At 36.1% G+C, this 72,089-nt stretch overlaps 1 protein-coding gene across 1 annotated transcript; it reads right to left on the bottom strand.

Annotated features, from left to right (window-relative positions):
* Positions 1-20,494: 20,494 nt before the first annotated feature.
* RASSF9 (Ras association domain family member 9) lies at positions 20,495-49,043 on the bottom strand. The gene is made up of 2 exons (XM_079938074.1): positions 48,284-49,043; positions 20,495-23,298 (listed from the first exon to the last, which is right to left on the bottom strand). The coding sequence occupies exons 1-2, from the start codon at positions 48,328-48,330 to the stop codon at positions 22,038-22,040; spliced, it is 1,308 nt and encodes a 435-aa protein (XP_079794200.1). The 5' UTR covers positions 48,331-49,043; the 3' UTR covers positions 20,495-22,037.
* Between the last annotated feature and the right edge of the window lie 23,046 nt (positions 49,044-72,089).

Raw genomic sequence — 72,089 nt, 5'->3', positions numbered from 1 at the left:
TCTGTTGGGTATTTAAACATATTAACATGGTGACAAAACAAGTTTAACCAACATTTAAAGGTTCCCAGTCATCACCACAAAACAACATGGAGGGAAAAGTAAAGAAACCAAGAGGTACCTGTCTATGCACAGTGTGTTCATTGGACTCACTGTATCTTTGGATCAGACTGGTTTTGAAAACAGAGTGTTTCTATAAATAATAAATGCAGTCACCCCAACAGAGAATCTTTCTGTTTTGACAAGAACAAAAAATTAAAATATATCAGTTGCTTCACATCTCCCACAACACTGCAATAATCTTGGAAGCACAAATGTTTCACCTTGTCAACATTTCATTGTCAATACATGTTTTAAGCAAATATTAATATAATACATAGTGTCATTGTACCTGTAATGCATAGGAAGCCATTTCCATAATTCTAATAATTAAGATTACTCAAACACAACCGCCTACCATTGGATTAAATTGAAAATATGTAGCCAAAATTATCTGAAGTAAGAAGCTTGAGACCAAAGAGTCAATTTCTTGTAAGAGTAAATTTAAATGTAACTTCTCTCCTGATTGAGATCCTCCCAGAAATAAATGCACCAGGTGAGTGACATTGCCTCTCACCAAAATAAAGTTTAAAGTGTATCAAAGCTGCTGTACGCCTTAGCCCACAGCCTTCTTTCCTGCAGAAGCCCAGTGACATTAAACTTTCTTGCCTGCCTGAGAGGTAGAATTCCATTGTGGTTAAACGTAGAGATTTTAGAGATAGCTACTTGGGTTCAAACCTTGGCTTTCCCACTCACTGCCTTTAGGACACTGGACAAATCACTGAAAATATCTACCTTAGTGTGCTTACTTTTAAAATAACAGAAATAAGAAATAAAAACCTACCTCACAGCATTGCAGTGGTAGTTAAATGGTTGGGTAAGTGCAAAGCCCTTTAAAACAGTGCCTGGGGCTTCCCTGGTGGCGCAGTGGTTGAGAGTCCACCTGCCAATGCAGGGGACACGGGTTTGTGCCCCGGTCCAGGAAGATCCCACATGCCGCGGAGCGACTGGACCTGTGAGCCGTGGCCGCTGAGCCTGCGCGTCCGGAGCCTGTGCTCTGCAACGGGCGAGGCCACAACAGTGAGAGGCCTGCGTACCGCAAAAAAAAAAAAAAAAACAGTGCCTGGTTCATAGTGTGAACTGTGTAAATGTGAGTTCATATTATTGTTTATCCCCATCCCTGTTCTAGATGGCCAGGGTGTCTTTCTACTGGGGAAAACCTTTAAATAAAGTTTAAAGGCATAAACCTGGACAGAGACATAGAATTTGGGTGACTGATGGCTAATTTGAAGATCCTAGGGAAGTGGACTCAATAGTAGTGTGATAATTCCCATTAAAATTCAAACCTCAGGATCATGGACAGAGACAGCAATGAAAGGTCAGACTTTTATATTCTGGCTCTTTTTTCTGTTTCCTAGGCTATTCTTAGAATGGGATACTATAGGTCCACTTTCAATGTAGTTTTGGTTTACAGTATTCTCAATCTGTCTCAAAGAAAATACTCAGAAAATGTTCAAATTTTGAAAGTAATTCTAGTTCTCATTTTACAGATAAAATAACTCAATTTAAAAATGATTGCTTGATCTTTCTTATGTCACACAAGTAATCATAACAGTTAATCCCATGTTGGAATCAACTAGTCACAGATTGAAATACTTCCATTTGGAATCTCACTATATCAAACCAATCAAGGGTAAATTCAGTTAAAAAAACTGAAATAGGTGAGCTATAGAAAAATGAAAGATTTTAGCATTAGAACAGACCATGCTGTCCAAGTTAAAATCACAAAGACTTGTAACCCAAATGCCTAAGAGAATTTCATATTCTGAAGTAATCAAAAGTGTGTTTTCCTAAGTCAGTTTTGTGTGCTCCTCTGATATTCTCTCTTCAGTGTTAATGGTACCATTCTGTCGATGTGAATGGCAATCTGGTGATTCATCCTAGACTTTACCTTCTCTTGCCCCTACTTCTTTGCAAAAAGCCCAATTATTGGGGCTTCCCTGGTGGTGCAGTGGTTAGGAGTCCGCCTGCCGATGCAGGGTATGCGGGTTCGTGCCCCGGTCCGGGAGGGTCCCACATACCGTGGAGCGGCTGGGCCTGTGAGCCATGGCCCAGCCAAGTTTTCAGAGATGCCAAGATTGCAACAGATCTTCCTTTAATTGTCACAGAATCTTCATTATCTTTACAACATATCTAGTTTTTTGTATAAGCAACTTAATTGGGTTTCTGTCACTCACAACCACAGAGTCCTAACTATAAAAATACACAACCTGGACCACATGCTATCTGAGCACTCTCATTTTCTATTGATTTATGTTTGTGTATTTTATTCCCCAAATAAGACTGAAAATTTAATGGAGGAGGGGAGAGGGTGGTGCTTCATACATGATTCTGCAAATATTAACACAGTAAATAATACATAATTGTTGAATAAATATGTTAACAGATCACTAATTTAGCAAAACTTTGAAAATAAAGCAAATTTAAACTCTTTATATATAATTATGGATTTTGAAATAATAAATATTTATAAATCAGTTTAAATTTTTTTCTCAAAATAAACTTATAATATTTGACCACAGTAGTCTTATAGCCCAATGTTACCATTTTGCAGATGAAAGATATAGGCCCCAAAGTGATGAAACTTGACCAAGATCACAGTGTTGATACATGGCAATCTTCTCAACCTTATCCAGACAAGAGGCAAAAAAAAAAAAAAGCTTTATAGTATTTGCTTGGAATATCCAAGCAAAAGTAATTCAATGAGTTAAGTTAGATAAAATTAATTAATCATCTTTATCAGTGTCATTGCTTTCATTTACTTAAAGCTTCCTTTATTTATATTTATTGTTTCTGCTTTTAACAACAAATTTCCCAGGAATTAAAATTCTAGTCACTATAAAAAATAGATTTCTTTCTTTTTTATGTGTTTATGTTTGTCCAACAGAGAGTAAATCAATAGTAAAGAAGAGAGTGAGTCTGTCAATATGACACTCCAGGATATGTAATTGATTCTTAAGCTTTTGATATTTGCCCTAAATATATACTGAGTATTGTCCATCAAGACTTCTTAAAGATTTTTTTTCTTTATTAGAAATAAACAGTGAAAGTTGATGTGAATCAGTCTTACAAAATTTTCTCTGAGATAGGCTTCTCACAGAGTACTTAGTGAGAAATGAAATATTTCAGAAATATTCATGAATGTTTTAAAGTTGAAAAAAATTCCAAATCAGATAAAGAGCATGTGAAATTTAAAAGGGCAAAATTCTTTTCTTCAGTAAAAAATATTATTTCCTTTAAGAAAACTAGTTTAAGCTGTTTATATGAAAATTTCATCAGTAAAATTAGGGATTCATTTTATCTGTTTAATTTAGTATCTGCAAAAAAAAAAAAAAAGCACCTACTTTGTTTTACTTATACACCACATCTAATTTTTTCAGTAAAACATTCACCACACATCAAAGTATACCCCAGATGTGGTCACTTCTCACCATCTCCACTGCTGTCACCTTCATTCAAGCCACCATTTCCCACCTGAATTGTTTCAGTGGATTTTTACTGTCCTGTATACCCCACCCCCAGTGTTCTCTTTTACATACAATATCCATAGGGATCCTATCAAAACATTGCTTTGATTTTGTCCCTCCTATGTCTTCCCAGTTTACCCAGAGAAATGGTAACCTTTATGATGGCCTACCAGGCTGACACAGTCTAGCAGTTTCCTCTCCGATTTCCCATTACTGAATCCTCCTCGCCATGCTTCCAACCATCCTCTCTTCCTTTCTGTTCTGCGAACACATCATGCATGCTCACAATGCAGTTTATGCACTCTCTCTTCCCTCTGAAGTGCTCTGCACCCTGTTATTTATACATCTTGCGTATTTTCTTCTTCAAGCATCTGCACAAATTTCAGCTGTTCAGGGAGACCTGGATTGACCATTGTACATAAAATTAGCCGCACTTCTGTAACATGCTTTGCTTTCTCATAGCAAGTTACGCTAGCTAAATGTTGAATATTTTTTTATCTCCATTAACTACAGTACAAGCTGAATGAGAGCAGGGACATTGTTTTGTTCGCTGACATATCCTCATAAACAAGTAAGGGTTCAAAAATATTTACAGGATGAAAGAATAGATAAAGAATGAATGAATGAATGGAGTAGCAGCATCTAAAATCTATAGTGAGGGGCTTCCCTGGTGGCACAGTGGTTAGGAATTCGCCTGCCGATGCAGGGGACACGGGTTCAAGCTCTGGTCCGGGAAGATCCCACATGCCACGGAGCAACTAAGCCCATGCGCCACAACTACTGAGCCTGCGCTCTAGAGCCCATGAGCCACAACTATTGAAGCCCACACACCTAGAGCCCGTGCTCTGCAACAAGAGAAGCCACTGCAATGAGAAGCCCGAGCACCACAACGAAGAGTAGCCCCCGCTTGCTGCAACTAGAGAAAGCCCACACACAGCAACGAAGACCCAACACAGCGAAAAGTAAACAAAATAAAATAAATAATAAATAAATAAGTAAAATCTATAGTGAGGCATTTAAGAAATTTTTAATTGTTTCTAACTATTTTCATTACTTCTATCATTTTCATTTCAAAGTTTGTGGGGTTTATTCTAAATAATTTGCACAAATTCTGCAGTTGGAGTTAGATTCATGACTTTAAGGTAAATACGAGGTATTTCTTCCAGGTTAGTGCTTGAGGACATACCCTTCCTACTTTGAGCCTTCAGATAAGACCACCTTGATTACAGTCTTGTGAGAGCTTTTGAAGGAGAGGACCCAGCTCAGCTGTTTCTAGGAAACTGTGAAATAATAAATTTGTGTTGTTTCTAGGCTGCTAAGCTTTGAGATAATTTGTTATGTACCAATAGATAAATTCATGCAAAATTACCTAATCTGATTATTTATCTGTGCATAGAACTTGAAATATAAGTTTTTCTGGTGTTTTCTAAAGACATATTTTCTTCCTTTGGCAGTGCAGCAATTTATCATTAGCAAAGTATAGTTTCTTCATCACCCAGGCATCATCACCCAGGTCTAAGAATAAGCAAAACTCTTTGAAAACTTTTTCAGTTTTTTTAGTATAAAGGAGATGTTAGAGAAATTATTCCATCATATATTATATGTAAAGGTTAAATATGCTCTGATTTATTTATTGTCCTCAGTTTGTTTTCCACATATTCTATTCTATTGTTTCTAAGAGAAGTTGCTTATCTGTGGAACTTTCCGTTTCCTATCTCTTGTAGAGCCTTTTTGATTGTTTATTCTGTTTTTGTTTTTGGCAGATCTCTGAGATTATTCTTTGCCTACGTAATCGCTCACCTAGTTTTATGACCACCTTTTTTCTTTGTGAGTCACTACTGTTCTCTTTTGATTTACTGGATGTTTTTCCCCTCACAGTGATATATTAGAATTTCTTCTTTTGCTTTATGTAATTAAGAACTTGTATTCAAACAAGACAAAGCAAAACAAACTATAACCAAAACAAACAAACAAAAACGCCACAAAGACTACCAAGACTTTAGGGGATACTATTATACTTCAACAAAATCACCTCAGTACATTTGTGTTACAACACAATAGCAGATCATTTGTAAAAACAAGAAACTCAAGCACAGCTTTTTAAAGGAAAAATAATTGAATATAGCTAAAGTTAATAGAATTTATAAGTCACGAAACCAGCATCATTAACCTAGAATTTCTGTCTCTAAACCTTCATGAAAGAAGTAGGTGGTCAATATCTTGACTAGGAAGAGAATCATGGGATCAAATAAAATATGCTCAGTTTTCAACAGGTGAGGATTGAGAACAGAGAGAATCTTATTAATTTAAGATAGTTTCATCCTAGAAAGAAAGCAATTACTGTGCCCTTTTCTCCTATTGGTGAGTTACACTGCATCTGTATATAATTAAATGTTTACTGTAATCTGACCTAAACCCTTCATCTCATTAGATTCCTGAAAGAAAACTACTGTATCCTCCCCATCCCCTGCCCATCACTTAGTAATATGTGTTTCTGTGTATAACTACACCCTGGAGCTTAATTATGTCTTAAGTATAATGCAAATCAAATTATTAATTATTTGTCCTTGGAAGTCCTTGCCATCAGATATAAGGAAATAAGAAAAGGAAAACAGCAGAATGACTTTTCAGTCCTAAACAACAACAAACATCCTACTTACTTTCTTTTTTCAAGTTATTTTCTGCACAGGAACTAGCTCTCAATTCAGTAGATGCATTCTATTGTAAATTATTAACATCCTGATGACATGCATGTTCAAGTGTTAGTTTGAGCCAAATGAAATTGCAGATTTCTTAAGTGAAAAATTGTTTAATAGCAGTAACTTTATATTGCTTAACCTAGCAGGATACCTGATTTTCAATTATTCTTTTAAGAAATGTTAACCTACGTTTGGGTTATTATTCACTTGAAAGGAGCTATTTGTTTCCCACATTGTTTTTAAAATCCATTGAACACCTTTGCATATGAGATTTTATCTTTTCCAAACTCATTTATAATCATACTTCTCAGCATATTCCAGACTTGAAACAACACAATATTATATATAACACCAACTAGATTACCTCTTGACCCAGGTGTGGACCTGTGCTGGTGTAGGTTTACATTTGTGTTTCAGTTGTCTGTAATTTTCTATGAGAACATAAATCAGCCTTTTAAAGCCAGGATTGAATTTCTCTTGTGATCAGTGGAACATTTGGTCAAGCTGATTTTTTTTTTTTAATTACAGATATAGAATATGCTCACTGTAAAAAACTTAGTATGTATAATTGGACCAAATGGAAAAAGTGAAAACCAATTTCTACATAGAATACCTAGGTTACTATTCTGATGTATGCTCTTCTAGTTTTTCTTCCCCTATATTATATTTACGTAAATCAGCATATGCACTTGTATCGTATATTTTGTGTATGTGCATGTATGTATATACAATTGCATAGAAAAAAATAAATGGTTGGTGAGCCTGTTAACATATTCTCTTTATGAATTCTTATTACTGTAGTATCCTCTACTCCTCTGCATCTATGGACATTTTGAGGCAAACATTCACCTATTCTCTCACATTGTTTTAGAAACATGAGTATTTGTAGATTCCTATAACACAAGTACACAAAGGTGTGCTTCGACTCATGTAAAATCAAACATAATAGAAATGAAACTTTGTCTACTAAGTTAAAGACAAAATAGAAATTAGCTGGCTACTTATTTCAATAAATAAAGTAAAAGCAGAAAAAGTAAAAACTTCCCGAATAATTTAATTACTTCTCAATGAATGTGAAAAAAACAATTGTTAAGACTACAATGTAATGTGGACTAGGCAAGCCAGTGTTTCCCAAGATGCTTCATAAAATGCTACTTTAGTGGATCTTTTTTAGGTGTAATCGAAAAAACGGAGTTCAGAAACCAAATAATTTTGGACACATTCAGTTATCTTAAGTGAAGCAGGTTATTTGTTGTTGTTGTTTGTTATTGTGTATTTTTGTTTGTTCTTAACACAGATATTCTCAGATCTTTTAATACGCTAATATACATTGCAAATATCCAATAATAGAAAGTAGGATACAATATTTTCCCAAATTTTGGGCCATGGAACTCCTCCACTTCTTTTATTTAAAAGAACTGACAAGGGTTTCAATGAACAATTCCTGACAAATGCTTGTGTACAAATATCAGAAATGATTTTCCTTGAATGTTTAAAATGTTGTTTCTTTTAGTAGCTTCTGTTTAGTGGTCTATGTAAACTAGATTAGAAGCCTTGTGCAAATTTTCTAACTTGATAGCCTCACATGCCTTTAAACTCTTTAAATTCAGTGATCTTTATTTACCCCTCTGACTCTTTAGTCCCCAAGGTATTTGGATGTTAATTTCCCCAGCTTAATCTTAAACTCTGAAATATTTTTCTTTTATCACCTCCTCTATTCTTCTTCTTTCACTTCTTTACTTGACTGAATAAATTCCCAATTACTAGACATCGGTATTTCAATGCACCTCTTCCTTCTTTCTTCCTCTTTGGTTTTATCAATATAACTAGTCACAGCTCTTCTTAAAGTCATTATAAGGGATAGCCAAGGCTTAAGGCCACTGCTCTGTGAATTTTCTCTTAGTTATAGAAACTAATTTTTCAATTCTAACAATATCTCAAAATCAGCAAATCAGAACCTTTATTTTTTAATCTACTCTTGGTTCTACTAAGTCCCAATCAATTTACAATTTTATATATCTTTTGTCTCCTTCCTCAACCATAACCCAAAGTTTCAAACACTTTCCTACAGTTAATACTGCTGAATATCTCTCCTGTCTTTCCCTTTGTAATCCCAAGAGCAGCCACCATTTAGTACCTCATTCGCTCCTAGCTACACTTTTGCAATAGCATCTATTCCGTGTGTCCTTCCAGAATAATAGTCTCAAAAAGGTTTTGATCATGTTATAGCCAATTTATTGACTATTTAAATTAAATACAAGCAAATGCAACATTTATATATCACTTTTGCCAAGTCTATTTCCTTTAGCCAGGCTACACTGGCTCAGATCTCTTGTTCATTTGTTAATCTTTGTATTCCTTTGCTTATGCTTTTTCTCTCTACCTACAGCTTTCTAAGTCCTTCAGGGTCCAAAATAAGATCTTTGACATCATGCACTTAGTTTCAAATCTGACTATATTATCATGGGAAATTTGCTTATCCTCTTTTAGCCTCAGTTTTGTTTTGTTTTTTTAATCTGTATGTTTGAAGTGATAATGTCTATCTCACCCTTGTGCAGTTGAAATGATATAATGATTGCAAAATCCCTTGTTAAATATAGATCCTCAAAAATGTTAGGTTCCGTTCCTAACTGATTTTCGCTTCCATATAGGCTTTCTTTAAAACTCTGTCGTTACTTTTTATTATAATTATCACTTCCACTCTTTCATGGCTGTATGTCTTGCTTCTTCAGTAAGCTCTTAGAGACTGCGCCCATCTTGAATCATACTTCTTTTGTCTCCACCACAGTATATAACATGTATTATATTCATTGTTAGGATCATCAAATATTAGTTGAATGGATTTTGCTATATAAGTTATAAAATCTTCTATTGAAGTACAAACTAAAATCTTGAAAATTTAAATTGTGAAGGATTTCATGTGAGCTCCTCATCTGTAGATGGCGGAAAAAAAAGTCATCTAACTTTTGGTATTTAAAAGGAAAACACAAAAAGAAGGAAGGAAGGGAGGGAGGAAGGGAGAAAGAGAAGAACAATTAAAATCTGGTTTTTGAAAAACAAAATGTATATACAGTTTAAGATGAGAAACTGATATGAAAGAGCTAGAAAACGAGTTTTATTCTCTGTCTACAACATTAACAGCATGGTAATGCTTGGAGGAAAATACTTTGATATGCCTTAGTTTCAGCAACTCTAAAATGCAGGTAAATTCACTTTTAACTCTCTTCCATGTGAGTTATGATGGTAGGACAATATCATATGTGGAAATGTTTTGAGACTTTTGGAAAGTTTCAAAGAACTGCTATATATAAAGTGAGATCATCATTGTGTATACTATAAATATTGTATAGATGTGTTTCTTACAGATTTATAATATTAATTTATTCTTATAACTTCTTATTAGTCGTGATTTCATATTTACATGGCATTCATTATACCTGATATGATGTACTCTTTCTTCCCTGACTCTCTTGATGAATGTGCTCCCTGAAGTTCAGGTGTCTCCAAGTTCAGCTGTTTCACCCATCCGTAAAGGCTGTGTGTATTAAGTTTCTAAAGTTCAAGATGTTTTTTTATAATTAGAGTACAGTAAGCTCTCAATTATCTATGATAGTGGGTTACTGGGAGAGCCTATATAAACAGATTGGTTTGGAGATTTGTCACTTTGAGTAAACTCTCCCAGGGTGTCTGCTGGGAGTGGCAGAAAGGGTAGGGTGAGAGGAACAGGCAGGCTGACTCCTCACAATGACTGGAGCTCCAGAGGGTGGCTCAACAGATAACTTCTGGAATGTCCCTGTGTCATTCCACCCTCGAGGATGAGAAGACTGACAAAGCTGAGAGCCTCTAGCAACAAACATTTGTTGAGCAAACGAGTGAGTGAGAGGATTGACTTGGTGTGGCTCCAGCAGGGGAGAGGTCTCTTCTTTTACTTCCATCCCAAGTTTGGAGTAAATAAATGCATGCTCTAAAGAAAGACTGTGGTACTGCAAACTCTTATCTCAGGAAGCTAGACTTCCATGAGAGACATTTCTGTCATATGTTCTGTAAAATATATTCACTGCAACAAGGCAACAAATAATAACGAAATATTTTTAAATCAATGCTAAATATGGAATATTACTTCTTTAAAGATTGTACAATATTTATGACATTCAGAAACAATATTTCTGGGACTTCCCTGGTTGCACGGTGGTTGAGAGTCTGCCTGCTGGTGCAGGGGACATGGGTTCAAGCCCTGGTCTGGGAAGATCCCACATACCGCGGAGCGGCTGGGACCGAGCACCACAACTACTGAGCCTGCGCTCTAGAGCCCACGAGCCACAACTACTGAGCCTGCATGCCACGACTACTGAGGCCTGCGCGCCTAGAGCCCATGCTCCGCAGCAAGAGAGGCCACCGCAATGAGAGGCCCATGCACCTCAGCGAAGAGTAGCCCCCCGCTCGCCGCAACTAGAGAGGGTTTGCACACAGCAGCAAGGACCCGGCGCAGCCAAAAACATAAATAAATTTATGAAAAAACAAAACAAAACAATATTTCTTCTGTTCCTTTGGAAACTGCTGTTGATTTTCTGTAGTAGATATATTGAAAATTGTAAACTATTTATTGAGACAGGGGAGAAGGTGCACACCTTCTAATTGTACAACCAGTTGTCGAATGATTGATTCATTTGAATTCAACCAATATTCATGAAATACTTGTCAGTTCCAGGCATTTTCTAGTTACTAAGGATGAAAAGGTAAACAAGATACTTCACCTGTCCATTTGTTGCTTCTGTGGGTACGTTGGTATGAGTTGCAGAGAGATTTGATCCCAGGCTCTAACTCTTCCAAGGCTACATGACACTTTTCTATCAGTTCCGTTTTGTTTTTTTTTTCCAAAGAAGGAAATGACACTAAGATAAATATTCTTAGACTATTATAATTGGGACAGTAAGTGTCACATTAACACAGACTGCGAATAATCCACTTTCCTAAAGGCAACATGTGGAAAGAGAACTCTATTGGGGATTCAAAGGTCTGAATCTCAGTTATAATTCCACCATTAACTATCTATAAAACTTCAGCTGTCTGGAACTCTGTAATATGAGATGTTTGGACTACATGGACTCTTAAAGATGTCTCAGACTCTAACTGCAATAAGACCATAATAAAAGAAAGATGGGATTTTTGAGAACTACATGGATGACAAAAAGCAATGGAACATGGAATATGAGGATTTGGTAGAGTGAAGAGTTTAAGGAGGTTCTGAGGATTCCAATTTGGATAACCTGTGTCTGGGTAAAAGTTTTAGAGAGGTTAGTTAACTGCTAACTCCTTCAAAATACAGGCGAACTGAGGAGAAAGCAGCAGCCAGGATGATTCATATATTTGACAGTTGAACACTAATTGCCTAAGAAAACTATAATCAATCTTTTTTTTTTCCTTTCCCTGACTTGTGTGTTCTTGTTCTACCCATCTAGAAAAATTCCACTGGCATATGCATAAAAACTCATTACTCACTTAGCATGGAGTAAGCATGCACTCTTCAAGCCTCATTTAATTTGTGTCTACAAGGAATGATGAATGCTCAGCATGGGCTCTAATTATGATTTTAAGATAGTGGACTAAAGCATAAAATAGTGACCACCATGATCCCAGCTAATGGTGGTATTAAGTACAATAAGGTAGAGACAGAGACTTACAGAGCCAGTTTCAGCCGAGCTTCCATGGTGACTGAGGCCTCCACAGAGTGCTTGTAAAAGTCTATTTGTAATGACACAGCACTGCATCAAGGCTTTAAAGTATTTAACTCGCATCACACCCTCCAACTGCATTATATACGGAAAGTTGCTTATTTATGTGTGTATATGTGAAAAGCTGAAAGATTTTAGTTCAAAATAAGTAGATCATTTTATCTTTTTATAGTATTTTGGGATTCTTCATCCTGAATCATTATCATTGATATTTTGGTTATAATGTAATAGCCATATGATTTTTTTCCTATAGTATTTTTATCACTTGTATCTCCAAATATTAATTGCTAAAAAAATCTTTTTAAAAACTGTAACATTGAGATAGAGGTCAGAGCTGTTTTCTTTCCAGTTGTATCATAACCATCATCTAATTCCTCACGTGCCAAAGTTACAAATTGCCTTCTCTCTAGCTCAGCTAAAGTGAAGTAACATTAGAGGAAGATGGTCAGCAATCCCCTGCTTCCTTTGGAAATTGGAGTCTTGATTATGTCTTTCTCGATGTTGTCTGTTATGAAATAAGAGTTGTAAGGTGAAATGTACTATGCATAGAATAATGCATATTTGCTCAATAATGTTTTTTGAGAAATAAAAGAAACACTTCATGTGATAGCATTTTTAGCCAAAAATTATATCACTTTCTTATTCTGTTATAACAGGAGTGTAGGTCTGTCTTCCCGTTAAGAGCTCCTAAATTGTTCTAAGTCACGAAGCATTAGAAATTATGACTCCTTCTTATGTATATAAAATGCCGGTTATCATAAAAAATATTTATGAACTTGATCTCTATCTTGAGAAAAAACAGAGAATGTAAACATTCTGCACCTCTCTTTTGTAATAACTTGATTCCTTAACAATTAACTATTACTAGAAATTAATTTTTCCTGAAAATCAGTCAGATGTTTTTGACAAATCGTCATTTGGTGTCTGAGAGAGAGTCTTCACGACACATAAGTTACTCACACCAACATCTCTTAACTTTGAAAATTCCATGGTCCATTCTAAGATTCTTGGAAATTTTTGCTGCCTTTAACTGTCTGTTCTGTGAATAGACAATCCCTTCATAATTTGTCTCAATGACCAGCTATGGTGCAACTTTATCTTATTTTTGTTAAAATTTTGGTTGTTGCTTCAAATTCAGTATAAACATGTAGTTATTATATTTCATTTCATTGCTCTATTTCTGTCCTTTTTCTTCCACACACAAATTTTTAATTTTCATGCTGGATTGTAGTCAAGTATGTAAAGTGAATTTTTATGACGTAGCACAAACCGTATAAATAAATACACAGCTGAAATGGCAATGGGATGAATAGACAGACACTGTAAATAATCCCCAAAAACTCACAGCAAAAACTACAGCATAACCTACTCTTCAACCTGGTGGGCATTTAAATTTTTTGACAAATAAAATGATGCATACTTCTTTTATTATCCTTAGCATATTAAAAAGTAATAAGATCAAGAATATATTGTTATAATAATACTTGCTATAATAATAAAAGCCTACTTATGCCAAGTGCCGTGCTAGGTATTTTTTTTAATTAATTTTTATTGGAGTATGGTGACTTTACAATGCATGCTAGGTATTTTTCACGCTACATCACTTATCCTTAAATTATTACAAAAAGTCAGATACTATTATCTCAGTTTTCTAGTTGAGGAAATTCAGGCATGAAATGCTTGAATAATTTGACTAAAATCATGTAGGAAAAAAGGCTGGAATCCAAACTGAACTGAATAGATCTGGCTTCTTGAATAAAAAGTGTCTTAGCTATTTTGTAGACGAAATCATATTTAATTTAAGCCCGTAAAACACAACATTTTTGGATAGTTTATTATTCTTAATATGCAAGCCTACTTACTGGCCTGTTTGAGGAAAAAAGTATAAGACACATCAAAAATATCTGCAGTACTTATATGCCAACAGTAGTCCACACAATAGTCTAATTTCTTCTATCATTTTTGCCTCAGAATAAGCACTATTTAAAAAATGAGACAATAAGGCTTCTGTCCTTGGTCACCTGCCATCTCTGGAGCTAACTTTTAACAAGTGTCTGTTTCCAGATTTCCTTTGGCTTCTGACCCTAGAACTGTTTCTGTCTTTCCCAAGCCAATGACCTCTCTTGGTCATTTTGAGAATTCTTGCACTTCACATCCTTTCATTTTTGCTTGGTAAAGCCTTCAGTTACTCACCAGCTCTGTTAGAATTAATAAACTGCAATTGAATGTCATTGCTTTGGAAACATTCAGGTAGCTATTTTAAAGCACAAAAGTTGCCATCTAGACCTCCTCAGTCAAATTCTCCAGGGTGAAGTTTAGGAATCTCTATTTTTAACAAGAACTCTTTGTGATTCTGTTGTGGAGACAGCTTTGGGAATTACTGGAGAAAGCTTCATGGCTCAGAATGGCCAAAAAAGTTAAATTTCCAACCCAGGGCATGTTCCTCCCTAGTTTGACCTACTTTTGAATTATAAATCCCGGTTAGCATTACCACCCTTCATCCCGGGAAATTGCTGTTCCTCTCAATATTTGACATTTGTCATGTTATAATCCTTTGGAAGATGACCTCAGGAGTGAGTGGTGTGAGTGAATGCTGAAAAGGGGATATATAGCCTTCCTGTCCATCTTTGAGCTCTTTCCCCTTAAGGTAATTTATCTTTTCTGTCAATACTTGAAAAGCAGAAAAATTATTGGTAATCACTGTGTCAAATAGCTGCACTTACTAGAGGAGTGATTCGTGAAACTCGTATACATAAAACGTAATGCTGAGAAGCTTTTCAAAATCTTAGTTTCAGTTCTGAAATGGTATAAAACTTTCTCCACTGTCTTGTGTGGAGTATGACGAATGCTACTTAGAGTGAAAAATAAACTTTAAAAATATGATTCAGAATGGAAAAACCTTACCTTGAATATGCATCTATATAAATGCCAGCGTATTTGTGCTGAGTGATAGTTACGATATAATCTTTCCAAGATACTTAAATTATAAAATGGAAATAATTTATAGAAAGGGAAAGAGGTAGTGTTCATTTTGAATATAGTATGTAAGCGTATTTTACTCAAGGATAGAAGTTTCACTTTTTTTCATTACTTACAATAATAGTTAACATTTACAGAACAACTTTTATGTTCAAGGAACTGTGCTAGCCCTTTGAGTTATGAATCTGATTTTACTAACACTTTTTTTGGTGACTACTAGGTGCTAATCTCTATTAGACACTAGAGCAATATAAAAATAAATAATACAGGCTCTTTTCCTCTCCATCTCTATTTCCAGCATAGTTTTTCTGTTCTGGAAGCACAAATGATGTTCTTTTTTCCTGGCCATATATTGTTTAGCTAATGTAACCATGACTTTTTTGTCTATCAGGACTGGTACTAACAGCCCTACAGCCCTGCCCTAACTAATTTGGAAAGAAATGATAAGAGTGAAAATGTTGGGAGAGGCAGAGTTTTGAGTTTTAACTCCTCTTTTGTCAGTTAGTGGGCTACTTTAATTTAACCTTGTGTAGACTCTGCCAGAGATAAAAAAGAGAATAGAGCCAAGAACGATAAATGTATATCTAACATGTGTTGTGCATGTACCAGATCCATTGAATACATTACCTGACATAATTTAACCTAGCTTAAAAAAAAACCTTAAGGATTATCTAATTTATTTTTAACTTTTCTTTTTCTTAAAGCTTTTAATTTGTTATTAGCCCTAAAACTGTGATAAATATCATAGTTTGTGTGTGTTTTCACAAAACTTTGCATATGTTTTTTCACAAACTTTGGAATATATATTTTTATAATTATTTTATAGGTAGGTATCTGACATCCTGGGATTCAAATGGTTTGCCTACAGCACTCAGGCTTTCTGTTCCCAGTTGGTTGACCTTGCCATTACTCATCACTCTCTAGCTGTTTGGTGTTCATGAAGGTCTCTGGAAAGCCTCAGCAAAGAAATGAGAGAGTCAGAGGGGTATTCTATTTTATACAAAAAACATTTTTAATGTGTTTAAATTATAAAGATTATATATATACATATATATATATGAAGCATATTGTGCCCCAAATTATCACTTTAATATAAAAACCCAGCAAAAATTATGCATCTCCATTTTTATATGATTTGCTTTCTGGTATGCATGGGTTTTTTTAAAACAGGGTTGGTCTATATACATTTTTAATTCCTTTCTTTTAAACTAGAATTTCACTGTTGTATGGTCTTATAAACATCAGAATTAATATTTATAAATTTCTCACACAAATAATACCTCAGAATTTACCTAATAATTTGTCTATTATTGGACTTTTAAATTGCTATTATTCATAAAACTATAAAACCTAAATGCATATGTGTTTTCATAACTTTTGGAATACTTTCTTGCCATTTATTATGAACAATAGTACTGACTGAAAGCTGTGAATAATTGAGAGTTGTTGATAGATACCAATATTCGCAAGTTACTTTCCAATGTTAGTTATTGCAATTGCCTTAAGTAAATCTAGGTGACTAGCAGGCCATTTCATTTACAGTTGACCCTTGAACAACACGTGGGTCAGGAGCACGGACCCCCAGAAGCTGAAAAATCTGTGTATAACTTCACAGTCTGCTCTCTGCTAGCCACAGTTCCATATCCTCTGATTCAACCAACCGTGGACCATGTAGTACTGCAGTACATATTTAATGAAAAAAATCTGCATGTAAGTGTAGTGGACCTGTGCAGTTCAAACCAGTGTTGGTCAAGAGTCAACTGTATTCTACTTCCAAAGTGAGAAGTTCTTCAGTAATCTGAGTGGTGGGGCCCGTACATGGTAATAGCACAAATTCTAATAAAATACACAGCCAAATCAATGGACTGGTATAGGAAGTCCAGAAATAGACCCCAAATACATACCAGAGATTGGTTCACCAAAGAAAGGTGGGACAAATTTATTTGGTAAGTGATGTGGGATAACTGGTAACTATCAAAAAAAACTCTTTCTACTTCTGAACATTGTAACAAACTGAATTTCAGATAGTTCAAATGTTTAAAAGTAAAACATAAAACATAGTATAAAAAAGACATGATAGAAACTTATTTTTAAAATTACTTATCACGCAATGGAAAGGCCTTTTTAAGAATAACCAAAAACAAGAAAAAAACCTTCATGTGTTATTAATGAGAAAAATCCATAAATTCAAATTCAAAAAATTAAAAAACATTTTTGCATTCAAATAAAATAAAAAAGACAAACACACACCGTGGGAGGGAGGAGTACATTTCCAACTCAGTTCTTAAAGAGTTAATTTCCATAAAGAATAACCAGCAATGTTTGTTAAATTTAAAAACATCCATTTGTCACTCTTTGACACATTTCTACATCTAGTAATCTAGCCTCACAGAAATGCATTGATGGGATAATAGTAAATCATTGTTTATAATAGTAAATGATTGGGAGACACAGAAATGCCCATCAAAAGAGGACTGGTGAAATAAAATTATGATAATTGATATAGTGAAATTCCCTGCTGCCATCAAACAGAATAAGGAATCGCTACATGAATAATGTAGGAATATATATGTATAGATCTGTATATGCATAGATTATCTCTAGAACAATAAATAACAGTGACATTTCTGAGGAGGATATCTGGGTAATTAGGCCATGGGACAGAAGGGAGACTGACTTTTCATGGTGCACATTTTTTGAGTAGTTTGAGTTATAGTAATAATAATTTGAATATCATGTGTCTGTTTTACTTGAAAATAAATTCAATGGTATTACACATGCATTATATATACATATGAAATGTAAGGAAAGACTTAGTAGTCTTTTGTAAAAAGGTGTCTGATATTTCTATTTAGGAAAAATATAATATTTAAGTAGCTTTTTTTTAAATATGAAGGTAATCATTTAGTTTTTCACTTCCTGATATGGAACTATTAATTATGAAACCTACAAATTGTGATTCTCAATTCCAGCAGTTGTTGAAAACACAAATTAATGCTAGATTAACAAAATGACTATTGTATGTTTTCTCCCACTATTGAGATACACTGGCTAAGAAAATAGTGTTAACTTATTTCTGTGTGTCATTACTGAACATTATATACAGTCTTTTAATAGAGTAATTTCATGGTCATTTATAGAAGGAGCAAATGAGTTTCCTTAATTTTCAAATGATTTAGTTATCAAAGACAGTCAAAATTAAAGGCCTATTCTGAGAAATAAGGGTAGTGACAAACTGAATAATAGCAAGTAAGATTTACACTTGAGTATTTTTACATTAAAATGGATTTCATTCTAGAAAGCAACATACCAGGCCATAAAACCAGCTATCCAGTGTAAAATTGAGGACATACTTTCATGACAAATTGAAACAAATATGTATGAAACCTAACAAAAAGTTTTGTTAGATCTTTTTTGCTATATATATTGTCATGAAACAATATCTGATCTTAACTTGTGTGAGTTAGCTCAGCAATTATATAATTTCAACTGATACAAAATTTATTTTTAATATAGCCAAGTAACACACCCAGAAAAACAAACAATATCTCATGAAAGAATACAACCATTCCTTTTATTATTCTGGATCAGTTACACTTGAAGAAATTATTTGTACTCTATATTTGTCATATCAGGTCATTAAACCAATCAGGTAGTATGAAATGAAATAGCCTAATAGTTAAAAGAAATCTATGTTAAAAGGTATTCCTTTGTCACTAGAAAAATATTTTAAATCAAACAATAATCCTACTTAGAAAAATTATGAAATGCAGCCACAGAAATATATTTTGTCATGTACAATAGATGTTTAAATAAATATAAAAATAAAATTTCAATGGATTAGAATAGCTTCTGCACGCTAATGAGAGGCCATTTATGTTTTTAATTAAAAAGAAAATAAAATAGATATTTTTAAAAGAGACTTTGAAGTTATTTTGTGTGTCTACCACTTAAAATCTAGTTCTATAAAATATAATTTTTCTTACATGCAAGGGATGCAGAGGAAAATACCATAATTTAACCATTGAGGGGCTTTAAAAAAAGACAATATTTCCATTGTTTTAAATCAGTAACTCTGTGAATTAAAAGTAAAAGAGAAAATTGACACTACTTTAAAATTTTTTCATAATAACCCTAAGATTTAGTGCTTTCCCCAAAGAATATATAAGTAGAATTACTGTTAATATTTTGTCTTCTAAAATGCATATTTCTGTATAAAATGCACAAGCATCATTTACCATGTATGGAAATAACTTTTTTAACAGGTTACAATCTTCTAAAATTTAGCAATTCAGTTCCAAAACTGAGTAGGGGCAAAGAGGTTGTTGTAGGGAATAAGGTCAACAAGATAGAAGACAAAGTAATATAATCAAAAATACATTGGGGGAGGGAAGTTAGATAAGTACATAAATAAACATAAGCTAAGCTAGAATATAAATGTTCCTCTATGAAAAATACACTAAAATATTTGTGGGTTCAGAGATTTACAACAGGTTGAATGGAACAATATATGCTTTATAGAAGAGATAACATGTTAAAAACCTGAAATGGGTGGGATTTCAGTGTATAGCAGATGGAGGAAAAAGACATTGCAAGTGGGAGGATGAACAAGGCACAGTCAATGAAAATCTGTCTTGTTATAGGAAAGATTAGTCAGCTTTGGTTTGCTACTTCTAGCTGCATATAGCAATTTCATAGTTAACCTGTCAGGTTACTCAAGAATTTATAAACATTTTATTTTAAAGCCTCTATAACTAATTAAAACATGAAGGTTTCTATCAAGTTATAAATTCATAATATAAATTCTCACTTAATTTGATAAAGAATAGCTCAGTATCCAGAGGTGAGTGCATCGTATTTTAGTATTTTTATTTGTATTATTACTCTAAATTAGAGATTCACCATGGTAACTGATGATTTAATATTGTAATGAATCAAAAGCACAAATACATTTGTATATAACTAAAGAACAAATAGAAATTCTAATATGAATTTAAAACTTGATGGTCTTGCTTTCTGACAAGAGTTTTTAACGTTATCTACTCTAAAAATATAGAATTGGCCCCTAGAATGCATCCCTGTGCTTAACTGTATAAAGGAAGACATTAATGCAGTTTCTAAAATGAAATTATCTGTCTAGTCCTGTTTCTTATCAGAACCTCTTTTGAATTCAGATAATTAATCAAATTATATAGCAGATAACAATGTTCTTTTCATTATTTTCTCACTAAAGAGTAATACAAAGAGATGACTTTCACTTTAGAAAAACATTACGATTGGTTTATCTTTGATGATGATCTTCTGAGTTTAATCCCCAGTAGTGAACAATAAATATCTCAATAGCTTATCATAGTGCTGAATGATTTAATGGGATATTAGGCAAATAAACTTCCATTTCTCAGATGACTATTCAATTCCCTTCTTATTTCTTTTAAATTAAACCCATGTTAGTGTTATTACTTACTGTTTATCACCTCAGTTTCCCTAGAATGGAAATTCCTACTTTTCTTACCATCCAACTTCAAATGAGGCCTTCAGCAATATCTTGGCATGAAAAATAATAACATTAGATGTTCTCCAAAAGTGAAATATTAAGAAAGTTCTAAATATCTTCCCAAAAATAGGTGAAATCTGGGGGATGGAGAAATTTTAAAATAGATTAGGAAACTGAGTTAAAACATACACTACAGTAAACATAAGGATAAAAGGGAAGAAATGAGAAATACTGGGAATCTTAACCAATATCCACATATTAAAACTAAGTAAAATAATATTTCTACTTACATGTGCACTGACATATGGGAAAGGTGTTAGCTAGAGAAAAAATAAACTGCGGCTGTATTCATTGAACAGTACAATAAAACAAACTGTTTTCAATATGATATATGCTCAATAGCAAGAAATAAAGAAGGGAAAGAAGCAGGAGAGAAGAGAGAGAAAGAGAAAGGAACTTCCTAACTAAAAATGAAGCAAAACCAAGCCTCTTCTGGCACTGTAATGACTGTCAGTCAAGATAGGATCTAAATAATCTATTCAATTTGTTGAATATTTACTCTCACGCTTGAGGGTGGGGTAGAGAGTAGAGCTAGCACTTTTTTTTTTTTCAGTTTGCACCTTAGATGAAGTACTACAAAGATAATCTGAATTATAGTGTAGCAGAATAAAAGATTTTTGTCCATATTAGGTCCTATCTATATGTTCAGAGACAAAGTGCTAATATTAATACTTACGGCACATAGAACTCTATTTTACCCACACGAAGGACCCCAAGTTGCATCCCTTCAACCTTTGTACATAAGGTATAATCTAACAGGACTAGGACCCTGTGATTTTCTCTGTAACCCACGCCATATCTCATTCAAGGAATGAAACTGCACAGACCATTGGTCTGACCAAAGTTTTGCATATCAGAGAGAGAAAGCACATATATATCCCTTAATAATTTTAGGCTTCTATACTCCTCTCTGATCCACTGCTGGTATTTGAACATGTCCCAATAGCAACCCTTCCCACTTCCTGTCATCTAGGCCTAACAGGTAGAGGGGTTCAGGAAGTAACAGAGATGATACACATTCTAAATATCAATGAAAAGAATCAGAATTTGAATTAATACATTTACAATATAGTAGCTGTCATGTACTTTACAGATTATAAAATTCCAATGATACATTGTTGAAAAATATATAACAGTACATTTTAATTTTACTTGTTCACGTGTATAGTTTCAATATATTGACTAATATCAAGAATTAGTTTGCAGTTTGAATAAATCATTTCTCACAGAAGCTATGAGATGATAATTCCCATCAAATTATTTCTGTTATATACCTGCAAGCTATCTGTGCTGCATTCTTAATAAAGAGTTCATTGTTTGAACTTGCAATAATTAGGTCACATTGGAACTCTTAAATCAAAAACAAACTTACAAAATTCTCTAGTTTTTATTAACTACCGAACACTTTAACGTGATTTACATTTTTTTGCAGAATGGAATATTTAACGTTTCCTACTAAATTAAACAAATGCGAACAACATTGAAGTAGGTCAGAAAGAAGCCATTCAAATTATGTTGACAACAGCACCATATCTCCTACCGTTGTTTCTGAGTCCTGACTGTGGTTAGAGCTGATACCAGTGTCCGAGTCTGTGTCATTTGAATACATGTTAAATACTCTTTGAGTAAAAGGAGGAACCTCCCCACTGCTGGTAGGGACCTCAGATTCCTTTCCTCTGTTTTCCTGTAGCTGGCATTCATCTTTGTTGCTAATATGAAGGGAATTGAACTCCTTGGCCAGGAGCTCATATTCTTTAGCTTTCATCTGAAGCAATGAGTCACTGTATTTAATCTCTTTCTGGATGCCACTCAAGTAAGAGTGGATTTTCAAACCAGCTTTCATGCTTTTCTCCAAATCACACTTAACACTTTCTAAATTAGAGCCTTCAAGTTCACTTGCAGCTGCCCCTTCCGCATCTTCATTTATCTCTGTGCAAATACTTTTTACCTCTTGTTCTATTTCGGCAGAGAGCTTATCAATGAGCTTTCTATAATATGTTAGTCGTTCCTCCAGCTGTACAATTCCATCACTTTCTCTCAGGTCCTCCAGAATCTGGTTTTCATCATACTCCAAGCCTAGTTTTTGCTCAACTTCACCGAAACTGGGCATCAAATATGCATCCTGGACATAATTTTCTCCATCATTTTCTACCCGGTTGAGGTGGAATTTAGCTTCACACTTTTCAATTTCCAGATCCAGCTCTTTCATTCTCTTGACTTGTTGATGAATAGTATGATCCTGGGAAATAATCAGATGAACTAATGTCTCCATACTATCTCGCTCTTGGGAAACTGTGTCCTGCTTAATTTTAGCCAGTTTCCGGAAAGTTTTTCTGACTATTCTCTTTTGCTTATCTGGTGGTAACGTCTTCATGTAATTTGCTGGGCTGAGCTCCCACAGTTTTTCTGTGTTTTGCATTAATTTGGCTTCAGCTGTCCGCCACAAGGGAACTGGAAGAAAAGCATCTGCTTTAACCAAAACAAACTGCATATTAGGCTGCTCATCTCCCCATGCTTTCCAAAGCTTCAGGATTCTTGTTAGTGGGGGAAGAACCCGTTCAGAGCCTCTCCACTTTTCTATGATGCAGTAATCACTGGGCTTCCCCAGAAGAAATCGTTTGTCTCCAAACGTAGTCTCATGTTCCTCAAGCAAAGCCTGGATGATGTCAGCAGAGGTGGTGCGTTTGGTTAGCCCACAGACAATCTTCTCTTCTTGGCAAACCCAAACCACAATTTCTTTCTCTTCTGAATCCATGTCTTTAGTTGGAGATCTGAAAGAAAAACAAAGTACATTATATTACTGTCATCACCTGTGTAAACTCAGAAAGATGATTTAACTTTAATACCCTTTCTAGATTTTACCATTAATTAGAGATGCATTTTGAGGTTGAGACTACATAAGAATCAGAAGTTTTATGGCAAGAAAAAAAAAGTTAAGACCATGAAAGATATCTTAATTTCCTTTTTAATTCCTAGTGGGCTCTGGAAAGAGCAAATTGTCATCAAAGACAACGGAGGCTATTTTATCGTTAGAAGTCAGCCACAATATAACTACAGTTAGAACTGGCAGAGTTAAGACAAGAATCAAAGTGGAGATTAATGAGAAGTAGAATAAGACTGTTTTGCTGGAGCTTTAGGACTGGGGAATAACCATGGAAGCATAAGTAGGATGTTATTAAAGTCATAGAGTTGAAAATAGTCCATTACTGAAATTAGTGATTATTTAATTCTACGAGTATTTATTGTATGCCAGCCATGTGCCAGACATATCAGAAGATGCTAAACATACAGCAATAAGCAAGGGAGACAAGGACACAGACATAAATGTGTAATTAATATAATATCAGATAGTGGCAAATGCTAGGAAGAAAGTTAAACTGAATGAAGGGATAGAGGATTACTTAAGGAGAGGTCTAATTTAAAGAGCTTAGGAGAGACTTCTCTAAGAAGGTGACGTTTGAATAGGAACATAAATTCACACAGTTAGCAGTGACGCAAGTGAAGATTCAACCCAAGGAAGAAAGCTGGCTCCAGAGTATACTTCTAACAGATACACTATAAAAACAAGTTTACAAGTTTGATGGTTTAGACGTGTGGATTAAATTGGAAAAAAATCATTAACTACTTCTAAAAGAGGAACTTTATAACATTAATTCGCTTTTGATAGCAATGGAACCATAGCATCTCATTAGAGCACCCAACTGGTCAAGGAAGGACTTTTCCCAATGGTCGGCCATGGAGAAAAGTATGTGGAAATGTGTTACCTTCTGTGCCTTTTTCTTATTAATCTCTTTCCTGCTTCGATGCAGTAATAAAGGATTTTGACTGGCCTGGATGCCTCCCTTAGCTGACAAAACTCTCATGTATATAAAAGCCCTACTGCTATCTCCTTAGAGTAATTCCTACGTCCTGTTCCACTTTCTGGCTCGGGAAACATCAGTTCTGGGTCTGTAGCTAAGGATGACACATGAGTTATAAAGGCTTCAGCTCTACACTGCAGCTGTGAAGACTGGGAAGCAGGGATCAGGGAGTCCTTATGTATACTGAATAATAATAAGGACATACATGACAATTCCCCAGTACTTCCAGGATCCCCGCTCTAATTGGGATTCTCTTGTTTTGGAAGGAGCAAATTCTTACATATTACAGCTTCCACTAGAGATCTGCTAGTTTTCAGCTCGTGTGGATTATGTAACACTGACAGTCATTACGCACAATCAAGAAAGATATTATTATTTCCATATGACATATGAGAAAATTAGTGCCTTTATTAATAGCCTCACAGTCCAACTGGTTCCAAACCCCTTTTTTTAAAAAGTCTACTCTAAACGTCCTTGTATTTTCTTGAGTCAGTTATTTTCTAAATATTTTGAGGAATTTTTACAACCATCATTCAAACCAGATAATTTTCAAAAACTTCTGCCACTTGACTGAGCATGTTTAAAAGTAATGACCATTCTTTATTGAATGTAGGCAATAAATCTTCCATACCTAGTATAAACTTCATCATGTTTAATTCTACTTTGTAGCAGGCTTAGGGTTTTGAAAACTGTGTTTATTTTATAGCGTGGCTCCAATTGAGTTTCTGTTCATTCATTCATTTGACAAATATTTGCCGAGCACCTCCTCTGTGTTTGACACTGTCATGGAAATGTGGATCATAGAAAGACTTGTATGATTTATTAGACAGTATCCCTGGCTAATTGTGGGAAACACTGCTTGGGTTGGGAAGGAAACACTTACGTGTCAGTTCTAGTGCTAAGTTTCTTATTACATCAACAGTTCCCAAATGTTAGACTGATGACCCCTGGTATTATTTCATTAAAAAAATTAGAAATATATAAAAGATGCAAAATAAATATTAAAAATAAACCAATTTAGGAATCTTATAGAATCACTACTTTTTCAAAATAATTGTTTTCATTTGGTCCCAGATCCATGTAAACCTAGTCATCTGATATAAGTAAGGAATTTAATTCTAGAGCTGGGACTAAATAAAATGCTCCCTTCCCAACCTTTGAAAGTTTACTATCTAGTATAAGTAATGACATCCCCAAACACATATATAACAAAGGTTAAAAATACAAACTTAACACTAGATAATTTGGTTTGTTATGTAATATAATGTAACAAACTTCTTACCTAATGATTCAAATTTAGCAGTTGAGACATATAACCTCCGATTCTAATGCAACAAAATAAAAATAAACACATCCATTGCATGACTTAGTGTTTGTTTTGTTTTGCTCTGCTTTGCTTCTGTGTATGTTTATTGGAAGGAAGGGATAAAGATTTTTACTGGATCTTAAACTTCCTGGAGAACATACTATAACCACATAAAGACTGAAAAATCATAAAGCTTTAATTCATATAATCGCATATTCCAATAATTTACTTCTATTTTCTATTTTTATCCGTGTTTTAGTTCCATCTATAAATAACTTCATTGTTGATCTGATTAATATTTTTTTTTCTTTTCATATTTTACCTTTGCTCACTCAATGTTACTTAATGGTGCAAATTAAATTTTTTTTCTGTATATTGGAATATGTTTGTTGATAATTACTATTTCCAATCCAACAAAGTTACTTTTATTTTAGAAATTTCTTGGCTTGCAGCATTCTTGATTTTACTTATGTACATGGTAGTTACTAATATCATCCCCATTTTACAGATAAGGCAACTGAGATAAAGACAGGGTAAGTAACTTACCTAAAGTCACAAAACTAGAAAGTAGAAATGTTCCTTCCAACTCTGGCTTTAGATGTTAACCTACAACTAATCCCTGAAAATAAATTACAATAGCCATTATGACCACCCACTCACAAATATTTCCCAATTTGTGAACTGATTACATTTCAAACGTGATTTTTTTTAATTACTTGAAACTCAGTGCATTTTTCCTATAAAATTAAAATTCCACCTTATATAATCAATGAAATCCCCGTTTTGAATGCTTTTAGGTAAAGTATAAATTTGGTTCCTTCAACTCTATCATTCTTTTCTTTTTGAACACCCAGTATAAAGGCAAGTATTGAGAGAGTCCCATGTATCTGATTCTGTAATATTAAAGGAGTAGAGACAAAGAGATTCTCAGCAGATGTAAGGTTAACATGGATGGAGGTTACAGGAGTGGTTCTCTCTAGATACTATTGGAGAAAGTAACAGCAGGTGGACATTGAGATAGGAGGCTATATAGGAATATGATAGCTGTTCACAAGTATAGGTTATTTACAGTGCAACTGGCTACAAATTGGGAACTGCTTGGATTAGAGGATTCAAAATTTATAACTTCTATGTTACATTATAGGGTAAAGGCATTTACCTAAAAATACTACGTTAATCAAAATAAAGTAACTACCACACTGACATTTAATTCACACCAGTTTAAATTTTTAGGTTAATTTGCTAAATGTTCATGTATACAATTCGAAAGTAGATATGAAAGTTGATAAGCCAGAATTTAATCAGTTCATGGTTTCATATAGCAAGGATATTTTCTTTAACATCCACTTCAGGGAGGCAGAAACAAAGGAGACATAAAATGTTTTAAAATGCCTTGCATAATGTTACGTAGGGTACCTCAAATTTTGCTCATGATCAAAACACACAAAAACCAATAAAGCTTAAGAAATTTTACCATGAAATAGTATTAACAATTGAATAAGATTATGGCTGTGTTTTGTCTTGATTTGAACTAGTTTGTTTATTTCAAGAATGGTTCCTAAGAAAAGAGAAAATGCTCTTGATATCTAAACTGTGACTCCCACCAACACATAACTGTTGTACCCAATCATCTTTAACTACGCTTTAGTCATTGGAAACTGAATTAAAAGTAATTTGAAACACTGTTCAACAGGTTTTACTACACATTCTAAATATATGTTATACTACATCTATGATTATGTAGTATACATTATGACATTTCTCATGCACATACTTTTAAAAATTGTGTATGTATTTAAACACTTCATTAAATTTGATAATATTAATATATCTTAAGATTCTCATGGAAGAATTGTCTTGTTGCTTAGCATGCTCTGTTTAATTTATTTTAAAATAGTTTATAATCACAAAATATGTTTGAAAATTATTTACATATACAGAAGAAAATAAAAAACATAATGCTACAGTATCCATTTTTATCTAATGCTTTAAATTCTTTTTTTTCCCTCTGAAACATTAACAAGATTTATTTGTGAAGATTTGCAAAATAGATATGGTGGGAACAATCCTTGATATTTTAAAATATATTTCATCCTAACTATCACTAATTCATTTTGAATTCTGATAAATCATTTTTTTCTACTCCCCTGTACCCTTCACTGTAATACTGCAGTATATATATATCTGACTCACATTTCTCACAAGATTGCTTCAAATATCAGATAAGTGAAAGGAAAAGAGTGCTTTAAAAATTGTGAAAAATGTACAGGCTAAATATAGGTTATTAACTCTAATGGTAAAATTACTATTATTACTACTTAATGCAGAGAAGGGTATAGTGTTTTTAGTATTGTTATTCAGTAACTTTACTGAGCTTGCCACAGTAGTTAACAATATTATTTTATAAATATTTTCCAAGCTATCCCACAATATTTGTTCACCTGCTTTGACTAGTCAATATTTTTGCAAGTACACTTCCAATATAATACAACTGTTTAGCTAATAAGAGATGTTTAAAAAGATCATTAATATAATCTTTGGATCACAGATGAGATGAGAATGCTTTTAATCTTTCTCTGATTTATAGCTCTCTGATTCTGACTGAGTGTGTTAATGAAGCATATTACTCTGAAAATAAATATATACATATATTTATATATTTATCTGATTATTCTTCTACGACTATTTCAGTATTCAGTTTTTGCCTTTTTAGAGTATCTTCATCAGACAATTAAGAAAATTTATATGCCAAATGAAGCTCTTCAACAACGTGTGTCAGCCTCACTTACAGGCACTTTTCCATATTTATTCTGAAATAGAGTGAAATATATGAGAATTTTTGTGAGAATTTTTGCATTTACTCTATTATCAATCAGGAACTTAAAAATATTTCTCCAGTGATAATTAGTTTTAATGCCACAAAAACACGCAGAATTAAGATGAGTTGGCTAGGAATTACAAATGCAACATTCATACAATCAAATATTTCTTCAACAAACTTTCACTGAGTATGGTGCACAAAGCACTAGGGAATAAATCAACTATTTAAATCTGGAAGTCTTAAGATAAAGTATTAAATAGGATATTTTGATGTCAAATTGAAGATCCCACAAAATAAGTATTTACAGAAAAAAGATTGTGTGAGGGCAGAGAAAAATAAAGGTAAATGGATAATATTTGGTTATCTTTATTCAGTTGTCCAGAAAGAATAAAAGGCATTGAAGTTGGGGCCCAGGAGAATAACTCAAAGGACAACATTTCTTCCTAATATCGCAGACATTAAGGTTTAATTGAAATTTGATGTATAAAACTTATCAGGACAAATATTTCATATTGACCCCTACTTTCAAAAAAATAAGAATCATCAAAATAATAAATTATTAATTAAGAATAATTACATTATGATATGCTTCTAAAACACAGTATATGAAAACTAGCAACCTACAGGTATTTATAGAAAATATTTGGATTTCTGAGTGCATCTTTCCTTAGAACCTATGTTATAATTCTTTGTTTCCTAAGCCAGCCTGGAAAGTGTGATACTAACACAATCTAGCTGCCATATATAGGAGTGATTCTGAAATGCTCTTATTGCTTGGCTCTCTGCAGAATCATATTCCATGCTTGGAAATCAAGAGTTACAACTTTTTCAGTTCCAAGCTATTGGTGGCACCTGTGTCTGCAAATAGTGACGCACAAGTCTCCAACAGATTAAAGGATAAAGACCTGTGAAGCTTTGGGGGCATATTGGGGGCATATCTGAATGTTGGCCCAATGCCCGAAGACAGTTCTCTGTTTCCTTTTTATTACCATTACCATTACCATTACTTATTATTTACCATTACTTACCATTACTTATTATTTACCATTACTTATTATTACCATTACTTATTATTTAAACTGAATACTCTCCTTATAAACCAGTTGTTCTCTACTAGGGGTGATTTTGCCCCCCAAGAGACATTTGGCAATGTGTGGGGACATTTTTTTTCACACTAGGGTCTGGGGGTGCCACTAGCATGGGCAGAGCAAAGAATGATCTAGACAAAATGTCAACAGTTGTGCTGTTGAGGAATCCTGATCCATGTTTACAACAAAATATACTTCCATCACAGCTTTATCTATAGCCTTTTCTTCTTACATCTTCTGGAGAATCTATGAGTAAAATACATGAAAATAAAAATAACAAATAAGGGAGACATTTCCAATCTCAAGACTAAAATAAACAATACAAGTTGGTATTCTACTTAATGGAATGCAAATAGAACTTTTTCTCCTTTCACCCCATAGCCAATCTTTATGCTTATTATTATTAATCTGCCTAACTGGACTTCCCTCTGTTAATCCCAGAGCTGGTCCTACGAATACTAATATTTGCATTAAGATGCTATAGAAACACAAATATTCAAAATAGGGTTAATTTGTTCAGGAAAAAACTTGTATTCACAGACTTCATTAAGAAATAGTAAATCTTCCTTCTTCATTAAGAATAGTATTTGAGGGCTTCCCTGCTGGCGCAGTGGTTGAGAGTCCGCCTGCCAATGCAGGGGACACAGGTTCATGCCCCGGTCCGGGAAGATCCCACATGCCGTGGAGCGGCTGGGCCCGTGAGCCATGGCCGCTGAGCCTGCGCGTCCGGAGCCTGTGCTCCACAACGGGAGAGGCCACAACAGTGAGAGGCCCGCGTACCGCAGAAAAGAAAAAAAAAAATGTCAGTAAATAACACTTGGAATAGACTAACTCAACAATGCAAGGTTCAGAAATGATGATTAGGAATGGGAGCAATAAAACAGCAATAAAAGAAATTTGATTTCAGTATATTTATTGCAGGCTCAAATCTAACAATACCTTGTAGAAAGTCACATTGCTTTGAATAAAAGCATATAATTAATTAAAGAATAAAGATGGGTGATGATGAAGAGCAAGTTTACTGAATCATGTTCCATACCAAATGTTATAAACTGGTATTTGAATTTACAAACCCAGCTCTATACCAATTATGAAGTTTAAAATCCTGAGGATGCCACAAATAGTTTGGATGGTGAAGGTTTAAATTACATGTCACAGCTATTTTCGAACTAAAAGATCAAACTTCCAAATTTAATAGCATCTCTTCCCAATAATCAAAATTATCACAGTACAACTACAGTGAGTTTAGGTAATAAATTACTTAGCTTCACTATGATTATGTAAGAGAAAAATTTATATCTGTGTACTATAATTGGCTTTTATTAACAGAAAAGTAATGACCCAAACACGGAAATTTCAAGACAGAATTTGGTAAAGATAAATGTTTAAATAAACGATTGACAAAAAAGTTCTACGTAAATCAACTGAATCCATTCTAAGTTAGTTATCCCCCAAATAAATTGTCCTTTTGAATTATGGTACAACTTTTTATAACTGGATTCAACATTCATTTCTTAACAGAACTGTAGTTTTAGTAAATGTAAACAAATGCTGAGGGTAAGATGCTACAGAAAATAAGATGATCTCACGGGGGGAAAGTGGCGTGTGTGTTGTGTGTGTGTGATGAATTGGGAGATTGGGATTGACATCTATACACTAATATGTATAAAATGGATAACTAATAAAGAAAAAAAAGTGCATCAAAATATACTTATAAAACTGTTCATCCAGCATTGTTTGTTATTAACAATCCAACAAGATCTACATTCATACACTGTAAAACTATTCATTTTGAAAAATTAAGATGTAAAAATTATATCATTTCTGTGTAAAAACGCTTGTATACACATCACACATTACACATAAAATGTATTAAAAAAGAAAGAATAAATACTAAGGGAGTAAATTTAAAAACAAAAAAGAAGATGATCTTTACGTTCAGAAATGTGTCATACATAGGAAGGAGAAAAGATATGTTTAGAGAGAAAGAGATTTTAAAAGTTCAAGACCGTCTTAAACATTATTGGAAATCATGAGATACATTCTGTATAAATATGCTACAAAATTTAAAGAATAAAAACAACAAGTATCAAAGTTGAGTAATATTTAATAAACAATCATAAGACGCAGAAGTTGACCTCAGTGTCTTCAGTTCATTCTCAATTCCCATAACCCTTTGAAGAAAGTCAGATTAGGTAAAAGAGCCTCATGAGATTTCATTTGGGACAGGATGCTGATTTGGAGCTTGTCTGTAAGGAAGATCCTTTCAGATTTTTACTTAACATGATTATGTCTGGGCCTGGTAGCTGAGGAAAAGCTACTTGGAAAAAAATAGTAAGGCGACTAGGGAGAACAATGGGATGTGTGTAAAAGGAGACATTAGATAATAATAGCTCACATTTATTGACTGCTTAATATGTGCCAGACATTGTTCTAAGTGCTTTATACATACTAACTCATATAATTTTTGTCACCTATCAGATAGGTCCTATAGTAAAATCCATTTCACAGATTAAAAAGCTGAGTCACAAGAGATTAAGGATTTGTTCAATACCACCCTCAGCTAATAAGTGGGGGAAAATAAGGATAATGTGGAACTAAGGAAAATAAGAATAATTTGGATAAATGAGTTAGAATTGAATCCACACTGAGGAACTCCCTACTGCCTAATACAATAATCAACATGTTTCATTAAGTTTTATCTCTGAAAACAAGGTACCAAATCTGATTCAGATGTAGTAATTGGGCTTCCCTGGTGGCGCAGTGGTTGAGAGTCTGCCTGCCGATGCAGGGGACACAGGTTCATGTCCCGGTCTGGGAAGATCCCACATGCTGCGGAGCGGCTGGGCCCATAAGCCATGGCCGCTGAGCCTGCACGTCCGGAGCCTGTGCTCCGCAATGGGAGAGGCCACAGCAGTGAGAGGCCCGCGTACCGCAAAACAAAAAAAACTATTTTAAGTTTGTTTTGGCTATTTTATTTTTTTATTTATTTTTTTAATTTTTAAAAAATTTATTTTATTTATTTTTGGCTGCATTGGGTCTTCATTGCTGCGCACGTGCTTTTCTCTGGTTGTGGCGAGTGCGGGCTACTCTTGGTTGTGGTGCGTGGGCTTCTCATTGCGGTGGCTTCTCTTGTTGCGGAGCACGGGCTCTAGGCGCGCAGGCTTCAGTAGTTGTGGCACATGGGCTCAGTAGTTGTGGTGGACGGGCTTAGTTGCTCCGTGGCATGTGGGATCATCCCGGACCAGGGCTTGAACCCACGTTCCCCGCACTGGCAGGTGGATTCTTAACCACTGCGCCACCAGGGAAGTCCCTTGTTTTGGCTATTTTCTGTACTTAAAAATTGATCACCTTAGGCACCCTGAAGGCATTTGATGTAAACCAAATATACTATTGATGGGATTCAAGACATGATAACCCAAAATATGGCACCTTGGTATACTGAATATGGTAAGCTGAAGGTGTTTTAGAAAATGGGAGAAACAGGGAGTTCACTTGGACTTTCCACCCAAGCCTCTCCCCTGAAACAGGTCCTAACACCCTCACTTGAGAGATACCCTTCCTATACCTGAAGGAAAGGAGTGTCCTTATCTCTGAAGACAAAGGGATGAGAAGAATCCAACCAAACAGGCCCTGCTAAATGTCTCCCAGTTTACTACGCTTACTTCATATCCTTTGACCTACCTACCACACTTCTCCATGAATGTCCACTCTTCACTAAACCTAGCATAAAACAACACAGGTTTAACCATTTTTTTAGGTCTTCATTTCCTTAGGAAGGCTCCTGTGTCATGCGAAACTTACGTTAAGTCAACTTGAATTCTTTTCTCCTGTTAGTCTGTTTTGGTCGGTTTAATTTTCAGAGCCAGTCAGGGACCTTAAGAGCGTCAAGAAAAACTTGTTATTCCTCTACACTGTGCATAAAATTAAAAAAAAAAAAACAACGATATTAAGTGACAATTTTGATTCCTTCTGTAAAGTACACACGCACAGACACAACACAACATAAAGTTTAAGCAAAATTAAAATTAATGAAGCAGGCAAATGGTGAGGCAACTCTCTGACCCACAAGCTAACTCAGCTCTGGTTATTTTACACAGAGTATGGTACACGCCCTCTGAAGTAACATTTTTTTGAGATCACAGTACTGCAGTCTCAGGAAGATAATCACAGGGCGTGTCTGCCACAAATAATACAAGTCTTTCCTTAGGTCTCTATGAAAACCTGGATCACTGTTTTGATAGATGAAGCATGAAAATAATGCTATCAAATAATTTTCACGAAACACAGACTATTAACATTTTATTAAAACAGTTTTAAAATTGGAGTCCTTCAGAAAATTAATCACTCTGAAAAATTGGGGCAGTCAAAAATTAAAACTACCTTGAAAATTAAAATTTTATACATATATACGCATAGAAAAAAAATCACTAGTTTTGTGCTCTACTAACACCAGTTTAATTTTCTAGGGAGTAATAATATAAGTCAGTCACGTAGGACAAGAAAAACCCTAGACATTCCATACCTGCAGGGTAGCTATAATACTGTACATAATTCCCATAAACAGAGAAAAGGGAAGGGAATATGTAAAGAATGTGTATTGGGGACTATGGGGGGGTTAAGTAAACTAAGCTCATAGCTCAGATTCCAGAAATTGATTATACTCAAAATGTAAATATTTAACATGTAGTATTTACTAGATGAAATGCTGAGAAAATATCTACTCTCATTGGAAATTCTAGGGCTAACTTCCAAGTGTTACCTGTTCCTGGCAAATACCTAAAGTTTCCTTATTGATTTATACTTTGTAAAGAAATATTTCATAATAACAAAGCATATTTATTAAAGGAAAGTTACCTAGCCTGAATATTTAGTTTAACGATAGCTGTAGTTATGTCAACTACTAACAGTTTTTCTTTTGGCAGCTAAGCCCGTAATTGGTTTTGCCTTCTTAGTGGAAGCTATTTCCTAATGATGGTGACTTTCAGCTTGTATCTGCCTGCAGCCACCTACTCTCCCCTCTCTAAATGTATTCTGAAATATGTTGGCAGATTTGAATGGCACTAGAAATATGTAAGAATTTGAATTATCCAGTAGGATAGCTGAAAATACAAGATGACCTCCTTTATCCCTGATTTCCATGTTCTGAACATACTCTATAATAAACAGTAATAAACTGTGACTTCCAGTTGGAAGCTTCATCGAAAATAATCAGCTCTTCACATTAGTCACAGATCAATTACCTAAAGAACAACAAAAAATTAATAACTTTTAGGAACAAGAATATACCAGGGCCTGTCATGCCATTTTGTTAAGGAAAAGGAGCTACTTGAAAACATCACTGGTAAGAGAAAAATACTGGTCATCTACATCAAAAGTATCTTACATCCATTTACTTTCCCAAAGTTTTTAACTCTTTAATGTGCTCTGAATTTCACGGCTTTCACCTCCTCTAGGACTTTGCTTCATAATTTATCCCTTCTTAAACTCATTTTATCTTCTACCTTTACTTCTGGGCCTTCCTGCTACCAGGTCACATTATAACAACCATCATTTGATCACATACACACCTCAACTATCTTCCCTTCACAGACTCAAATAATAACCCACAGTTACTTTCTCTAGTTTACCTCTTTCCAGGAACAATCACCATAAAGTGACTTCCACCCCCCACACACACACCCACAACAGAAATATTTCTTCCTAGGTTTATCAGAGATCTAACCTCCAAACCCAAGTGCCATTTTTGGAACTGATCTGCCTCGACCTCGTTGTAATATTATGCATTGTGACCTTTTCCTCCCGTTCTTGCAGCAGTCCATTCCTTGATTTCACTCTCCACGGCTCTTCCTTTCCCTTTCTAGCTTCTTCTCAGTTCTGACATGGGCCTTGCTTCCTCTGCATATTCAGTAAATATAGGTGTCATGCAGGGGTGGCCACAAATTCTTTGTAGCTCCTTCCATTGAGAGATGGAGTCTGTTTCTTTTTGCTTGACTAGACCTTGGGACTAAGTATGGCCAATAGAATATGGTAAAAACCATGTGTGCGAGTTCTAGAGTCCAGGCTTCAAGAAACCTTGCAGCTTCTGTCTTCTTCTTCCTGTAATGCTGTCCTGAGACTGCTGTTTGATGGAAAAGCTTGAGATGAAAGACCACGTCAAGAGAGAGAGAGACCCAGCCATCTCAGTTGTCCCATCGGAACCTAAGCCTTGACTAACCCACTGCTCGTGAGATAGCCAAAGTGAAACTCAGAAGAACCACCCCAGTTTACTCAGAAAATCATAGCAAATAACACATTGTTGTTTTCAGCCACTAATTTTTATGGTGTCTTATTGCCAGTAGTGATAACTGATACAATAGGCATCCCGCAGGTTTCTATGACTCATTTCTTGTCTCATTATATACACCTTATGGGTGACTGTAATATCACCCACAACTTTATCAACCAACTGAATGATGATAGTTCCCAAATTTACTTATTTTTTCCCTTGAGCTCCAGACCAATATTCCAAACTTTGTTTTGACATGTTTATTTGATCATTATGTTACTCACAGCCACCTCAAATTTGGCCCATCAAAACTAATTCACCATCCTCTCCTCTCATATCTCAAACTATTCCACCTCTTGATTTCCCATCTTACTAAATGTAATCACTATCTCCCCACCCTTTCTCTCAAGTTTGAAAACTGGGAGTCTTCCTAGATTCCTTTGTCTATCTCATTCCCCTTTAACAACCAGTCCCCATGTCTGTTTTACTCTTTCTCCCAAATGTCTCAAATATACGCCCTCCTATCCATCACCACTACTACAATTCGGACAACTTCCAGTTTTACAATAAGTTACTGTAATAAGTTAGGACATATTATATTATGATAAACTCCTGCCTACTTCACATTTGTGCTCCATAATACTGTCAGGCTTCCCTTTTTAAACTGCAAATCTAGCTGTGTACCTTCCTTGTTTAAAATCTTTAAATGATTTCCAAGTCCTGCATTTTCAATTTGTTTACCTTTCTTCCTCTCCCTCATCACCCCTCCCCTCTCTGTCTGTCTCTCTCTTACTCTCTCTTCTGTTCTCTGTTTCTCTCCTGCCTGTTCCTAGAATTCCTTCCATGATCTGATTCCTCCAACTGATAGCCAAGCACTCTGTAATAGACACCTTGAGCTAGCTATTCCTAACATCTTGCTGATCTCTGACAGATCTAATGTGAGGGTAACTGGCTGTCACTGTAACATCTATCACCCTATGAATTGCTAGACTGGATTGCACTGTATCTGCCATGCTTTTATTTTTCACTCTGGGCTTTTCCATAACCTATTTCCTTGGCTTGAAACACCTTTTTTCCCCTTTCTTCATCTAACTCTTACTCTGTTTCAAATGTTGCTTCCTCTAGGAAAATTCCCTTATCATCTCTGAATAACCCCATTCCCGCCACTCCAGATGGAAATGGATGCCCATTCTTGATGCTTCCACAGAACCCATTGTACATTGAGTGGTAGCATTTTCTACCTTCGTTTTTTGCTAGTTTGCCAGTCAGGTCCTGGACTGACTCTTTCATCTTTGAAGCCTAAGAGCCTAAGACAATAAATGTTAAATGTTCTTTTATTTTTTGGAGCATGAGAGGAGGAAGGGGGTTCGGGGGGAGGTATATAAAGGGAATTTTTCAGTCAACTAGGGCCTGGCGGTTACAACTATCCCACCATATATTTTTGTAAATAAAATTTTGTTTAAGTACAGTCATGCTCATTTAATTATGTACTGCCTGTGTCTGTTTTCACGCCACATTGACAGAGTTGAGTGGTTGAGACCATGACATTATGGCTGGAATAACCTAAATATTTATTATGAGGCCTTTTACTCAAAATGTTTGCCAACTCCTGACCTAGATGATTTACCTGCACCAAAAATCTAGATTTTGTTTAGTTAAATACTAAAATGTTATTTGAACTCCAATATCTATATAATAGTTCTGTGTATTATTCTCTAGGGGACAAGAAAGTAAAAATAATGTGGTCTTTAAACAGAAGAATGTATGATCTCATGGAAGTCATGGCCTTGTTTGGAAGTAATTTCAACCAAAGGCAATGACTGAAGGCTCACTAAGAGGATGGCTGTGAAATGCTTCATGGAGAATGAGTGGGTTTAACATAGGATTAGTCAGCGTGAAGGCCTTGGCTGGGAAACCAGTGTGTTTTGCCTTTAAAGTCCCATTCCAGGTGCAGTGTGTTCCATATTAATCAGTCCCATATGGATGTCAGGAGGGCTGGCAGTAGGTTGGATGAAAGGCTGCTTCACAGCGCAGTGTGTCCAAACACCAGGTGTTTGGAGGTGGAATATTTGGAAACATTCAAGTGACACCTTGAATTTTTTTACTCTAAACCCTGATGTTCTTCCCTCCCCCGAGTTACCCTTGCCATTTTTCCTGTTCTGTATGATAATGCAACTATATTCCTATTTACTCAGACCCCAAATTGTAGTTATCACTGAATCTTTTTTTCCATCCTGATACTTTCTATTGTCCCCATACACTCAGTTTTGAATTCCTATAAATTCCGCCTCTATAGTGACTCTTATAACTGTAATCTCTATCTGAAATTTCTTGTTCATTTATTGTTTCCTTACTGTCTGCCCGTCCACCACTGTACTATAAGCTCAATGAGAACAGAGACCTTGACTGCCTTTCTCATTGCTGTATTCCCAGCACCTAGAATAACATGTAGCACACATTATAAGGTAAATAAATATTTTTTGTTGAATACATGGACTTTATTAGGATACTTTAAAATGCCTGCCTTGTATTTTAATTATTTACATATGTCTGTGTGTCTACTAATCAACAAGTTCCTTAAAGTATGGTCCATATCTGATTCACATTTAATCTTAATAAAGCCCTCAAAGTATGAGGTTCATTTGATATTTCTGAATTTTTAAAAATCATCACATAACCCGTATCTTGAGTCCCCAAAAGGGAAATATATACAAGTAGATGCCCAACCTGATACGGTGGGATAGTTTAGAATGTTTTGTTTTAAGATGCTAAGGTAGATAAGAAAGCAATACTATAATATGCTCAGATATGTAAAGCACTATATAGCACAAGCTGCCAGCTTACTTAATTCTCTAAACTGTGACTACAGCAAGGTCTCCTAACTAAAAGTAGAACCACTAAAAACGATCATTTAAAAAAAAAAATGACTTAGTCTAAGTTTCATGCCGATCATTAATAATTCTAGGAAAATGTTCTTTGACTTTCACTACTAGAGTAAAAGAACAAGCAGTCAAGAAATTAAAGCTAATACTTTGTGGTCCACTGCTGTAAAGTGGCCAACGTCCTGTGCTCTGAAAAAAGATGAAATCTCAAAGGTCCAGTATAGCTTCATAAGTGCTTTTCCTAATGGCGCGCAACTCTTTTCTTCATATGAGACTGTAGTTATTATATGTCTACTCCATGAAGACATCCATGGTTTTTCAATAGCACTTCTCATAGGTTCCACACAAATGTAATTTTATGCAGAGCTAAAAATAGGTATCTTCAGTTTCTACTGTTGAGGACTGTGGTCTCCCCCAAACTGATGTGCTGCTGCTAGATCTTAAAGTACTCTCAGTTAATCATAACTGCAGGGAATTCCAGAAGGATTGACAAATGCCAGAGTAAATGAGGAGTGAATGAGTAACCAAAGGTATTGGAGATGGCTGTAAAATGTCTTAGTCATTGGTTGAGAACAGCAAGCATACACTGTGCAGTCCATCAATAAACCCCAGACACAAAATTCCTACCGATTATATACCATCATTAGTAAGAATAAAAATTTGTTGAAATTGGACCACTATCTGCATTAGTGGAATTACCATTTAGAAGATCCACAAAATAGAAGAATAACTTAATTCTATAAGCTGATACACTGACTAGTTTAATAGGATTATTAGAACAAATAGCAGTCAATTACAGTTGACTGTAAGTCTATTACTGTTATATAAACACATCCTTAACATTTTTTTCAATTGTAAAATACTGTTTTCACCAACCAAGCAAGATTCTGGATTCTCACCAAACTGACCATATTACTGCCTGCTTCCTGAATTCTTTTCTTTTGACTATCCTGAGTCATTCCTAGCTTTGTGTGCTTCAGCCCCTCCTACATCTTTCTGTACACCTTGTCGTGTTCCCTTCTCTTGTCCAAGCCTGTCCCCTAACTGTGGAAGTTTCATAAACACTATCTAATGTGATGATGCTCCATTTATTTTTCTTTATCTCCATTCACTTCTCTTATATACTTCTACTTAGAGTCAATCAAAAACATTTAGTGACACCTACTCTATAGAGGAACAGCCTTCCTAAGACATTATACTTTCATTTTACAAATTGTATTATAAATATAACTTTATTTACCCTCTCAACGGTAGTTCCCCATGGAAGAGTGATTTTTTTAAAAGTTCATGCATGAGATGCTAAACTATAGTGCTCTTTTCTCGATTAGGAGTTTAATCCCTTAAGAATGAGGTGGTGTCTTTGCATGTCTGGTATAATACAAAACACAGAGTTTACCAGTCCTAAAGAAATAAAATAAAAAGATAGCTACTCCTAACATTCTTATATTTGTATTACTAAACTTAAAATTGTGCTTAGCAAACACTCAATAATTCTTAGATATTATAATTTATAAACTAATCATATGTCTTTATAATTGGAAATAAACGCATTTGACTTTTACCGTAATGGTACCTTTCCTGGTGGAGGTTATGTGGCAATGCATCATGTTTAGGTAAAATAAAATTACCAAAAAAATCCTTCTTTCAATTCTATTTTTAAAAGTTTTCTTGAAAAAAAGCAGGACAAGAGAATTAAATTCTACTCTGCAGAGGAAATTTTAAAACCACAGAAGCTTAGAGATGAAAGGGACCTTAAGTATCCAATTCAATCTTTCATATTTTTAGACAAAGATAACACTAAAATATTCAAATTATGTATCCTTTGTTCTTATCAAAAGTCCACAAAGACACATAAGGAACTGTCTCTTAAACTATGCTATGCATTGCAAAATCATTAATAGTCTCATAATTTTGCTCAGATGCGGTGTGAGGATTAAACATAAAAGCTGTCAGAATTGAAATATTTCATCAAGATCCAAGGATAGTATTGCACAACATTTATAGACTCATTTCTAATTATATTCAGTAATTTATAATGTATCTCTTTGTATCTAGGGAGGAAAAGAGATCAGTGATGATCAGGAAAAGAGAACAGAAGTTCTAGTGAGTCAAGGTTGAGATTTTGAAGCCGCAAATATCATGTTTAGGTGTTAAAAACTTAGATATACTTCATAACATATTTAATCCAAGAGGCCTGAACAAGGAGTGAATATTTACTGAGCTTTTATTATGTCCTAGCACCATGCTAAATTTTTATATATAATCAGATTTAATCCAAATTCTTGATGGTTTAGGATTAACTCTATTTTAGAGATGAGAAAACTAAATACTAAATAGGCCATACAGAGTAAGGGTTAAGAGCATGGATTCGAATTCTGTCTCTGCCACTTATTAACTGTTGCACTGCTCTGGGTCTTAATGGGCTTACCTGTGAAATAGGAGAAGTAGTAGTACCTTCTTCACAGTGTAATTTTTTTTTTTTTTTTAAACAAGATGTTGGGGGTAGGAGTTCATTCATTTATTCATTTATTTCTTTTGGCTGTGTTGGGTCTTCGTTTCTGTGCGAGGGCTTTCTCTAGTTGTGGCAAGCGGGGGCCACTGTTCATCGCGGTGCACGGGCCTCTCACTATGGCGGCCTCTCTTGTTGCTGAGCACAGGCTCCAGATGCGCAGGCTCAGTAGTTGTGGCTCACGGGCCCAGTTGCTCCGCGGCATGTGGGATCCTCCCAGACCAGGGCTCGAACCCGTGTCCCCTGCATTAGCAGGCAGATTCTCAACCACTGCGCCACCAGGGAAGCCCCACAGTGTAATTTTAAGTATTATGTAAATTACTTAGACCAGTGCACATAATAAGTGTTATAAGAAGTATTAGCAGAGGTGGATTTACCCTGAAGCTAATGAAGTTTAAGCATAAGGGCTTCCTCATTTGCACAGTCACATTCCGAGGCCCCATAACGACCTTAGTGATATTATTAATCAGAACTTTAAAGAGCAACTTATTTAATACCCATTAAATATGTCAGCATATTTAATACCTATTGCTCATTTTAAAGAGCAACCCCATCAATTGTCAAACTTAAATTTGCCTTTGCTTGTTGTTATTATTGTTATCGTCATATTAGAAAGATGAAATATTTGCCCCAGTGCATACAACTAGTAATGGCAAATCTGAGATATGACCGAAAGTCTAGGTGACTAAAGAGCTGGAGTTCTTAACTAAGATAATTTTCTGCCTGTTTCTAGCATTTTCCCTTTGTCTTATAACTGTAATTATCTTATAGAAAGAGCATAAATCCTCCTTTCATGTGAGAAAATAAGTATTTCCCCAACTGTATTTCCCTCTTACCTCCAAAGAAGGAGGAAATGTTCCACATTCAACAGTGAGTGGGGTCTATAGTAGCCAACTACCATCATCCACCAAACCTCACTCACATACATACATGGTTGCATTCCAGGAGCATGAAAGGAAGTGAGAGCATCCCTCGAGAAGAATGAGTAACCCTGCACCTTGGTTTGTTCTCTACCAGAAGTCCAGTAAAGTCTCTTACAGCATCTATTTCTCAACTATGACCCTTAACCATTTGAAAGCAAGGAGTTAAGCCTAGAAGCAGGGGTGATGAGAGATCAACCTTGAATTTATGGATTCATTCTTTAACTTACCCATGAGTCCATTCACTGCAAATGTACTGATTTACTACTCTGACACAAGTGCTTTATGGGGACCAGCTGTATTTGGAGAGTATATGTTGAATTCATTTGTTCAATCAACAAATATTTATTGAGCATCTACTCACTGTTTATCTAGAAAGAAACAAGATAGATGAGGTCCCTGATCTCACTGAGTGTATACTCAATTTTTTTATAGCTATCTTAAGTCACTTTACTTATAAAAAGAGGGCATTCTAGCCTGCAGATATAAACCTTTGAGAATAATTTGCCTTGTTTGTCAGCATATTTAATACCCATTGCTCATTTTCATTCTTGAAATATTTTTCTTATCACTGCCAATGCTAAAATGTCTCCCCAAGGCTCTATTCCATTCATATAAGTAATGGTCACTGTTGGGTGACCATTCACATTACTAATCGCTTTAAATTACTATCAACAGATATGCAAACTTTCTCTAGAAGGTGTAGCCTTACAACAGGCTCCACAGTAATTGAATCACAATCTATTTTAAAAAACCAAATAATTGACTCTTAAGAAATCAGTGTTGTATGTGTTATGTATGTTTTGCCAAAGGGATGTCTTTTAAAACTCCTAAGCAAGTATACATGAAAGAACATTAGCACACAGAAGTATGCTGAACTTTTTCCTTTCACATGTACTTGGTGCAGATGGCATTTTGCCTTATTTTAGAAAGTCAATATGCTAGGGACAAAGAGATCTCTTGTCAAGGACTGGAATACACATTCACCTGGAAGAGGTAAACTCATACTCCTACTTCAACTTTCTTTCATTTTTAGAACTAAAATCAAAAGAAGAGAGCCATACTTTTGTGAATTACCTAGCGCCATTATCAGATCTCCCAAACGACATACCAATCAAATAACATCAAAACTTTCTAAGTTATACAGTCCAGCTAATAAAGAGGCTATGTAAATAAAATTGTTAACCAGCTACAAACTTTTAAAAACTTTTTAAAAATCCTTAAGATTTTCACCTTGACATTCTTCATGAATTGATACGGTACATAATAAAACATCTTATGTAGTGGATTTTAAGTTGAGTTATAGTTTTTTTTGAGTGACAATTCAAGATCTTACCTAGAGCTCAATTTCACCGCTGCCACTGCTCTCAGGATATTTTTGCCAGGGATAGAGCATTCCAATCATTGTTCCTAATGCGCTGTCTCTGTCAAGTAATAACTACTTAAGTTACCAGGTATTATCAGGGGAAATCTCTTTCAGGAACACCTGGGAACTAAAAAGATGTATGTACTCAAATATCCAGCATTTCTCAAGCCAATTTCAGGGCTCTTTCAAATATTTATTGGAGGTTAGACAAAACAGTACAAGATAATTTCCTGTTCTGCAGAATTCATAAATTACCATACTTCTAATTACAAAGAGAAAACATCCAGCTTGCCAGCAACTTCTACCATGACCTCAAAACTCAATTCTTCCTTCTGATGAAGTAACTGCGGCATGAGGTGCTTAAGAGAGCAATATGAGGCACCTGGTTTTAAAACAACTTGGTTAGATATGTTCTAATTCATTCAAAAGCAAATGCAGATTTTATGTGTCAATTATACAACAATAGAGCTGTGTTATTTACTTCTAATAATTTTATTACAAATATATTTTTTGGAGACTTTTGATTTCAAGTTGATATTAGGACAATGCTTGTTATCACCTGTGATATAGGTCTAGGAAAAGCCAAAAGAAAGCCAAGAGCTGACTGAATGGTACCTAACAATAATTATAAAGCCTTATTCACTAAATTAGATCCTTTCGTATTCATTGTTATTATCAATGAATCACCTGAAAGAACAATTCTGATTTTATATATCCAACAAACATATGAAATACTGCTTTAGTCTGGCAATTTTTTGCTCCTAGCAAGGTTTGGTTAAAAAGTCCAACCAATTTTCTGCCCTCAAATTTTATTAATTAAAACACCAAGGAATCGTAACTCACAACCGAGAATCCCCCAGGTCTTTAAAGTGACATTCCACTTTTCTGAACTTATAAAAAAAAAATGTTGCTGATTGCTATTTAGAAGCATTAGCTTTTAAAGCAATCATTGTTTTGAAAATAGAACCTACAGATGGAACTTATGTGAATACTTGAATATGTTAATAATCTGAATTCAATTGTTGAATGACCATATGAATGTCAAGTAAATTCATGCTTCATTATTTCCTTCTTTGGGTTTTCTATGAGAAACAAAAGCCACCTAGAGACTTTTAGAAAATATTTTCAGAAACTTGAATAGCTTATTGAAAAGAAAATATCTAGACTCTCCAACGTTTTTATTCTTTACGTGAACATAAAGTTGCTTAAGAAGGTAGTTATCAATCTTTGGGATTCAGTCACAGAACATTTTATTATTATGGAACCAAAGTAAACAGTCCATCTCCTGAGACCAAAAGGTCTTCTGAAAATTGTACTCTTCCTATTAAATGTTATGAAAATTAGAAAATTTTAAAAAAATAATTCTGAGCATAAAGATTTTACATTGGCTCCATTTCTTTTATTTGCATGAAAGTTAGAAACGAAAAGCATCAGGGCGGGGGTGGGTGGGATGAACTGGGAGATTGGGATTGACATATATACGCTAATATGTATAAAATAGATAACTAATAAGAACCTGCTGTATAGCACAGGGAACTCCACTTCGCCGTACAGTAGAAACTAACACAACATTGTCAAACAACTATACCCCAATAATAATAATTTAAAAAAAAGAAATGAAAAGCATAAAATGTTTGTGTGTCCAAATAAAATCATTTTGTGACCAAGTATTATTTTCAGATTTCCTGAAGACTGTTTTCCAGATTTTTAAATCGAATGATTCTTAACATTTAGAAAATATTTTCTGGTAGGGGAGGATTAGCTTGGTGTCCAAATCCATATAATTATTTGTCCATCTCCCTGGTTTTTGGATTTTATCAAATATCAACCAATCCTTTATAAAGTATTCACTTTTATATAATACCAGCTGATCTCAGATGATGCTAGAGAATAAAATGATTACTGTGTTTTTGATTTGAATACAAATTATAATTTTAGTTTATAAAATTATATAAACAACTGTATTATATACGTCCATCACGTACCAGGCACTGCCCTGGGAATTAGAACACAATGGGGACTAGACAGATATGGCCCTGCCCTCCTTAACCTTTACAGTGTGTGTTTTCTAAAAGTTTTTTATGCCTCATACTTTGAAGTTTCATTTGTTTTCCATCCTGTCTCTAAAACTCTCAAATATCCATGTATTATGAGACTATTTACAGAGCTACCTTAGGACATTCAATCTGGGGTGATAAATATTCTGAGTGAACAAAACTGAAAAGACAGAACAGGATGCAGAAAAGTTCAATAAACTTTCTCAAAATTTTATGATCTCAAAATCCTAATATTCCCTCGAAAAATCCTCATTTTTTCCTGCTGACAAAGATACAATTATATTCAAGTTGTTCTTTTAACTGTATAAATGTTATATCACAATGTATACAAATACATTGCTCAAATTTTTCCTTTACATTCTACAAGTAATTTTATACGATATATTTGAAGAATGCATTTGCTGTTATCAGATAACTGTTTTATCATCAATCGAAGAATGAATCTATCAAAGGATGAATCACTTGTCATTTAAGGAAAGTTATTGGTTTCTATATTTTGGAGTGGAATTATTTAAATCATTGTGGAACCCAGGAAATGAAATTGATAAACTTAATCATGTAACTAAGTTTCATCTGTAGTTTCACCTTTGTGAAGGTGAAAAAACAGACAAAACAAAAATATCTCATCTATATCAAAACTAAACCTTGAAAAAAACAAATATACATTAATTCTATTTCAACACACCATGTGGCTTATTTACTGCTTAGTTTGAAATACCCATATTTTTACGTCCCTAGCTACCCCTGTGGTTTAAGCAACGTTAAGGATTGGAAAAATACAAATCTTTAAAGGGAGGCACTCAGTTATTACAGCAACTCATGCACAGCCTCACTATTACCACTTTCGCCAAAACACACGTTCATAAAAAAGCATCACCTTCAGGAAGCACCATTCCATTTTGTCAGAGCAACTTAAAATACTATTAAGTTCCCCATCTTTTATTGTTTCCTTCCACTTTTTCATAATTTTGCATAGAAAAAATATTTTAAAAATGTTTGTATACTCACCTCCCTGAACAAAAGCTAGTTTTATGGGTAGAGTAGATTTTGCAGTGGCAAATTAAGGCAACAAAAGTGGCCATATGAGGGAAACTCACAGGGGTGCATGCAGTTTTATTGCACTGTTATTTGGCGTACCAATGACAGAATTCTTGAATTAGTTAACACACACACACAAATACACAACAACTCTGAACTACAGGGATAGTATTCAGAAAGATCACTATGCCAAAAACATAACTTGTTTTGTAATACCATGAACTTTCCTGAAGTAATTTTTTATATATTTTTACAGCATTTAAACAGACACACTTCAAAACTGATGCTACTGAAAAATCCTTTAAAAAGTAGGAAGGATTTTCTTTTGGTAAGGGGAGTTGTCTGAAATATTTTTTAATGCATCGACACTAGGAAAATACAAGCCTATTTTTGATAACTATCACAACCATAGTTTTTAATACTACCCAGACATATTTCTTTATTTTAACATACAGTTTCATTAATTATCATAAATACCATATTCGTGACATATCAGATTATTAGAAAATAAAACAGGTTTAGCAAGTTTGATAGTATTGATTATTGCTGCTTTTGTTTCTTAAGCTAGTCAACTAAACCATAAAGACATTGGAATGAGGTAATAACAGAATTTTTCAAGTAGACATTCATGCCCAAAATAAAGTCTGGAGATTTACTTTAAAGTTGTACCACTATATTGTCATGCAGACCCTCTAAAATAATTGTATCATTTCCTACCATGTAATTGTATGCTTTTAAATTGACACTAAGTAAATTATGACAAGTACAAACAGGTGTGATTGAGAGAAGAGTTGTGGAAAAGCGCTTATGCCAAAACAAGTATGTTTATAAAGTAAAGCCCGTGTCTACAATTAGCCTCACATTTTTTTAGGCATAAAAATGTAGCACTTGAGTTAATAAAATATTTAATAGGACTGATACACACATACTGACTCAAGAAAAATCTGTGTGTGTATGTGAAATATGTTTATTTACACAATGGGCATTGCCGGCTTGAAAACAGCAAATCAAATCAAAGTAAAATAGTAATAATAAGGATTAAGAAGGACAGCTGTTTGAATCCTTTTTTAGTGCCTAAAATCACCTAAATTTCTCAAAGATTTTTGAAAGAATGAGTTCACAAAAAGTTTCTCTACAGAGTATTTTCACTTTAGGAACTTGCCAGGTTTTAGGAATGCCCCACTCAAAAAGGGAGCCAAAGCATTGTTTCTGGATTGTATCAGCAGCTCTGTTTTTCTGTTCTAATTAGTGGCTAATAAATTCTAGTTATGTCTTCATCAAAATGTTAACTCTTCCTATAATATACTAAAATTCTGTCTAAAGCAAAATAAAACTTGCCATCCCACTACTCTCAAATAGGCGAGGCAACAAACAAGGAGAAGGTGATGCTAGTGGTGGAAACCAGAAGTGGCCAAAGGGAGAAAAAAGGAGTCAAAATAATCATCTTTTATTTTCAGAGATCCTTGAACTGGTCACTGCAATCATTGTTACTGGAACAATATCCTCACCAGTTGAGTGTACACGCTAGCCCTAACTCCCTAGAGCTTTGTTCCCCAGGAGCAATTTTCATCAGAATCTAACTGCAACAAAACACATACTTTCACAACAGAAGCTCCCGAATACACACACGCTGGACTTTACCTGTTTTTATGCCGAGTCTTCAGCAAGTTCCTTCCAAAGGGAGCCATGGCCCGCCAGGCCAGCGAACAGCAAGGACAGTATCTCCAAGTTCTCTGGGGATGGGGGAGATATCTGGATTTCTAGGGTGAAGGGAAGAGACCTGGAAGCTTCCTCTTCACCTCCTCAGATGCTCCTGGTTTTCAGCTCATTAGTATCCGTCTGAAGGGAGCTGCTGGAAGTTGTGCAACTGTTGCTTAACTTTGAACTGCGGGATTGCTGTGGCTGCTGCACCTTTGGAGACCTGCCCAGCTTCAGCCTCGAAGGAGGCGTCTGGAGGCAGGAAAAGGAAAAGAAAAAAAAAAGAGAGAGAGAACGAGAGGAAGGGAGGAGGACTCTATTGTGTTCTATAGTTATTTGCAGACTTGCTAAAAGAGCTGCCACCCCACAGGCATGGTAATACCCACGGAATGGGAATTTCACTCGCTTTGGAAACCCCCCTCTTCCGCTCTCCACGCCCAACCACACAGGGTGAAGTGAACACACATAAAAGATTTAAAAGTAAATACCTCCACCTCCCATCCAGCTCCAGTCTGTGGAAAGTAATCTGACGGAGGCAAGCAGGAGTGAGGGCCAAGAAGTCTTTGCCCAGCGATTCGACACAAAATTCCCCCGCCCGGGGTGTCAGTGCTGTAACATACATCGAGGAGCGAAGCTGGAGGCTGGATCGAGGGAGACTCCCAGACCCCTGAGGAATCTGAGCCCCGAGTTTCCCCCAACTCCGTCCCTCTACTCTTCAAGGTCATCTTCCAAAAGCTGGAGGACCTGAAGGACCAAAGGGCTCCAGGGCTGAATGATCACAGCACTGGCACAGAAACCAGCCAGGGTTTGGGGTCCCGACCCCGCCGCATCTTTGGCACTTACTGGCCCTTTTAGACCACGGGCGTTTGAACGAAGAGCCAACTGTTGGCTCTCGCCCCTCGAGTAGTAAATTGAGAAAGGACGCGCCGCGAGGACTTCAGGGAACTGAAGTGTGCAGGTCGAGGGGCTGGCTGACATCACCTAGTCTCACGTGATCTCGAACCCTGGCCCACGGCAGCCCCGGCAGAGTTGGGCGAGCGCACGCGGGTGCGGGCGGCAGCGAGCAGCGCGGGAGGAACTCCCCTGCCCCGCGACGCCGTGGGAAAGCGCTGTCCAAGGGCGAGGCCCTGCAGAAACTTCCCAAGACATTTTTTCTAGGATTCCGTTTCCACTCCCCTCCTCCGACTCCCCTCTCTTCTGCCCCCGCCCGCTCGCCCCAACTCCTGCCCGCCCCAGGCCCTGCCTGCTGCGCTTCTAATCTTGGGCTTCCGTAGCAGAGGGAGGGAGGGAAAAGAAACTGTGGCTTCACTCTGAATACCACTTCAGGACAGGGGATCTCTGGACCACTAGAAACACGAAAGGCTCAGACTTTCTTTGGGAGCACACCCTCCACCCTCAACAAAAGCAAGCAAAAAAAAGTGATCTCAAAGGTTTCTATAATTTTTATATGTCCTGATTTATGCAGAATTATACAGAGCTCAAAAAAATCATTTTTCCAAAATTTACTAGCATAACTCTTCTCTAGTCCTCTATACTGTATACACATATATGTATTTTATATAACATTATTATCTAAAATTTGTTGTTTATTGTTTGTAATTGTACATAAATATTATATATAAGCCATATATATATATATATATATATATATATCCCTAACTGTTAGAAATTAGCCAATTTATTACAATAGCCAGTGCTTTAATTCAGTTACCTTTTTTCTACTCCTGGAAGATAGGATAATTTTTTTAAAAAATACAGTCATCTTTTAAATGGATCTGTGGTAGTGGTACCAGAGAAAACCTTTAAAATACTGAAAGTCGTAAGTAGTAATGACATATTTTGTTTTACATGTATGTGTGTATATATATATATATATATCTCACATATACATACACAGTTTACATGCAGCGTAAATAAAACCATATTTAGGGTGTACTTCAGTTTCAGTTCTTGACTTTATTTTACAAGCACATCACAAAAAATCATTTAAACTATCATGGAAACTTGCCCAGTTATTCTAAGTTGTTCAAAATAGAATCCCCTAAAGCTATACTGCTTGCTTATTAATATGATGGCTGCAGCCAATTTGCAAAGAATGTTGCATTTACAAATATCCCTGCATTTCCTATAGTTTTGGTTCTCCACCCTTATTAACATTATTTGTATATGTAGTTTTCATATAAAACAATTTTTAATAGAGGAGTTTAATGGAACAAGAGGAAACATTCTTTACTAGCATAATCTTATGCTGAGTTTCAAGTTCGCACAAATGAACCTCATTTAGGATGTTATTATTCCTCACATAAAATATTCTATTAATACTATTTATGACAAGCTCTTTGATGTGTAAGAATTAAATATCTCTCAGATATTAAAAGCTGAAAGGAATCAAAAACATGGGCACTAATATCTAAATAGAAAAGTAAGCAAGTAACAATTTGAAAAGAAAATAAGAAAACCATGTTTAAAAAAAAACTAGTAACCAGATATTGTATAGGTAAATTGAAATGAGATTTTATTTTGCATCTACCAAATTGCCTGATTTTTAAAATGATGATTCTCAGCTCTGTCAGTATGATGGTCAGAGTAGTGTTGACATATAGTATTAGACAAGGAACTGGCTATTTTTCTTTACAGGGTAGAAAGTAGGTAAAAAATTATCTCAGTGAAAATTAGGCAAACTAATGACTGCATGTCCTTTCAGTGATATAATGGAGCCTTGTCTAATAGTTCTTCCCAAAGATAATCCAGTCCCCTGGCAGAATGCAATTTTTTAAACTTACTATTTACTACTGATTAGGCCCAGACTCTGTGAAATTTAGGTTTAAGTTGTGTTTTAAGAAAAAGGAAAGATGCAAGTAGAAAGATAACTCAAAAGGTTATAGTTTTATTGCACTGTAGGACATCAACCAATTTTACATCTAACTTAGTTTTATTTCAGCCTTCTGTCTTTAATTCACTAACTATATATAGCAGTCTTCCCTATCCTCTTTTGGGCCAGTTTTACAATTGTGCTGAGTTCCTCATTAATAAGTCAATCTTTGACACTTGCCCACTATATATTTGTATGAGATTCATAATAGCAGTTTTTTGAAAATTATACTTTGAAAAACTCTGAGCATGCATCTGTCCTTTTCTGAACCAATAGGAAATCTTCATAGAAGAAAGATGGTTACTTATCTGTACAATCCCTATCTTTCCCTATGTGTAAAATGTGTTTTGATGGCAGAAAATAGAATGTTCTTTCAATCATCTCTAAGTATACAGCTCAACCAAAATAAATAGAAAAGGTATATTTCCTTACATATTTAAATTAACATGAAAAATCAACAGGGAGGATGGTACATTATACTTGATAATAAAAGAATGAATATTCTCTTCAATCAAATGAACATTATTTAATCTGTGGTTGAGGTGTTATCAGAAGCTAAACAGTGTTAAAACATGTATTCTGATAGAAAACCCTGTTTTTGAAGGAGGTATAACAGACAAATGTATCAATTTTTTGTCTAGTTCATTCATAGCCTCTCTTCATATTAGGAAGTTGTTGGTTTTTTGTTTATTTTTTGCTGCACCACGCAGCATGTGGGATCTTATTTCCCCGACCAGATATCAAACCCATACTCTCTGCAGTGGAAGCACGTGGAGTCCTAACCACTGGACAGCCAGGGAATTCCCTAGGAAATCTTTTTTAAATCGAATTTTTCCAGTGTTATTGAGATATAATTGACATACATCACTGTATAAGTTTAAGGTGTACAGCATAATGACTTACATATATTGTGAAATGATTCTTGCAATAGGTTTAGCCAGCATCCATCATCTCATAGATACAATAAAAAGAGAAAGCAAAAAAGAAAAACAAATTTTTCTTTTTTGTGATTAGAAGTCAGGATTTACTCTCTTAACGTTAATATACATTATATACCTGTGTTAACTATAGTCATCATGCTGTTCATTACATCCCTAGTCTTATTTATCTTGTAACTGGAAGTTTGTACCGCCTACCTCCAATTCCCCCTCCCCCCAACCCCATCCTGACTTCTAGTGACCACACTCAAGACATTTTATTATATGAACTTTTCTGACTTTTAGCTTTAGCACAGATGACTTCACTAAAAGGGTAGCAGATATAAGTATAGGGGTTAAGAGCATGAGTTTTGTAGCCACAGAGATCTACGTCATAGTAAAGATCCTGGCCACTTCCTAGTAAAGATCTTGGATAAATTACTTGATGTGTCTGAGCCTCAGATTTCTGATAATAATAATGCATTCTCAGTTTTCATTAGATGTAAGTTTAGAAGAATTTTAACTTTTTAAAAAAATACTGTCTTGTACAGATGTGTTGTATTCTTATTACTAGAAATTTACTCTTCACATTTTAATGATTAAATTGGCTTACTGGTGTAATTATCATACACATCTGTGCTAGTAAGAGCCAGTTTTCCCCAGGGCCTGCATGAAAAAAATAGCAGAGCTGAGGTTCTAGATCTTGGATTACACACAGGTACTTGACTCTGAGCCAGTTTATCACCACTCATATGGTAATCTGTGAGGAAATAACATACTACAGAGCTTGTTATAATCAATCAGTTTATCTGATTTACTGAAAACCCCATTTTCAATTAAGGGGAAAAGAGTAAGATAGAGAACCTGTTTTGTTTGGACAACAAATAACTCAGAAATAATTAAAACTGGCCAGAAGAGTGGAATCCAAACTTGAATGAGAATCTTTGGACAATCAAGATGTGGCAAAAGGGCACCATGTAGAACAGAGCTGTTTATATAGCAAAAGGTAGAAAATCTCAAAAAAGTTAGTGGAGGATACGGTTAAACTGAATTCCAGAGCTATTATTTTTATTCCAATGAGTGTCTATCTTCTAAAGTTCTTTCCTATCTTAAGATTGCTCATGGAAATAGAAAACATGTCTAAAGAGTGGAACAGATGTATTTTTTTGTCACAGAATCTTTTAAATAATGAATGTAGGTGTCATGGGTTATGAAATAACCTCTCTAAAAGTTTTGAGCAAGGAAGAGATAACAATTTTGAATGGTTTAGGAAAAGCCCAGAAGCAGAGATCCCATTTCAGCTCTAGGATTCTATTACTGGCAGTATTCTTTTGATTCTCCAAAAAAAAGTTTAGAATGGCCGTCTAAGCTTTTGTAGGATTTACGTAATCATGTCTAATTAGTCATCCAGCTAATAGGTGGCTCCAAGCTTTTAATTAATTAAACAGTATTTGAATAGCTGGCTGGTTGGGGGTTGGCCAGATACCTGTGTCCTAAATAAAAGGCCAAATTTCTTCACTTGGTAGCCATGGCTATTATTAACTCTAAATGAGATAAAGTGACAAATCCATATAAGGAAGGCTGCTACTAGAATTGCTCAACTTCATGGGACTTCCCTGGTGGCACAGTGGTTAAGAATCTGCCTACCAATGCAGGGGACATGAGTTCGATCCCCGGTCCGGGAAGATCCCACATGCCACAGAGCAGCTAAGCCCGTGCACCACAACTACTGAGCCCGCGTGCTGCAACTACTGAGCCTCTGTGCCTAGAGCTCATGCTCTGCAACAAGAGAAGCCACTGCAATGAGAAGCCCGCACACCGCAACAAAGAAAGCCCATGCTCAGTAATGAGGATCCAAAGCAGCCAAAAATGTAAAAAAAAAAATCGCTCAACTTCGAAGAAAGTGTTGTGAAACAAAGATACTTTAATAAAATGTGTGCATATGAATATATAAACACCCTCAAATATACATTCACCTGCTATATGAAATAATAGAGTTATAATGTATTTTGGTGCTTTATGCAAAGCATTTTCATGTCTGATATCTGATTCCACTATGGTCAGCAGAAGAGAAAATATTATTTTAGTTTTAGTAATAAGAAAACTGAGGTGTCGAGCCATGTGATGATTTAACTATTACTCAAAACAAAGAACAAACTGGAATCAAAGATGACTTTAGGGCTTCCCTGGTGGCGCAGTGGTTGAGAGTCCGCCTGCCGATGCAGGGGACACGGGTTCGTGCCCCAGTCGGGGAAGATCCCACATGCCGCGGAGCGGCTGGGCCCTTGAGCTATGGCCGCTGAGCCTGCGCGTCCGGAGCCTATGCTCCGCAACGGGAGAGGCCACAACAGTGAGAGGCCCGCGTACTGCAAAAAAAAAAAGGATGACTTTAGTGTAGGTAAGAATCATAGATACCCTCTATTTCAATTGTCTCATTATGTAAATAAAGAAGACAAGACTCAGATATAAATGCACTTGCTCAAAAACTTATGTTAGCATGAAGTAGAACCAAGAACAGACCTTGTTGGCTATATTAATAACTCAGATATACCTTTTCAATTAACATTAAAATAGAACAAAATAAAAAATATAGAGCCTAACATGGACCTTAGAATTCATCCATGCAAGGACTCATTTTACTGCCAAGGACTCTAAGTGCAAAAGAGAATAAATTAATTTCCATACTTCATGCAATATTAGGCTTGAAACTCTGTTCTCCCAGTTCAGTATTCTTTTAAAATTATATAACTGTATGTGCTTAATCTATTTGCAAGCATTTAAATGACTTGGGTTCAAATCTCACAGGCCTAAACTACATCTATTTCACAGTTTATAAAGAAAGAAAATAGTTTTAATCCAGTGACAAGAATTTTCATGTGCTCTTGAAGCACTAGCAGAGTTTTTCTTGAAAAAATAGTGTCTTATAGAGATATATGTTATGCTTATTACTAGAAATTTACTCTTCAAATTTTAACGTGTCAAAGACAATAATTTTGAAATTTGGAGCTCTCTTTTAGTAAATATGAAATGGAATGGATAAGAAAAGGCGATACCATATGTTTCCAGTCAGGATATTAAACACCACTTTAGATCGTTCAAGCCAAGCAAGATTTGATGCAGCGAATTGTTTACAAGGGTGTTAAAAAGAATGGAGAAACATAAGCAGAATACCAAGAAGCTGCTACCGTGCTTGTGCTGAAACCCATGAGCCAGCAACGGCTTCTCAGCTGTTGGAGACACTTCTTCAGCCTTCCACTACTGTTACAACTATTCCAGGTGAAAACCCTGAAGTGTGCACTCCAACAGTGCTGGGTCAGCATTTGCAAATCTCTCAGCTCCTCCCACTTTCCAAACTTCTGCCTGTATTTCTCAATGTGAGGACTTAAGAGAAAGTTGGCACTGAAGCCACTAGCTTGGCAAAGCAGCTCAGAAATATAGTTCGTATGCGTCTAACCCTGTCAGCACAGGGGGAAATAGAGAATGATACGGAGTCAAGAACAATTAAATCATACACAGTTTGACATTTGGTAAATAGTTTTTCAGTGTAGAGCTACCTGGAAGATTATAGAGATAAAAGACATGCTTTCTGTGTATGCACTAAATGGGGGAGAAAAATAATTCAGGAACGTGGTATGTATGTCTAAAAGAGAGAGGCTGAGTAAAGTGTCAGACTGTGGGTATGTCCCATCTTATGACTGATGTAAACAGAAAACTGTAACAGTGGGTGCTCAAGACTTGGTTCATACTGGTAATAAAAGCTCCCAGCCAATATTCCCTTCCTTTCGGGAAGGCTCAAAAGCTCTAAGAGAGAGAATTCTTGTCATGTAATATAATTTCCTAACTAACCTAAATGGATAGAATCCATACCTAATGTGATTATCATGAAAATTAATGTAGTAACAGAGATAACGTTCCAAGTCCATTACACATGGTCAATAAAAGTCAGCTCCATCACCCTGCAGGCCCTACCACTTGGGGTGTGTATGATTCAGGCTAAAATTATCCTCTTGGTTGGATTGTTCTCGACAGAATTGGAATCACCTCTTCTTTTCTTACTTCCTCAACTATTCACACATGAAATTGCTAGAATTATTACTTGTGAAAAATTTAAGTTGGTTGTCAGTCTTCAGGTCTGACTGGGTTATAGATATTATCAGTAAATATTAAAAAAGAGTTTACATTTGTATGCTGAATACAGGAAATAATTAGAATATCCTTCAATTCAGAGCATTTAAAAAATGTTACAAAGAGCAATCATTTATTGGTTTAAGACTCTGGAGTTTGCCTCAAATATTACTAATACCCAAAATAAAAGCCTGAAATCTGGTTTCTCCTTTGAAATGCATTATGTGAGCGATTCGAATTAATCTGTGGTAATTTTCAGAGAATATTATGGAATGACAAATCTTGATTTTTAACAAAGGTTTAAAATATTTAAATTATTAATGTTAAAAAAGATACAAACATACTAATACATTTGCTGATCAGTATTTCTTACCATTTATGTTTGGCTCATGTTTAACAAGCACGTTGAATTGAGGCTAATTAGTTCTTTGATAAAATAAATGTTTATTGGGCACCTAGAGTATGCAAGACACTGAATTAAAAGTCTACTATTCAGAGATGAGAAGGCACAGTTCTGGTTTTCAAAGAGCTTGAGTTGAATGGGAAAAGCAATTGTAATATAAAGCATCGTTCCTTGAATAGAGCTATGCATAAAGCACAGTGGTGATATGGGAGAGAAGCAATTAAATCTATTAAGGCAAGCTGAGGAAAATCATAATAACTCTGAGAACTAGGTATTATTATTGCCATTTTATGAATGTTAGCAGTAATGGCTTAGAATTATAATACAATCACTTACATAATCTTTGGAAAAATTTTCCTTAATTGATACTTAATAGATAGTTTATTAAGTAGATTTGGGAATGTTTCCTTTTTAAACTTAGTAAAGACTTTGTGAATGTAATTTTAATTTACCACTATCAACCATCTTTCTTTATGATGTGGAGAACATATTAGCCTCATATGTATCAAAACACCAGTACCAATTGTTATGGACTGAATGGTGTCTTCCCCAAATTAATAAATTGAAGCTCTAACCCCCAATGTGACTGTATTCAAACAGGGCATTTAGGGAATCATCTAAATGAGGTTAAATGAGGTAATAAGAGTAGGGCCCTAATCCCATAGGGCTGGTGTCCTTATAAGAAGAGAAAGAGACACCAGCGCTCTCTCACTCTGCAGGCACGGAGAGGAAAGGTCACGAGGACACAGAGAGAAGGTAGCTGTTTACAAATCAGGATGAGTGTCCTCACCAGAAACAGAATTTACCAGCACTTTGATTTTGAACTTCTAGCTTCCAGAACTCTGAGAAAATGAATTTCTGTTGCTTAAGTGGCCCAGTCTATGGTATTTTGTTATGACAGCCCAAGTAGACTCAGACACCAATAATATGAAGCTGATGAACTTGGACTAATTTTCCTTGGGGAAGAACAAACCAGTACCTTTTTTCCCTTGGAAAAAAGCCACCTCCTTTAATACCCACTGTGTTCTGGTAGTAGAGGTGGGTGAGTGTGCACCTGGATCTGGGAACCTCCTGGGAAGCTCAGGGGTCTCAGTACACATCTTCCCCTTGAGATTTAATGTTATAGAATTTCTCAGTGAATAAAAGTGCCATCTTGGACTGAAAGGCTACCCGGGTTGCCAAAGGTGATTCGAGTCCAACTGGGAGGAAGTGTGCAGGTTGCATGTTTCTCACTAGGGTTCTACAGAAAAACCTGTAGTCTGTGAGGGAGGACTTATCTGCACTTGCTTGTTAGGGCAGTGGGCACAGATCCGACTTTGTGGTTCCAGTTTTTGAGATTGAAACCTTGTGAGAGCCATAGAACAAGGGCAGCTAAAAAACTAGAACTGCAAGGAAGCTGTTCACATTTGCAAAATTTCCTTCCCAGTATTCTCTGTAAGCAGGACTGCTTTGTTTTTACAAAGAAGGAAGGAAGTAAAGGAAAGAGGGAGAGGTGGTGGTATTAGATTTCCTGATAAATATAGGCATTTACTCAAGTGATTGATGGGAGAAATATATTTAAAAATGTGACTCTATTGCTACTCCAATCTAGTGGCTAGAGCTTGTAGATTTTTCACATGTAACAGAGCCTTAAAACTACAATTCAAAAAAAAATTGTCATTCTTATAAACAGGCAATTCACAGAAAGATTAAAGGAGCTCACTGTTGAAGTGTTAAAAATATGTCCACAGATTCTTTGATGCTCCTCCTTTCAATAGGTGAAAGCTTAATCCCACCTCCCCCTTGTGTGTTGACAGGTCTGGTGACACTCTTCTAACGAACAGCAGTAGGTTCAACTTAGTGACTTCCTTCTAACAAATAATGGCAGAAGTGATGGTGTGTCATTTGCAACATTAGGTTATAAAAAGGCTGTATCTTCTATCTTGCTCTGGGGTAAGTCATGTTGTGAGCAGCCCTCTAGAAAGGCCCACATGATGATAAATTGAAGGCTTCAGCCAGTGGCCACATGGGTGAGCTCAGAAGCAGATGACACCCACCCCTTTCAGAGATTACAGCCCTGGCCAATAGCTTGACTGAAACCTTATGAGAGATCTTGAGGCACAACTTTCAGATTCTTGACTCTTAAAACTGTCCGAGTTAATAAAGGTTTTTAGCTGCTAAGTTTTGGGGTAAATTCTTAAACAGAGTACTTGTCTACTGATCACAGTTCCAACATATGGGGGAGGGGGAGTTGCCCGCACACCACCAAGCAATGCTCCAGGCAGATACCAGCTGGGTGTCCTAACATTTTAACTCAATTCTGACACATCTACCCAGAGATAGCATTGGATTCCACAGGTTAAGGGTTTAGTCCTACGAGACTCCACTGACCCCTCACTTCAGGCTCCAGATACAAACCCAGGTTGTCACCTATCCTTTTGATGAACAGCCTGTAAATCAGAGGTTCCCACAACCCCCTTCTTGGGTTTGATTAATTTTTTAGAGTGCTCAGAGAAACAATTTTACTTACTAAATGACTGGTTTATTATGAAAGGTTATAACTCAGGATCAGCCAGGTAGAAGAGAGTATAGGGAAAAGTATGGGGAAAGGGCGCAGTTTCCATGCCCTCTCAGAGTGCTCAACTCTCCCCACATTGCCAAGTGTCCACCAATGCAGATGCTCTCTGAACCTCATCCTTTAAAGATTTTCTGGAGGCTTTCTTACATAGGCATGAATGATTCATGGTGACTGAACTCAGTCTCCAGCCCCTCTCCCCTCCCTGGAGGTGGTAGAGGCCAGGAGACTGAAAGGTCCAACCCTTAAAACAAATGGTTGGTTATCCTGGCAGCCAGCCCCCCCATCCTTCAGTGGGGTCCAAAATTCACCTCGTTTATGTTAAAAAAGGCAGACATCTTTACCATTCTCACTTAGTAAATTCAAGTGTTTTAGGACCTCTGAGCCAGAAATGGGGACAAAGGCCAAATATATATTTCTTATTATAAATCACACTATTACACAGAGTTAAACAATTATTATAATCAGACTTACTAGATACCAGAGAAATGCTGAATAAAACAACAAAGTCAAGTACCTTCTTAAACATTAGACTGGCCAAATTTTAAAAATAATAATTCCCAGTATTTTCCAGGGCATACACTTTTTATGGGTATTTAATCAAAATGCTCTGTTTGGGGAATAATTTTGGGTGCAGTGGTTAAGAATCCACCTGCCAATGCAGGGGACAAGAGTTTGAGCCCTAGTCTGGGAAGATCCCCCATGCCGCGAGCAACTAAGCCCGTGTGCCACAACTACTGAGCCTGTGCTCTAGAACTCACAAGCCATAACTACTGAGCCCGTGACCCACAACTACTGAAGCCCACACAGCTAGAGCCCATGCTCCGCAACAAGAGAAGCCACCGCAGTGAGCAGCCCGTGCACTACAACAAAGAGTAGACCCGACTCCCCGCAACTAGAGAAAGCCTGTGTGCAGCAACAAAGACCCAACACAGCCAAAAATAAATAAAATAAATTTATATAAAAAAAATTATGTAATAACCTCTGTGGGAAAAAGAATGGATATATGTATAACTGAATCACTTTGCTATACACCTGAAACTAACACAACATTGTAAATCAACTATACTCCAGCATAAAACAAAACTTAAATTTTAAAAAAGAAGAAATATAATCACTCCATTTATAGACAACCCTATTAAAAGTAATGTTAGAGCTATATACAGTTTGATGAAATGATATCAGAAATTATTTTCCTTCAAGTTAAGCTACATATTAAAGATTGCTAAGGAAAATGCCTGAAGTTGTTAACAGGTGATGCTAACGAATACAGTGGCCTGGACTGCTCTAGCAGATTGGAACTATGTGAAACGTGGGTCCATGAATTCTAAATTTCATGATTTTTTTCAAGAGAATCCATGAAAATTTGATTTTTTTAAAATGTGAAATCTTGCCATATTAAACACATAATAAATTAAATTTTTTAAGATTCTAAAGCCAAATATAATATTTCTGAATGCAGACACCACCCACAGTGTTCCAGATTGAGATCACCCTATAAATGAACAATAATGGATTGAGGAGATCCATAATAATGGATTAAGGAGATTAAAACTACCTGAAAAACTTTACTGAAACTTTATTGAATTCATTATCATATCTAAAAAAATAATATCTTAGTCAAAGAGACAGTAGCCAGCCACTGAAACACAGAAAAGTAGAAAGAAAGAAATGTGTCCTCAATACAAGTACTGCCCATCCCAAGAATCAATATATCAGATCTTGATATATTGTACTCTGTATTGCCCTGTAGCAGAGCAGTTGAGGACTTGGGGTCTTGCGCCAGACTCCATGTGTTTGAATCCCAGCTCTGCCACTTACTAGGTACTCAATCTTTCTGTGACACAGTATCTCTATTTGTAAAACAGGGATTATAACTGTATGTACAACACTGAAATGCTGTGAGAAAGTAATGGCTGAATAAATATTAGCTATTATTACTGTGGAGGTGAAGTATTAGATTACCAGAGACTGGTGCCAGAAACCATTCTTATCATTTAATCTTTGTGCTGATTTCATTCTCACAAAGCAATTGCTGATTATAATAGACTTGTGTAAAATGAAAGAATGCCTTGGTCTGAGGGTGTAAGAGCAGACACTGGGGTAGTTAGAGACCTTAGTATAAATTAAGAGATTGCTATTCTGATTAAAGTACTTTACTCTCGGTGAGTTCAGTTATCGTGAATTAAGTTGCCTAGGATTTGATTATATCTAGAACTAAGACATGATTATTTTTCTGGATCCTAAACCATGGTGAATTCACGAAGACAGACACCAACCAAAGAGAACTCTTGGCATCTAGGCAGTTGGAATGTTCTTTTTTTCACCGTGAGATTTTTCTTTCAGACTTTCTCTCTTAAAACTGTAATAAAAAAAATTATGTCTCTCTTACTCATTGTTTAATTCCCAATCTTTAGCACAGTGTTTGACAAAAAGTCAATGTTCAATAAATATAAATGATTGAATGAATGAATTTAAAATGAATCAACAATCGAAAAGCAGATTTCTTTGTATCAGGTTGTTTGTTGCCATTTACCTTGTTTCAATCGAAGTGTTACTTAGAGAATTACTTCTGGTTCATTGATGGTCCCTTTTAGTTGAGTTCCAAGTATTGAATATTGTGCTGTGTCTTTTACAATTGGAGCAGGAGTTGGAGAGTGGAAAATGAGAAGTGGAAGAAAGGAAAAGCAACTAGCTATTTGAGAGAACATCTTTCATTCATTTGAGGGTAAGGGATTGCAGGAATGAGGTATATACACAGTCAGTTCTGGACACAGCAGAGTAATGAATATCAGATTTATCTTCCTGACATAAAAATCAACAAAATAGGATAAAATATATGAAACAACTCTTTTCAGGCTTTGGAAAAAACACAGCATATAACTATAATTCCTGAAAGAACGATAACTCCTGAGCTGAGTCCCACATTTACTCTGGTTTTCTGCCTGGGAACGTCTCAAACTGCTGCACAGGGATGAAGAGCCTCCAAAGAAGGCAGCAAACCTGCCGGCCAAAGAAAACAGCGATTCTATTTTGTTGCTGCTGAGGCTGCTGTATTCCATGGCACAGGGTAGCAGAGATGAGGGAGTTGCACAGAGGAGCCTCAGAAATCTGCATAGTGGCCCCTCCAGATATCTGACTAAACAAACACATGGCAATGATGTACAAGGCTTGACTCCACATACCAGGCAGAGAATAATTGTTGGGAGAATGAGAGCAGAACAGAGATTCTGGAAGTAGGCAGATGCTGGAAGAAATCGGATTTCCAAACTGCTAGAGTGAAGAATCTTCAGAAAGGCCACCCCTTGAGAATAAGAACTGTGCCTGAGAGCAGTGGTCCCTCCAATCTGGTCCGCAGAACAGCAGCCTTAGCATCACCTGGGAACTCGTTGGAAATGCTGATTCTCTGACACCAACCTGATCTGCAAAATCAGGAACTCATCAGGTGGGATCCAGCACTCTGTGAATCAAAGAAAAATCCGCAAGGAAATTAGAAAATGTTTTTAAATGAACGGTAATGAAAATACAACTTAATCAGAATTAGTGAAAAACAGCTAAAACCACGATCTGATAAGATTTATGTATTTAAATATTTATATTTGAAAAAAAGAAGAGGTCTGAAATTAACGTCCTCAGCCTAACCTTAAAAAGAAAGAAAAGGAAGAATAATTTAAACCAAAAGTAAGTAAAAGGAAACAATAACGGTAAGACTGAAAATCAATAAAATAAAGAACAAATGATGGAAAAAATTAAGACCCAAAGTTGCTTTTTTGAAAAGTTGAATAAAAATGAAAAATATCTAATAAAATTGATCAAGAAAAAAGAAAAACACAAACAAGATCAACAATGAAAAAGAGAATGTTGCTGTAGAGCCTCCAAGCAATAAAACGATAATAAAGAAATATTATTGATACTAATAAAGGTATATGAGTAAGTCTGATAACTTAGATAATTTAGTAAAATTCATTGAAGGGCACTAATCACTAAAACAAGGAAAATTCAATGGGGTTGCATATACACATTTAAGAACAGTGAAATACTGAGGCAGCATCTCAAACTGGTATTGGGATCACGTTGTCAGAATTAGTAGACAACTTCCTATAATGATCATGATGAAAGACAATTTTTGGGAAGTGTTGGTCTTAGCATTTATGTTCATTTAAACTGTTGGTTATCCATGGCTTAAATAGTCTGTGATACCCCCTCAGAATCTTGCAGACCCACATCAAAATACTTACAAATAAGCGTATGTCATCTTCCATGATTAGTTTAGATAAAATTAGACTGGTGGGAAAAAAAATAGAACATATAAATAGAAGTAGATTTGTTTAAAAATAAAAGAATTTCAAAATTTAAATTTCTCACCAGGCCAAAGTGTTTTCTCTGATAGATTCTAACCAAAGTTAAAACAATAGTACCAATCTTATACAAATTTTTCAGAAGATATAAGAGGGAAGATCACTCCCCACTTCATTTTATGAGACCAGAATAATCCCGATACCAAAATCAGTCAAGTATACTCCAAGAAAAGAAAAGCTACAGAACACTATCTCTCATGAAAAGATATGCAAAAATCCTTAACAAAGCACTAGCAAAACACATACAACAATATATAAAAAGGATAATATGACAAGACATAGCAAGGTTCATCCCAGTAACAAAATGTTGGTTTATTATTTTAAAAAATGAGTACAAATACTCATCACATTAATAGAAAGAAAGAGAAAAATTCATATGATATCTTAATAGATGTGGGAAAGTACTTGACAAAATTGAGCACCCATTCATGATAAAAACTTACAGCAAACTAGGAACAGCAGACACTCACCAAAAAGTACATAATGTTTGATTACCTTTATATGAAGATCAAAAATAGGCAAAATTAAGTGTTTACCTGTGATGTCACAGAAATTTGCTGGGGATGTGTATGAGAAAATTTTCTGGTATGAAGGAAACAATCTTCATCTTTATTGGGTTTTGAATAACACAAGTTCAAACTTTTGTCAAAACTCATCAACCTTTACATTTAGGATCTATGCCTTTCACTGTATGTAAACTATACCTCAATTAAAAACAAGCCACAGGGCTTCCCTGGTGGTGCAGTGGTTGAGAGTCCTCCTGCCGATGCAGGGGACACGGGTTCGTGCCCCGGTCCGGGAAGATCCCACATGCCGCGGAGTGGCTGGGCCCGTGAGCCATGGCCGCTGAGCCTGCGTGTCCAGAGCCTGTGCTCCGCAACGGGAGAGGCCACAACAGTGAGAGGCCCGCGTACCACAAAAAAAAAACAAGCCACAGGAGGACAAAAGTTATATATTGGACTACCATTAAAACAAAAGAGGGAAAGAACTGGAATGATTTTTAAAAGATTAAAATATGTGAATACAAAGTAGAAAGTCAGGAGAAATAATAAATGAAGGGCTTCCCTAGTGGCGCAGTGGTTAAGAATCTGCCTGCCGATGCAGGGGACATGGGTTCAAGCCCTGGTCCGGGAAGATCCCACATGCCGCGAAGCAACTAAGTCCGTGGGCCACAACTACTGAGCCCACATGCCACAACTACTGAAGTCCACACTCCTAGAGCCGTGTTCCACAGCAAGAGAAGCCACTGCGAGAAGCCCACACACTGCAACGAAGAGTAGCCCCCACTTGCTTCAACCAGAGAAAAGCCCGCGCACAGCAACAAAGACCCAACACAACCAAAAACAATAAATAAATAAAATAAAATAATAAAATAAATAAATTTATAAAAAAAGAATAAATGGAAAGAGTGTGTGTAACTTATAATCAGATGCACAAGTTAAGATTTATTGAGTATGTATTACATATACATTTTGTGATATATGCATACCATCTTTTAGATAGCAATTATTTTTATTTTATAGATGATGATAGAGACCAGAGAATTAAAGTCTAAAGCCACAGGTAGAAAGTTATCAGAATAAGACTTATACCAGCGATTAGCAGAATGGTGGATCTTGAGGCTGAGTTCAGTACATAGACATTTCATTTTGTCCGCTTGGTATTGCAAAAGAGAAAATTGAAGTAAATATTTGCATTTAAAGATTGTGACATTTCCATAAAAAATCTGAATTTCTGGAAAATACTGAAAATTGGAAGATTTGCCATGTTGGGCCTATGTTCCCACATGCAGAAAAATCATCTGAAGCTCAGTGTCAAGCAGATGGTCCCCTTAAACAGGACTTAAATAGGACATGTTACCTGCTTGTCTCTGTAAGTGTTTGAGTATGGATACCTAATTGATGACCACGTTTATCTGAATTCAGGTCCAGAGAAGACATAGGAAAAAAGGTGATATTGCACAGTGAAGGGGGGACAAAAGATCATATGAGTAAGGAGTCTATGATTTAGGAGCTAAGGGATTTGTGTTTACTAAAACATAGCAACAAAACCTGATAATGCCCAAAGCAAGATATTATATAAGAGAAAAAGACAAAAAGCAGAGACCTGTCCAAAAGGAAAGTCCATTTTATAGTGACTAATACCCATTGGATGTTTTCCAGCTTGTTGTGGGGATGCTATACTGTAATAGAGAGACTCACAGAAGATAAATTAATTTCTCAAAATTGCTTGACTGATACTGAAGAATTACCTTCCTCTGGGATAAGAAGTGAGGTTAGACTCTGAGCACTCAGAACCAATGTGATTAAGGGCAGGAAGGTGGAGGAAATTTGTAACCCCCTTAGAGTATCTAGGTCTGTGTTCCCTCCTGTAAAATTAAAGCATAATATAAGACTGGTTTTTCCATAACGGACCTTTTCAGTTCCGACATTCTTTGGCTTCATGAATTAGGATGACATTGAAATATGGCCTAGTACCCCAACAGTGCTTGTCTGGTATTTTTATTCTATACATACTAGTGCCTCCACCCAGAGTACAAAGTGGGAAGGGTTCTTCTTTTCAGATCACTCACTACAACTCTCCACGGGTTGCAACCTCAATTAACTTCTTGATTCCTCTTTCATACTTTCTAATTTACTACCCCCGTTAAAACAATTCAATGCACCCAGATCCATTTAGGTTCTACATAGCCCTTATAATAAGGAGTCTGAGGGTTTTTTTTAAGTTTATTCATTTGTTTAATATGTGTAGCACACCTAAACCTGGAAAGGGAGGGAAACAAGGATAAGTTGTTGAATTAGAATCAACTTGAAAATAGAGTCCAATCTGACTTTTTACTAAATGTACTTTTAGGTTAAAAATATTAGCCTGTTCTTTATTTGGCATAGTATTTTCTACAGCATGTTAACACAAGATTTGTTTTTGACTTGTGCTTGGATCCGGTATTAATATTACAAAGATTAGCTGTTGCTTTAGAAATGAAAGCTGTTCAGTCCTATCTAAGCTCTACTTAATAAGTCCCCTTATCCTTATTTAAACTCTCTATGGCTTTATTATTTTTTTAACCAACACAATGAGAATGATATCATTCTGCAAATCCTGCTTCATAGTATGCTATGTTACATGAAATCAAATTAATCTGGCACGTTGCCTGTCATAGAGTAGGGTTTCAATAAATTAATTTCAAGTTTAATCTTTAGATTGCTCTGAGGCCTGTGGTATTGGTTACGGTGGATGTTTCTAGACTCAGAATGCTATATTGTTGACTCTAGTCCTCTGCCTCTAACAACTTGCCCCTCCTTATTCTTTCTGTACACATTGGCTCACCACGTTGGAAACATCAACACAGTGCCTGTAGGACCACCATACTCCCACTCTTCCTTAATGATAACTTACAAAATGTCAATTGCAGTCAAAAATACCATTCAAGACTCTCTTGAAAGGAAGCATTCTCTTATACCATTTGGCTAAAAATCTCTCCAGAAGAGATTTACTTCCTGTGTTTCATTGTTCACAGTTTGGAGAATGAAAATGTCTTTGTGAGAGGTGAAGGAGAAATAGCCACCCTAAAACTATCAGGGAAGGGTGCTTAGAATTTCCCTAGTTCATTAATTCATCCACTTAACAATATTTACTGAGTCCTTACTATGGAGAAGCATTGTTTTGTGTTCTGAGAATATAAGAAATAAGACCAAAAAACAAAAACATTCCTGCTTTTATTCACAAAAGACAAAAATAAGTGGACAAATAAAGACTATAGAGATTGAATGAAGTAGCAGTGGGATAGGTTTTAAAATAGACAGTTATATCAGTCAACCATTGCCACAAAAATGCTGCATAACAAACTACCCTAAAACTCAGTTACTTAAGACAAATAACTTAATTCTCTTCATATATCTGTGAGTTAGCCAGGGTGATTCTGCCTTCAGCTCAGGAAGCTCTGCTTCACACTGCAGTTTTGCAAGTTGGCTAGTTCGACTGTGCTTCACGTTTCTTCTCATTTGGGGACCACCCAGGAAACGTCCTTCTTCTGGCAATGGCAGAAGAGGAAGAGGGCGAGCCAGAAGCTGCAAACTCATATTGAGTCTTTGTTTTCCTTATGTCTGCCAACAGCCCATTAGCTAAAGCAAGCCTCATGGCCAAAATCATGATCAAGAGTGGGGAAGTATATTCTACCCACTCTGGGGAGAGGCAGGGGATGAGTATTTGCTGAACAATAATGTAATTACAACATTCATTGACGATCTCTAAGGAGAAAGGTTGGCATGTTTAGGAAAAAGCCAGAAGACCAGTATGCTTGAAACAGACAGAAGGGGAGAGTGGTAGGATATGACAGCTGAGAGGGAGGCAGAGGCCCCCTCAGGGTAATATAGGCCACAGTCAGGAATTTGTTCTAAGTACAATAGGAAACCTTTAGGGGTTTTACACAGAGAGTAGTAAGAATTGATTTACATTAAAAAACAAAAAACTTCTCTGTGTGGTGACTACATTGAAAGGGACCGAGTCTGTTGGTAAGTATACTATTCACGTTACTCTTGCTGCAGCTCAAGCGGGTGATGATGGCTTAGACCTGCATGGTGATAGTAGGATGATGGCTTGGACCTGGATGGTGATAATGGAGTAAGGAAAAGTACTTGGGCTTAGAATCAATTTTGGTGGCAGACCTGCACCCTAGGGAGTTTCCACCCTTGGAAGTGGTAGGGGAGAGGGAAAAAAGTTGTAAACGGCTGCCAGCTATTTGATCTGTGCAACCCAGTGAATGATGGTGCTAGTAACTGAAATGGGGAGCACTAGGGGAAGATGAGATTTTTAGAAAAGTGTTGGAAGGAATCAAAGGTTTTATTATGGGTGCTTGGGGCCGCACCATGACCACCAGAGGAAACCCTGTCGCTCTGGAAACAGGAGCAAGCCCTGCTGAAGGCCCTTGTTGTGGACCTGGACATGGAGTGGTGGCAGCGGGACCCGCCTTCTCGGGCCGGCAGAGGGTCAGGGGCGTGGACACGTCCTTTGTGAAGGGCGACAGTGTCAACACCTGTGCGTCCCTGATGGTGCTCAGCTACCCTGAGCTTGAGGTCCTTCAGTAAGCCCCCTTCATCCTGCAGAACAAGGAGTCGCGCACCCTCTTATTTGTCTTTACCATGCTGGGATGGAACTGACCAGAATATAAGCTCCACGATGGGTGGTAGGGACCATGCTGTCTTGCCCACTGGTTGTAGCCTTGGCACCTAGTACCATGCGGGGCTCACAGAAGACCCTCGAAGAGACACACAAATGAATGAGCAGTGTACCCACGATTCCTTTGGAGTCAACGACTCAGGGAGCATTGGCTAAAGAAGAGCTTGAGAAGGAACCTCTGCAGCTTCGGCGTTTCCCCCTCCCTGCTCCTCTGCTGGCTCCCAAAGCTGCCATCCTCCTGCCTCAGTGTCTTTGCGCTTTGCTCAGAAGACCCTTTAGTCCAAATTCAGCAGAAATGTATCGATACCCAACTTACAGTTTGGTGAGGAATAAATGAGATCATGCGGAAAGCAATTTAGCATAACAGGGCTGGGGTAGGCCCTCAATTAAGCCACTGTTAATTCTGAGGATGACTTCTTGCTTTTCAAGACACAATTCACTTGTTCCCATCACTCTGTACCTTTCTCTAGCAGCAGAATTAACCACCCCTTCATCTCTGTCCTAGGCCTCTTTCTTAGGTGTGTGCTATTCCAGTACCTCTCACACTGTATTAAAGTTACTGGTTTAGGAGATACTTGCAGATCTTATGACCTATGTATGATTGGAGCAATCTCTCTATTGCAATAGTCCTCCTACCTTCCTTGCAATAATTGTTTTGAATAAAGTCTCTCCTTACCTCAAATAAAAAAAAGTTTTATTTTGGACAGTAAGGTTACCTAATGATCCTCCAAGTAGAGCTGCTGCGGATGTGATTGGATATGCAATCTGAGTAGTCAGAGATGAAAATTGAGGGGTTACTAGGGAATAGATAGGATCCACAGCCATAAGATTTAACAAGATCAGCAGGGAAAGAATCTAAATTGAAAAAATAATAAGACCAAGGACCAAGACTAATAATATAAACCGTTATGTTCCAAGTTCAGCATCTGATATCTTCTTCGGATAAGGAAAAAATACAGTATTTCACTGAATCTGCTTCTGGTAAATGGTAGCTCAAGTACATTTGTTCTATTTTGTGTATTACAGGTGGTACAGAAATTTTCTTAGATTTTGTAACAACAAAAAAAAAAAGCAGAAGCTTTTCTTTAAAAAAAAAACTCATTTTTTACTCTAAATAGTTACACTCTAATTTGTAAAACTAAGAAAAATAAAAGTTGAAACTTGTTAAGGACTTCTCCTGTAATGCTTTCATTTTGGTCTTACTCAAAAAGGAGGCTTAGAAGGACAATTACTTGAGCAATACACATAGCGGTGAGTGATTTCATGGACATATCGATATTTTTCTTTGACATGAGAAACAAGATTATAAGTGAGATCAGCAGTACCTACAATATGGAATATCCTTAGTTAAATATGGCAACCCGTTAACATGTGAATCCCAGGCAAAGCTTGTGTTATAATTGGAGTTTAAGTTGCAAAATATGCTTTGACTACAGAAATCCATCATCAATTTTTCCGAATTAATTACCTATACAGATGCGAGAGCAGAGACAGGAAGAGCCAAAGGGAAATGAGCTGGGAATTTATAGAGATTATGGGCAAAGCATGATTACACATAGATTGGAAAATTGGACATTTGGTTTACATTTACCTAACTCTCCAAGGACAGGATTATATGCATTTTGTGTGTAAGATAGTATATGTGGGTGTGGGTCTGTGCATGCATATAACTGTCTGTATGTCTAGAAAATGGACCTTAATTGAACAGAAAAATCAATTGAGTTTACAAAGAGATTGGCATCATTGTTTGTTCAGATGAATCACAGTCACAGTTCCAAACCAGAGACTCATTTAGAGGAATGGATTAAATGTGCAAGTTATCCTAAGCACTCAACTGGTGAACGCACATGATGCCAGGGTGCTTTCTTAAATATCTTTAATGTTGACTTCCCCAGTCAGGGAGGAAAAGAATGACTAGAGCAAAGTCTCAGAAAACTGACTTAAAGTCTCATATCAAATATTAAGATTATGATAACAAAAGAGTTTTTAGTAATTGAAATTAAAGTAGAGATGTGGCTGAAAGGAATGTTACAAATGGAAACATGGAAAAACAAGTCAGAAATTTTAAATAATCAGCTTTTCAATTCAACCTAGTGAATATGTATTGAGCACTTACATTCTGTAAGCCTTGGAAGAAGAGGATATACAACGATGTGTGAGCATCCTTTCCTTCTAGAAGTTTACAGATGTAGGGGAGGAAAAATAATTTTCCCTCTGCCTTTCTAGGTTCTTGGTTGAGACCACACCACCATTGCCACCATAGTAACTGATTAACAGTTAAAAACAGAGTTTAGGGTTTCCCTGGTGGTGCAGTGGTTAAGAATCTGCCTGCCAATGCAGGGGACACGGGTTCGAGCCCTTGTCTGGGAAGATCCCACATGCTGTGGAGCAACTAAGCCCGTGAGCCACAACTACTGAGCCCACATGCCACAAATACTGAAGCTCACGCATCTAGAGCCCGTGCTCCGCAACAAGAGGCGCCATCGCAATGAGAAGCCTGTGCACCGCGACAAAGAGTAGCCCCTGCTCGCCACCACTAGAGAAAGCCCATGTACAGCAACGAAGACCCAACGCAGCCAAAAATAAAAACAAACAAAAAACAGAAGTTTGATACCAGGTACCCTTCCTGTATCCATGGGAGATACCCAGGAAAACTGAGTGGTTCCCCAAAATGGTCCAACCCACCACCTTAAACACCATCTTTAGCTAAAGACAAAAGAAAGATTTGGGGGAGGGGCTTGGGGAAGGCCTGTTAATGGGAGATGATCAGGCAAAGCACAGTAAACCAGGATATGATTGTTACAGAGTCCGAGCCTTCTCCACTGAGGTGAGTTTTCAGAGATTTAGTCATCCTTCTCTTCCAGGTGTAGTATAGTGAGGGAGATACCCTTTCAAACAGAGATTCCCCTTATTAACGTACAGGTCCCTTATAAAAGGGTAACTTCTACTCTGTTTTCAGAGCTTCTCTTGCCTTGGCTGTGTCTTAAAAATAACCAGCTCAAGTAATCAATATGCCAAAGAGGCATAATTTGGGGTGGCACATTCTGCTCCCCTTCAGTTTACCACAAACGGCTAGCAGAAACTGGGAAGAGTAGAAGTAGATTAAACTTTTAGGATTCAAACTTGGAAAGGTTCACCTTGAATAGGCCTAAAATAGAATCTTTTAAAAATTAAAGATAAGTCAGAAAGTGAGAGACAGAGCGGTCAAAGGGAAGAAGGAGGGCAGATTCCAGATGGTAGAAACACCACAGGGTAAGTTTTGGGGATTACGGTATAAAAAGATGGGCGCGTCCAGGAAGCTGTATATAAATGGGATGATGAAGCCTCCAAAGGTACAGGAAGAAA

This window comes from Stenella coeruleoalba (assembly GCF_951394435.1).
Source record: "Stenella coeruleoalba genome assembly, chromosome: 11".
NCBI classification, from domain to species: Eukaryota; Metazoa; Chordata; class Mammalia; order Artiodactyla; family Delphinidae; genus Stenella; species Stenella coeruleoalba.
The sequence above is the reverse complement of the archived record's forward strand: the minus strand, read 5'-3'. Positions and strand labels throughout refer to the sequence as shown.

Excerpts from the sequence above, each read along its gene's own strand:
- RASSF9 (XM_079938074.1), bottom strand. The coding sequence starts at position 48,330 with ATGGCTCCCTTTGGAAGGAACTTGCTGAAGACTCGGCATAAAAACAG. Across the intron at positions 23,299-48,283 it reads AAGACTCGGCATAAAAACAG|ATCTCCAACTAAAGACATGG; the intron begins GTAAAGTCCAGC and ends TTTTTCTTTCAG.